Below are 70877 nucleotides of genomic sequence, written 5' to 3'. Positions count from 1 at the left end.
GGTATGTGTCAAACTGGCTTCATATAATGCTCATGCGGGAATAAATATCGTTTTTTGCAGTTGTCTATATGTGCATAAAAACACCCCACGGTCTGGTTTGTTGAGGCTTTGGATGGATGTTTATTGTCTTTGGGGTAATAGTTAGAACTCTGTTTGGATGGTATTGGTCTCGGTTTTACACGAGTCTGAAAAATCTTTAAGCAGTTGGCAATTTGTGGCTAATGTGGGTGTCAAGAATGAGTGAACAAATCTGCATAGGAACAAAGAGATGATGCCACATAGCTCTAGATGCAGGTTGTCTTAGGCCCCCTGCTAAAGAAAGGCTGGTAAGGAGAGATAATAATATGTTACTTTCCACTTACAAAGTGCTTTTCATGCAAGGATCTCAAAGCACTTGATAACTAGAAATGAATTAAGCCCCACCCTTTTGAAGTAGGTGATATTATCCCATTCTGCAGATGGAGAAACACAGGCAGGTCCAACCTTCTGCACAGCTGCAAAGAAACAAAGATGGAGGGGGAGAGAAATGGGATCAGAGGTGGAAGCTGTGGGAAGGGGGCAGAGAAGAGAAGCAGAAAGAGCTAGCAGAGTGGAGGTAAAAGTTGGAGTGTGGGGAAAAGGGGGTAAAAAAGCAATGGGAGGAGGAATAAAGATGGAGAAAGCAGATCTGAGTCTAGACAGGAGATCTAGGGACAGGGAGAAGGAAGGGCAAGGGTGGAATGAAGAAGAGAAGGCAGCAAGGATGCAGAGGATAGAGGAAGAAATCTGTCCAGGAGGATAAACAAGGAAATGGGAGGAAGGAGCAGGAATGGACCCATTGTCTAACTATGAGAACAAGCCAAAACCAGTGCATCTGTAGCCACCGTTATCTGCCGCAGCCAAGAACGTTCTGCTCTGTGGTGCTGTCAAGGGCACCAGTCCTGACCACAGATCTGGGAGCAAGTTTGAGGAATGAATTGCCCCCACAAAGCCCCCACCTGCTAAGCTTCTCCAGGCAGTAAAGGGGCCTATGCGGAAACGTGGGAGACACCTATATTCTCTAGTGTGCACATGACCCTGCCAGCATGCTCTGACGCCATCCCTCCAGCAGGATCCTTTGGCTAACGTGTGCTCGGGGCTTGGAAGGGCAGGACAGGTGACCAAGCAGCAGCAAGCAGATGGCTGAGAAACTAACCCAACCTGCGGTAGATGTGACTGCAATGAGATGGAGGCTGAGAAGCCATGTCAAGCTCTTGCCTCGGTGGTTCCTAAATATCATACCATGCTGAAACAGGGTGTTTGGTAGGCCAGGCCCAGGAGACGGCAAGGCCTGGTGTGGTCGCAGGATGGAGTCTGGCTTTTTATAGGGTAAAGATTTAAAAGGGGGAGGTGAGTGTGTATTGACGCGAAGAGCCGGCTGTTGCATGACTGGCTCCCTCCAGAGTGGAGCCACTAGGAGATTTAACAAGAGAAATTAGCACCCACTAAGCCTGTGTCTTTGTGGTGCTGTTGGCTGGGCAATAAGCAGCAATGCTTCTTTGTAGATTTCGAAGGTCAGAAGGGATGGTCGCGATCATCCAGCTTGACCTTCTGCATGGTACAGGCCAGAGAACCTCACCCGAGCTGCTGGCAAAGGAATACAAGGTATGTGATGCCGGCCTTGATTTCCTCGTTTCTCAAGCCTGTATTGAATCAGGTCAGAGGTCTGTAAAACAGTTGCTTTTGTGCGAAACCCATGTTTTCAAGATGCATCCTTGCAGTGAAGGCAGCTGCTTCACAAACCTGGCAGAAGCATGGGGATCTCAGTGGCAGGGACTTAAAAAAATGAAAATAATAATGAAAGTTCCTGAACCCACCTAGCAAGAAATCAAACCTCGAGAATGCAAAGGCAGACGAGATGCTGGACCAGACCTGTAGAGGACTTGCAGTTGAGGAAGGCTGGTCAGGTGATTAGGGAACCAGCATCGGATTTGGGAGACCTGGTTTAGTCCTGTGCTCTATTACAGATGTCCTGTGTTACCTTGGGCAAGTCACGTAGTGTCTTGGTGCCTCAGTTTCCCATCTGTACAGTGGGGATAATAGCACTGCCCTGCTTGGCACGGATGTGTGAGAATAAGTTTATTCAAGATCATGAGGCACTCAGATATTGTGGTAATGGGAGACATAAACGTACCTAAGCTGGACAGAGTGGTCCCCAGGAGTGGATATGGAGTTGTCATGGTACCTGGCAGCCCTGTGAATTCCATGCTTGGACAAGGAAACACGCTGCTTTCTGGCTTCTGTACTGTCATGAGGTCATTTATTGGTGCTCCCCCAATCACACAATGCTCCCTCCTACATTCAGTTCTGCCCTGCTGAGGACATCTGTGCTGGTTATTGTTATGGATGATTTCCCAAGAATGCTGAAAGGCTGATATTGTAGAGAGTCGAATTTGCCCCTTATCAGTGGTAAGCATGGCTGCTCATCTCAGTGGAGGGCAGGGAAGGTAAATGGAGGCATGAGGATGCATGGGCAGCTTTCTTCCCCAAGGTTAGGAGAATGTCAAGAAATTGGATATCAGCCAAAACCAGAGGACGATTTTGATTTCTGCAAGTCCCCATCGGTTAGATTAGTATTTTGCCAAATCCAAACCAGAGTGTGGTTTGAATCCAGGTTCCACTGTGACTAAATTGTTCTGGTTCTAGTGTCAGACTGTTTCTGATCCCTGTAAGATCCCTGCAACAAATCCAGCCACTTTTTTCCCTCAAATCCCAACCTAGCACATCAGGATCAAGCTAAAGCTACCTGGATGAAAGCTCTAATCCCACAGCTAATCCCAAACCTGATATACAGGAGCCCACATGTGCATGGATTAGAGCATCTGAGATCCTTTAACGCTGCATTCACTGTCTCAGACACATACTTCCCACCCAGACATCAGACAGCCTGCCAGCCGGAGGCTGAGAAAGGACACAGAAAAGCTGTTGTTGGTAAAGACATAGTGAAGAGAGCCTTTCCAGACAGTGCCAACGGCTGAACTACAAGGGGTTGGGGGACTGGAGGGGAAGTGAGACTCAACACTGTAATGAACACGCAGGTGAATTCAGGAACAGCCTAGCAGTGGGAAGTACAGTGCCCTGGTTGCCTACTGGGCAGCAGTTTGCGAGGAGCAATGGTCAGCAGGCATGAGAGGGAACGTATTGCTGAGGTTGCATAAAGGGTTTCCAGTTTGGTTTAGTTGTGTGCTCCCTCATGGCCCACTATGCAGGGCTCTGGTTACTAGGATTGAGAGACTGATCACGCCCCGCCACATACACCCATGCCAAGAAATGGAAAATGACATCAGGTTCCCCTTGCTGGGCATCCTGGGAAATATCCCCCCAAGGGCTTGTGGGTGGGTGTGAGGGGGGAGCACACTGTGGATCTGGCAGGGGGCAGGGCCTCCCAAAGCTGCAGATCCGAGGATCTGTGAGGAAAGAAAAGATCACCCACCTTAAGTGAGCGAGGCTGGAGCCTACAGGAGTGGCTGGGTACCCTTCTGCATGGCTCTAACTATTTCCTCTTTCCCCCGCCAGCGTGGCTGCCTTTGATTTTAATATCAGCCCAATGCAATGTAAAGGGTTCGCCCGCAGCTGAGAAAGGAGGTTGAAGAGACTAAGAAAGAAGGGGAAAAAAGAGCAGGAAAGAGAAAGGGCGAGTGAGAGAGTTAAAGGAGGGAAACCGGATGGGTGAGCAGGAGCAGCACTTGTGGTAGCAAGAGTTACAGGTGATGGTTACTATCAGGGCGTAAGCCGGGGCCCTCCTGCACTAAAAACCCAAGTCACTACATCTGACGCAAACGAGCCAGGCTCTATGGTAGCCTCATGGCCTCCGTGGAGCAGGCACAAAGCGGCTTTCGTTGCACGTCGGTCAGCAGGAGAGTCTAGCGCACAGAACTGAAGGCACCTCGTGCTGGGTTACAGCAGCCAGGGGGGTAACTCCATGGGAGTGAAGGGAGCTGCGCCAGGCCCCAATTAAACTGAATGAGTGAAATGAGTTCATGAGAAATACCAGAGAGAGCGAGGGAGAGAATGTGCCACAGTGTAAGTAAATAAGCAAGAGGAGACTTGTCGGGGAACCTGGCGAGCTCGGTGTGTGTGATGGATTGACAGCGGCAGGGCACAAACCTTAGGAGAAAAGAATGTTTGCTGTTACATCTCACAGAGAACAAGAGGAAGCGGTTTAGAAGAGACCCAGTACAAAGAACACCCAGGGTGTTTTATTCCATCTTGCAGTCACTTTCTGCAGGCTCCTAGTTGCTGGCCGTACCTGGTGCTCCCTGTGAATGAGTTTTTAGAAGCAGAAATTACTCAAGCCGCTCCCTCCCCTGGCCCAATGTCTGTGGTTCCCTTACCCACCTGTTAGAATTGATTTCTTACTGGACTGTTGGCTCCTCCCAGATTTTCTTTTATGAATATTTATTAGAAGGGGGCTAGGCGAGAAAACTGTGCCCTGCCCAGCTCCTCCCAATGGCGTTATCCTGCAGTTCATCTGCTCCTTCCCTGCCACATAGAACGTGCACCATCTCCTTTGCCTGCAACCGAACAGCCTGCTTTTGCCCACACATGTTGAAGGTACGGCCAGCGGCTAAAAGCAGGAGAGCCAGCCATAGTTCTTGCTTGCAGATTGCACAGAAAAGGACCCAGTGCAACCATAAGCACAACCCAAGCTTAGTGCTCAGATTCTAGCAGTACTGTGAAATAGGTATCATCTGGCAGGGTATTCTGGGTCCTGAGATGTGTGCACCATGGGGTCCGCTTTGCTTTGCTATTCCAGTGCCCAGAACACATAACTTTTCAGACTGGAGCAGATATTGCTCAGGCCGAGTGTGCAACCAAGGGTATGTGTTTCATTTTGCAAAATGCAGCAATTGCTCCTGCTGTATACGAAGGGGCTTTTAATGTGCTCGGTGCTAAAACGAAGGAATGACGCCCTTGCAATTCACGGGCTTGCAGGTCGGCCTGAAAAGCTGAGGAAAAGGCTGAGTGGGAGGAGCTGCTCTCACTCCGATACCCAAGAGAGGCTGTATTGGGTGCACCCGCTCCTGCTGCAGGCATCAGAGTCGGGGTTTGCACCTGCAAACGTTTTATTCTATGGAAAATGAGTGGCTGCTCCCATGACCACTCATCTGGGCAACGTGCAAGGGCTGGGCCGAGCTGTGCTGGGGCATGGTGCAGGTCCAGCCGTTTTAATCTTGCCCCTGAGAGTTGTGGAATGTCAGATACAGGACCTGTTTGTGGTCAGGCAGAAAAGCAGCGGAAGGGCAGAACGCAGGTTTCTTCTCCCTTATCTGTACTGTTTGCACTTCGGGAAGCCGTATTACTGTATGCTCTTTATGCTCTGTTTGTACCATGATGTTTTGGGAGGCCAGCTTCGAGGCAAGAGTAATCTGTGAATTCCAGGGCCTGCACTATGGTCAATGTGCTGAAACAGGCCCCTTACCCCCAGGGAGGTGCAGAGCTGAAAGGCTCCGGATTATACTGTGATTGGGGGTCCTCCTGCCACAGATACCAAGCAGTCAAGCATCAGTCAACAGACAGGGCTGGCAAGGTGTGCAGAAGAACATTACTAATTTAAAAGACCCTGTCCAGCCCATGCTCTGAGCAGGTGGAAAGAGAAAGGAAGTTGCCCCTTTCAGAGCAGAACAAGGAGTCACTGTAATTGACCTCCCTCGGACTGTCAGCCAGGTTTGAATCTGACCCTTCAATACTAAAAGCACGAGCCTCTACCACTTGAGCGAAAACATTGGGGCCAAGATCCTCAAAGGTATTTACACTTCTAGCTTCCATTGAGTTCAATAGGTGTTAGGTGCCTAAATCCCTTTGAGAATCTGGATATAAGTCCATTAGCCAGGAGCAATAGTGGCCACATAAGGCCCTTATGCATACCAACCACTAGAGGGGGACAAAACACCCCACTCTATTCGTGTAGGTCACACGTAGCCGCCGTTGTTTGTCTCGAGATGTTGCATTTAGCTCTTGGAAGGAGATTTCCATTCCTGTAGGCATCAGCAGAACAGAATCTAAAATCCAGGCACTAGAAAAAGTGATTGATCAGCTGTTGGACAAGAAATAACAAGAGACCCATGAACTCTCCAGAGTCCAACTGAAACATCAATTAGAGAGACTATGCAATTAAGAAAACGTGGAGAATGCACATAAATAATGTCATCTGAGGCTAGTAACCTTCCCAAGCGTCACTGAAAGTCTCGGCCAAACCCGATGCTCTGTCACACTGGTTCTAACCTGGGGAACCTCCACTGGTTTTGTAGCAGCCCTTGCAAGGGAGAAGTTATTTTACCTCTTTGCACCTCCATTTCCCTATCTATGACATGGAGCTAAATAATTATCTACTCACAGGGGAGTTGTGTGGGTTAATGAATGCTTGGGAAAGATTGTGGCCCTAGGATGAAAGGCACGATGGTCTATAAATACAGCATTTCATTCTAAAATTAACCCGCATTGCATTTGGTGTGCTACAATGGAGCTAGGAGTCTGTGAGAGGGACCCGGGGGTAATTCAAGATATGTTACGGCTCCCTTTACCAGTACCGCTATGTCACACGTAGCACGGGAAGGACTGCATGTAAAGCTCTTCGAGCTCCTTATATCCTAAGGTGCTACATTAAGTGCAAAGTGCGGTTAGATGCATACAACCCACAGGAAGACATATACACTTTTAGGGGTAAAAATTAGCCTGTTGTTCTGTGTCCATACGGAGCCTAGCACAATGGGGTCCAGGTGTGTCAGGGGATAATTAATACAAATTAATTATTTCTATTTAAAACAAACTACTGGACCAGGTCCCTACAGCGAGTCCCCTCATCACCTCCCGCAAACACAGGGGTCACTATTCTGCAGTGCCCCCTTCTGGCCTGGAGTGTTTCTGCCACACCCACCTCAGTTTCCCTTCCCCCAGGAGCTCCTCAGTAAATCTGCTGAGGCCGGAATCACATCCCTTCCTGGGGACTAGTTTAGTAACATACAGGAGCTTCAAACACAGTCTCCTTCCCCCCGTCTCCTGCTGCGCACAGCCCCTCTTTTCAGAGCTCTGGCTCTTTCACAGCTTCAATCACAGTCTTTCTTCTCTGAGCTCTGGCTTCAAATGTCCACAGTAAAGCACAGGATTTCAGTCTTCACCGACTACTCCTTTATCACCCGCCTTAGAGTTGGGGGGGGGGGGTCATGCCAGCCTATCTTCATAGGCCTGTGCTCTCTCGGGGCTCAGGCTGCTCCTTTCTGAAGCCTTCCCCAGGAACTGGGTCCCAGCTGCTTCTTCCAGCCTCTCAGCTCTTCCCCTTTTCTCTGCCCCTTTCAATCAGTTAAGCCCTGGGACACGTTTTCCTTCTACAGCCCAGGTTTGATTCCTTATCTGCATAGTTTTTGAGGTTTCTTTTGCTTATATTGTATCTTTTTCTTCCTTCCTTCCTTTTTCTTTTTTTTTCTTGTTTTGTTTTTACCAGTGATTTACTTTCTTTGTGAAAACATAGTGTCTTCCCCAGTTCTCTGCGGTTCTGGCCATGAAGCAGCACCTGGAAAAGAAACTTTTATGGAAAAAAAGGACAGAAAGAAGGCTGCTCATTATGCCAAAGGGCCCAACGCACCCATAGAGGAGCAACAGGGCACAAATTGTCAGCCAAATCTGCTAACGACCCAGCTGGCACCAAAGTACTGGGCTGGATTCTACTGTGTTAACCTGGAGATTTTGGTCCTTGGGATCCAGGTGGGGAAAAGAATCTAGTCAGGAATTAACTGTAGAGAGTCTCAAGAGAGAGAACTGCCCACATGGCAAATGTCCCTGTTTAGGAGGGACAATCCCTCACCTTGGGCAAAATTGATCAGTATTGGTCACTTGTCCACTCTGCCCCCCAAGTCCTCTCCTCGTCTAAGGTACCTATTTGTATGACAGAAGCCGTGCTGGGGCCAGACAAGGCTGGAACTCCCCTGGTCTGTGCATTCATGTAAACCGAAGAGGAGAAACCAGAGCTGGCTGGGTTTCTGCACAGTCTCGGTATGGTTCCTGGGACTAAAAGGACCTGAACTGGATCTCTGTTTGGGCCCACAATGCACTGGGTCACAGGCACAGACCAAGCATATGGGCTTCTGGGAACCTACCAGCTGCACAAGGTGACATGGTTTGCCTTCCGCTGGGCCTAGTGCCAGAGGTAGGAGAAATCCATTGCTGCACTTCCTGCCCTCCTCGCTAACAGATGTGATATTAAGCACCATGCTTCACAAGACCCCATAGTTACAACCTGGTGAATGTCCTGCAGTGCATTCTGGGTGCAGCTCTTTGTCCTGCTTCAAGTCTGTCTCCCGAGGCTTATTGATCATGTCCTGAAACAGTTTTCAGGACCCAGCCTGATAGCAGGTATCACAGTCTGGTGCCAGCCAGAGGATGGGCCTTCCAGTGCTTGCTTTCCCTCTGCAGCAGCCAGACACACATTCCTTGCTGTCTGCTGACACCTGGTGGCTCCACGGGTCCTGAGTGATAGTTCGGTTCACCCAGCATGACTGAACCTGTGCATGTTTCCTCTGTTCCCTTGTTGCTGTCCCGGATCTTCTGGGATCCTAATAAAGTGGCCGCTTTGCTTAACGTTCTAGTTATTTGACAGATTGTTTATGGGCAATGCTCCTGCGTCTTTCTTCTATCAGCAGAGGCCCTAGCTTCATCATGGTCCTGCACATGGACCTTGATCAAAACCTGCCATAGATTTTATTCTTATTCGTTGTTCCCGTAAGGACCATCTGTCTTTCCCCCTCCCTGAGAGATCCGAAGGGCTCGGAGCATGATAGCAGTGAGGTTTACTCCAGATTTACGTCAGTGTTGCTGACAGCGGAATTTGGCCCCCTACATGAAGGATCAGATCCTCGGCTGATCTAAATTGTCACAGCTCCATTGATCAACTGAGCTAGGATGATTTACACATTATGGCCAGCTCCTCCACTTGTGTATCAGTTAAGGTTACTCTGAAGTCTTCTCGACACACAGAAGTTGTCCTGGGTAAACACAAATCATTTTTTTCACTGATGCAAAACTCAATATGGACACTTATTTCTGTTCAAGGTATGGTTTGTTTTGGTTTAGTTTAAATTCGTTCCTAATCAAAATCAGCCTGGTTTAAAACAAAATAAGTGTCCACACAGCCCTTTGCACCAGGCTTACTGAAATGCATTTAAAAGGACACATTACGTTAAACTGGTGTGACTTTCCTATGTAGACTTGTTTTAAGATAAATCGATGTAAGCCAGGTTTATATCAGTTTAAGGGTGTCCGCAATATCCTTTGCCATTGGTTTAACTCAACTGATTTTAAATCACACCTGAGAATCTTGGATCTTGAAGTCAATGGAGTTATGTTAACGTAAAATTGCAGTAACAGTGATGGTCATGGCTCCTAAACTTTTGCATTGCCTGAATTTTGATGGTTTAAAATGTAACCTTAGTGTTGCATTCACATCAGATTTGTCCTTAACTTCCCTGTTTTATAAAGGAAAAAGAAAAAGAGGAGATTAGTGTGTTAATCTCTGTATTTAGTTCGCTCTAATTCCAAAGGTACCTAGTAAAAATCTTATGCAGTTATGGTTATTCCCAATGAAATAGCAACTCAAAACTGCCCCATTGCAACTATGGACAACCTGTGTGTGTTAATATGTTTTCCTGTAACTAGTAACATAACTTTGATGTCAGAGAAAATTTCATGCTGCATACGTGCCAAACTGACTTTTCCCAGATGTGAATATTGGTTGTTTTTGTATTTTTTTTTCCAGCTTATAAAGTTCAGCCATTGTTTTCTTCTTGTGCATCTACAAAAGGCTTTGTTTTCATTATAATAAGAAAAATAATATTCTTGTGAACCTTCACCTATCTGGAAAAAAAAATCAAGAATCATCTTTGGTGCAAGGCCATCCATAAAGGCGAATTTTTTCTGGAAGTTATAAGCAAATGAAAACTAGGGGGTTATAATGGAAGTCCCAATGTTACTTGGACTGTGGCATTGACTGTAATGCCATAATGGTAATGAAATTCACATGCCTTTTGCCCTGATATAGATTCTTGCGTTAGTGTTCAGACCAAATTCAGATCTGATGTAAAGCTGTTGAAACCAGTGCAGCTATACCTGCTTACACCACGTCTAAATTTGATCCCTTTGTGTCATATTAGGCCAATGTCATGCAGACATTGCTACTGTCAGATAAGGGCTGATTCCAATGACTGATGTGCAGACCGAAATGCACAGCCCTTGCCAACACAGCTACACCACCACTGCATACAGGCCTAGGCAGGCCGCCCCTGCCCCTGGCAGTGGAAAACTCGACAGTTCTCTTGGAAATCCCACGAGGTGGAGCTCTCTAGCTTCCCAGCCCATCCATCCCGGTGCCTTGGGTCAAAGCAAGCGGGGTGGCTTCATATCCATCTCAGCACTTGAAAGCTTTCCCTTGAATGGCTAGTGTGTGGGTTCTTGTTATTGGCTGGGCTGGATCAAGCAAACAGCGCACCCTTGGAAGGAATTCTCCTCTTGTTTTGGCTGCTGCTCCAGGCCTGGCTTTTCTGGCTGCGAGGGAGCGACTGGAAAACAGGTTCTCAGAGCAATCACTCTGTGCTGTCATCCGTCCATCTCTCTGTTTGTCCTGTACCCGGAATCCTAGAAAATATTGCTCCAGGATAGTGAGCGAGAGGGCGGCCTGGTTCCCAGCCACTGGGGGGCCTGGAGCTTTGTTATCTCTACTGATTTTGTACATCTTTGCTGGGTGTTGGAGCTGGCTGGAACTCTATCTGCTGGCCGAGCCCCGTGGGGAACAAGGTGGAGGCTACTCCCCCAAAGGAATCTTGGACCAGTCGTACCATCTCAGTATGCTGGGACACAGAAGGTGCCTCATCCAGACGTGGCAAATGAAAATGGCAAGTTGTAGGGAGGGAAGGGGCTCTTAACTATGTGGAAACCAACGACACGTAGTTGCTCATGGGGTCAGTATGGCTAAGCGGCAAGAGCACTGGACTGGCATGTGGGAGAACTGTGCTCTATTCGCAGCTTGCCATGGGCCGGCTGGGTTTCTCTGTGCCTCAGTTTCCCATCTGTGTAAGGGGGATAATACCGCACTCCTTGCTGTGAGATCTACCGATGAGACACTCTTTATAAAAGGGAGAGATTATTATTATTATTTTATTTATTACACTCATAGCTCGGGTATTCTTGCCCCTTCAAATGACCAGTGTAGACTCTACCCTGACCCCCCACCCCCAAACACACACACTTGTCTTCGAAAGAGTGGGTAAAATTGTATTTATATTCACCCTTGGCACAGCCAAGAATACCAGATGTTGCCAGTTGCCTTGGGAGCTTCCTATGGCATCGTAGATGCAGCCTGCCAAAGGAAAATTGGGAATTTTCTTTCTTAATTCAGGATTGGCAGCAATCCAGGAGCCTGCCACTGATGTCCTTTGACAGCCTATAAAATACCTGAGGACAAACTAGATGAACCAATGGGTCTCCAAGCCATCAGTCCCCAAGCAACAAACACACCTCCTCCCCACTTCACACATCTCCTTGTGGGTCATTGCCAAAGATGGAAATGCCGTTGGGAATTCTAAGCATGAGAACCAGGAACTCGCTGCATGCAAAGCCAGCTTGGTATATCACCCCAGGCAAGGGGCAGGTGGGTTCTAGCGAACCCTGTGCTGTTTCATTCTGGACAGGTTTTGGGAGTTGCTCCTCCGATATGGGATTGACTGTTGCTGTTTCCACCTGAATTATCACATTGTGGCTCTGTCCCCATCTGATTCTTGTTCTTTCCCTCCGAGGGCTGATTTTCCACGTCCTGCTCAGATGGATTCTGGCTGTTGACTTATTTAGCTCCCAGAATTGCCGGAGAGGGAGGGCAGATGGTCCGATGGTTATGGAACTTAACAGCGAATGGAGCGTTGCACGTTTTCTAGCCCTGCCTCTGTACATCATGAAACCTCACCGGGTCTCATTTGCTCCATGGTGGAAAGGACCCTACCGGGACATTGTGAACCTAAATTCGACCATCTTTTCAAGGTGCTTTGAGATCCTCCGAGGGAAGGTGCTGCAGAAATGCACAGTGCTTGTGTTATCCAGGGATGCTGTCGGGGCTTTCTGAAGAAAGTAACATTTTTGGCTTAACTGGGTCAACAGTGTCCCTGTCCCTTGGTGCCACTCAACTCATGCAAACTTTCCCAGTCACACCCCACAATGTGTGACTGCTGCCTGCCGGCCCATCTGCTCTGGAAGGCTACAACTGTAATCCAGTGGGGAAAACATTAGCCTGGGGTTATGGCTTTTTTCCTCTGTCCCTACCTTCTGAGGAATAAACCTTGCATGGTACCCCAGGCACGTGGCTCGGTATGTAGATTTCTCAAAGCTTTGAGCTGAAAGCCTGGAAGGTTGGTTCCTTTTTTAAAAAATCCTTGGCCATTTGCAGCTATGGGTGCTCCAGATTCAGCGAACCACCCTGCTTGGATGGCATAGCCCTAAAGAACGCTGCCTGTCATGAGAGACACCAGCTGGTGCAGCCAGCGTGTGTGCAGAACATTTCAGGGCAGCTTTCTGTAGTTGAAAGGAAGGGAGCTCCGACAACTTTCTCTCCTGGCTGTGAGTGATGTAATGGTTTACCCAGGCCAACGGAGTCCCCAGCTACCACTCAACGTCTCAGATATTTTTGGCTGACACACAAGTCCGTGTTTATTTTTATAACCGCGCTCTGTGAATTTGAGGGCTCATAAAGGTGAGGGGCTTAGAACTGCAACCAGGTAGGTTCTGTGCAAGCTTCACACACACATGCAACTTTACCAAGGCACCTCTGTCCTGACCTGCATGTCTCTTGCTTTCCCGGGTAGTGAGTGTCCGTCATGTTGCTCTCTGCTGTGTTTTGAGACTGGGACTATTTTAATTTGTGACTGAAACTAGATCGGGACCCCAGTCTGGAAGGAAGGTTTGCTTGTATTTATTTAGCAAACACGTCCTCACATTTATGTTCAGATCTGCTTACATGTGCATCTGTCCATGTTATCATGAAAATGATAGCAAGTATACTATGTGTGTGCTTATGGTGGTGCGGTGCGATGTATTTACTTCAGGATTATCTAGATCTTATCCTGCCGCTAGATACAGTACAGTATGTATCAGCCCTAAAAATGTAAGCATGATTTTTAATACAGCTACTGCCTAGCTGTATTCCCATGGGACATCTATTGCTGGTCCACTCTGCAGCTGTCCAGGTAGCACAGAAGTGATTATGTTGTAAATTTCCTTTAGTTCTGTCAATCTTGCGTAGATAATCTAAGTACTAATTGAATGAGCCCTTACTGGTAAATAGTGTCAGTGATTTCCTAGTTCCAACCAGTTCTCTGCACACGCGTCCTCTCTGTGGACAATACCCACAGCACTAGACAAAGCAATAGCATCACTTTTGTCTTACTTCCATCAACCAATTCAACTATTGTGTTTGGTAGGGGCCAGAATTTGACCTGTGTTTTGTTTTGTTTTCTTGCATTGATTGGCAAAGTCCACAGCCAAGATTTTCAAGAGAAGTGAGTGGCTTTGAGTCCCGCGTACCTTTCCCCTGAAAATCAGGTCCCTTGACAGTTGTGAGCCAGGCATCCAAAGTAAAAAGACACCCAGAATCACTGATCTTGTGAAACGAACTTGGCTTAGGTCACTCTCAATTAAAAAATTTCAAATCAAAGTCTTCACTGTTCTCTTGTTCTAAAAATAATTTATAAAGGGCAGGGGGAGGGGGAACCCAACCACTAAAACCAACAAGATGTATTGCCAGCCATCCAGCCCGCCCCTCAAATTAAGCCCTCCAATGACAAACTAGCACAAGGCCAACAACTTGTCCACAAGAAAATAGAATTCACAGGGACTCTTCAATTCAACTCTGGTGTGTGTGTGTGTGTGTGTGTGTGTGTGTGTGTGTGTGTGTGTGTGTGTGTGTGTGTGTGTGTGTGTGTGTGTGTGTGTGTGTGTGTGTGTGTGTGTGAAACCCAGGTGTGTTTTTGGGGGGGTGAGAGACAACTAGTTTAATCCCAGTGTCAGCTGGTCCCTGCTCTAGATAAAGGATGTGGCAGAGTTGACTCAGAATAGCACGGGCAAGAGGGCTTTGCAAAAGAAAGACATGCAGAAGATCCTGACTCCCAAGGAGGAAGAATGGGTGGGTGGAGGAGGGGTTTTGGAATAAATTGCTTACAATTTAGAAATTACCAGCAATTAATTCTGTTAACTGGGTTTATCCTTGTTCCTTCATAGAATCCTAACAAATGTCAACATTAATCTCTCTCTGGAGATAACACTCTGGTGATCGCGGTTCTCTAATAGAGCTCAGTCATCACGAACCCCTGGGGAGCAGTAGTACTAATGGAGATCATTAATACTTTGTGACATCAGGTCACAGACGTCTAAACTGAGACCTGATTCCAAATCTATGGCAAATAACCTTTGAATAACAAAAAGCAACACAACTTTCCAACACCCAAGAGGTCAGGGAAGCCCACGTTAGACAGTTATGCATTCAGAATGCCCAAATCACACAGGGAAGGGGACTGATTCTGGCACGGGCCGAGCACTCGGGCTCTGATTCAGCAAAATGCTTTAAGCAGATGAGGAGACCCATTGACTGATGGCACTGCGATTAGGGTCCAGCCAAACGTGCAGCCCACAGTCAGGGCTCTTTAAAATTCTACCTGTTCTGTAGGGAAATGGTTTCTTTGTTCCAGGAACATAGTGTTATTCAATGAGATTCATTGTGCAGCGGGAATGTTAAGGTCCAAGATTTGTGACTGCAGTTCATGGGGGAATTAACTTTCAGATGGCATCTGGCATAACCTTTAACTCCTAGAAGTTGACCTGGGTGCTCAGCTTTGACCTCCGAATGAGGATGACAAGAAACAGACAGGGAGACCGGAAACAGTGTCAGGTCATTTAGTGTCACGGTTTCAAATAATTATCTTTTATTACGAGAGACTCGTCAGATTACTCACACTGTGGCAAGAATTTAATAATAAAAGGCACCGGGAAACATTCAGAGGTAAAAAGAGTTCTCAGCCTGCGAGATCTAACCATCTCCTGTAAGTCTGTCTGGGACCTGCTCCATAAAAACCCCAACTAAAACAAAACAAAATCAAAACACCACAACAGCTTCAAAAAAAAAAGCAACCAGGCGCTTGTCTATGTCACATGCATCTTTCTGAGCAGGAGCGTCACCTCCACATTGAACAGAGCTTCCCTGGTGGAGCAGGGCTGGAATTTAAGAGTGCCAGAGGCAGTGATGGGAAGTGACATGGGGGGATGTGTAATGTCTTGGCTCCAGCGGAATCACAACAGCAAGATCCAATAAAAATACCACCACCAAACACATCAGCACCAAAAGCTAACTTTAAAGCATGGAAAACACAATAACAATACAGTCACTAAGTAATAATAAAGCATGTAGCATTTTCAAACCTTTATTTTTAGAGGGGATTTTACATGATGGTTTTTTTTTAAATTTGTGTGTTTTTTTAAAACTATTTATGCCCAATTATTCATAAATTCAAGCCCTGGGAATTTAAATTTTGCCATTCTGGATCTTCAGTGTCTATCCCACTCCCTTCTCCATCCTCCCTAATGGGAACTAAAATCCAGCACCCCAAACTTTCACCACCAATTGCTCCGCTAAACTTTGGAAAGCCCAATCTTCTAACGTCCTGTGGATACATCTTCCCTCACTTGATGTCTGAAAATCAGGGAGTTAATCCTCTGGGATGGCTTTGCTCTACTTTGAAAGATCTGAAGACCTTGTTAGTAAGGAGTCTGAAAAAAATCAAGAGCGGATAAGAAGAGGGAGCAGCTATTTAGCACAGGAACAGGGTTGGTTATTGTAATGTTTTTGTCGAATCAGAGAGCAGAGAAGAATACACCGAAATGGATGAGTGAGCAGAGTATTCTAGTGGTATTCATTAGGCTACTAACAATAAGTTGTTGTCTCTTTTAGCACCGTTAATATTCGTTTAGATCTATATTAGCACCTTGTCCCCGGGGGAAAAAACGAAACAAAAAAGGTTTTAAAATAAAAGGAAACAGGAGGTAAAAAAAAGAGGAGGCAACAGAGAAGGAAGCTGCTGGCTTAGATCACGAGGTCCTTGTCAATGTCCTCTGCAAAAGGAAAGAGAGAAGAAGTTAAGCAAGTCTTCACTAGCATTCAGACTGTGCTATATGTAACCCAGGCTAATGCCGTGTGGGTCTTTGTCCCCCTCTAGTGGTGACATCGCACAGAGACGTTAATGACTACTACTGCCTTCAAGCTATCAGACTCACCCCGCTTTCGACTCCTTTTATGTTGGATAACACGGCTGGGAAGGCACGAAGGGGCTCTACAGGAGGAGGAAGAGTCCCCCAGCACAGGCATTGTGCCAGATGCCCTTTGCAAGCTCTGGCACAGGTGTGACGGGGGGCAGAGCTGGTAATGGAAGGGACGTGCTGGGGGAGGGATCACAGCAGATAGCGCAGGGGTGGGCAAACTTTTTGGCCTGAGGGCCGCATCCGGTTTCCAAAATTGTATGGGGGGCCGGTTAGGAGAGGCTGTGCCTCCCCAAACAGCCAGGTGTGGCCCAGCCCCTGCTCCCTATCCGACCCCTTCTGCTTCTCACCCCCTGATGGCCCCCCCGGGACTCTTGCCCCATCCAAGCTCCCTGCCCCCTTACTGCGCTGCTTGGAGCACCAGTGGCTGGCGATGCTACAGCCTAGAGTGACCAGATGTCCTGATTTTATAGGGACAGTCCTGATTTCTGGGTCTTTTTCTTATATAGGCTCCTATTACCCCTTACCCGCTGGCCTGATTTTTCACACTTGCTGTCTGGTCACCCTACTACAGCCGTGCTACCCAGAGCACCAGGAGCTGGCAGCCCCGCCACCCAGAGCATTGCACCAGCAGCAGGGCGAGCTGAGGCTGTGTAGGAGCGGGGACAGCGGAGGGGGGCTGGGGGCTAGCCTCCCAGGTCAGGAGCTCAGGGTCTGGGCAGAAGGGCCCCATGGGCCGGATGTGGCCCACGGGCCATAGTTTGCCCACCTCTGATATAGCACATGCTTAATGTAAATCCACTTTAGCACCCTTCTCCTCCGGAGCTGTGAGTTCTGTGCTGTGAGTTCCCAGGATGGGTCCTTTAGCTCATGTGGTAGAAGCTCCTCCTTTGAGACCCCAATTTCCCAGGGATTCCCAGGTTCTGACTCCACTGCAGATGACCCAATCAGGAGAGTCATTTCACACCAATTTGTTTTTGTGGGAGAGGCAATGATCTGTTGGGTTTGGGTTAAGCTAAGCAATGACTCCCACAGGCAGATAGTCACTCAGCAATAATGACCTATAGGCAAGGTTAAGGGGTGGTCACTCAGGCGCTCTCTGAAATAGCAACGGTTGTGTTTGTTGCCTCCGAAGCACTGCCACCTAATCTGATAGTCTTCACTCGCACATGCATTCTTTGGGGCCTGTTATTTGCTATGATTTGTACAGCACCTTGCACAACTGGGCTTGGCCTGAGGTGCTACCACAGTAGAAATGTTAAATCATAATAAACAAGGCCTCGGTTAGGAATGAATTATCCCACTCCCTTTAAAGCTTACATTGAAGCCATGGGAGTTTGTTGTGCTGGGCACCATCAGCCTAATGAATCCTGTGCGGTTCAGGAGAGACACACCGTCCTTATTAAACAGGACGAGCAGTAATACGAACTAGATCCCTCAGTTCACATCCGCAATGTTCACATGGGGCAGTTACGATGCAGTGCACTACCGTGGGCTGTGGTTCCCTCCCCTGTAATCCAAACGGCAGGGCCGTGTCTAGACAAAAGCCCTAACCCTGACTCCAGAAGAGGCAGAGCTGGGCCAACACTGAGCACTTTTGAATATCCCACCATGGAGGAACCAATAGATTTTTTTTTCCTGTTCCCATTACCTAAGCTCCTAGGATATTCCCAGCCCTGTTTGCAGCCGGGGCAGAGGTCACCCTGTGTGGAGAGTGTTTTTTGACAAGCAGAGGCATTAATTCTATGCGTGCTGTTATTTATTTAGTGCCCAAAGGGTGCCCGCCGCTTTCCGGGCAGACAGGGAAAGGATGCCCCTCACCAGACTTAGTTAATGGTGCACAAATCTCCCCTTGCATTTGCTGCTGCTTTCTCTTTAGTCCTTGGCCAACTGGGAGCTCTAAGAGCTGTCTTCGGACTGGTCCCACCCTTCCCTGCATCCTGCCCACCCCTTCCTCTTCTGTCCCCAGCTACCGCCGGGGTGGGAACAGCAGCTACTTACTCTCCTTGATGCCGAAGCAGCTGCCCCATTCCTCCAGGGCGATGTACTTGTCATTGTCCACGTCGCACTCTTCGAAGAAGCGCGTGGTGCAGTGCTCCATGGGGATGAGAGGCGCTCGGAGTGGGGCCAGCTCGGTGTGGGACAGGTACCTGCCAGGAGAGCCGAGATGGTCTGAGCCCAGGCCAGAGTCCCCCCCAACAATGCACCACGGCCTCTCTCTGCTGATGGGGCAGGAAGCGTCGCTGGCCCCTCCCCGTCCCTGTGTGTGGCTTCTGGCACAGTGGGACTGCTAGGGAGGGGTGAGTGGAAGGGGGCGAGCAGTCTTCACAGGGGCATCCCATGGGGCTGCTGTCCCTGCTCAGACTGCTTCTCCCTCTTCACACATCCCCTGTCCTCCCCTGGGCTCCTCTCCACATCCTTCCACCCGAGAATGCCCTTTGGGTCCGCTCCAGGGCCCAATGGAGTTCATGAGAGTCCTTCCATTGGCTTCAGTCTGCGCTGGGCAGTGGCTCATGGCTCACTTCTCGTCTCCTCCTTGGGGCCTGGCTAGAGCAATGCCTTCCCTTGGAAACTGCCCAGCCGGTGTTCAGGGACCTGAGTCCCTCCAGCACTCGCAGGCCACCTGAGCCATCCAGTACTATCCTGACAGCAGCTCAGAGACACGGGTGACAGCCCAGCATGCCGGGGCACAGTAAAGGCGGACATGGAGCAAGGCGCTCAGAGGGTTAATGCTGGCTAACAAAGCTCCCCCTCTGCTCCATGTATTTATAGAGCCTTGTCATCTTCATCTTCACGGCAGGCCTTGGCATCCTTTTCCTTGCACAGCCCGTTCCTTCCTGCTAGCCTGCCCGAGCAGTGATCCATCGCCATCTGGATCTGAGCCAGGCCTCTCCCCAGCAAAGCTCTGTTTATTGAGCCTTGAATACCTCATCCAGGCCAGTCCTGAGCCCCCTGGCCTGGCTTGGCTAGTTCACTACAACCCTAACCTATCCCTGTCCTTCCTGCTCCTGTGCTCCTCTGGAGCACAAAACACCTGCACCCATGTGCCGTGGGTCTGTGATGTGCACAGACGCTCAGGGGCTGGGATAAAACCGAGAAACTCATTGCACTTGTGACTTGATCTGAGCGTGAGCCCAGCAAGCTGGCAGAGAAAGGCCAGGGAATCAACCCCTGGCCCTGGGTGGGAGGGGAGTTCCGTACCCATCAATGGGATGCTGGTCCAGCTGGCCGAATTGCCAGTGCACAGGGAAGATGTACATGTTGTAGTTCTTCTCAAAGTCCCGGGCCAGCAGCTCCACAGTGTGCTCGCCGGCTTCCAGGCGCTTCTCGTTCTCATGGATCTTCTTCACCTGTTGAAGCAGAGACCTCGTGAAGCTGCCTGGTGGCTGCGGCTGGGAGCCTGCCTCCTGGACAGAGCCGCTGGGGGCGGGGTCACTGTCAGAAGGGGACAAAGAGGCTGGCTGGGCAGGGGGTTGCTCTAGGAAGATGGAGTGCTGGCGAGCAAGAGAATTACTAGTGTGTGTGTGAATGGGGGGTGGGGTTTGAACGGCTCACTAGGGTGGACTTTGTGTGCATCCACCAGCCTGCAATTAAGCTGGGATTCAGGGGTGCACCAGCGTGTACTGGCTGGAATCCACCTTTACACTAGTGTGTGCAGAACTGGGCTGTGTGTGCGCAGAGTGGGGCTCCCTGCAGGCACCAGGGCTCACGGGATTGGGTCACCACGGCACCGGGGTGGGCTCTCCACATGTCCACTCACCTTGAGCTTCTGCTTCTCCGTCAGCAGGTTGTTGTCCTCGTCCCGCTCGTACAGGGTGACCAACACGTTCTTGAGCCAGTCGCGCATGCGCAGGGGGAACTCGATCAGCTCTGTGTCCAGGCAGGGAGGAATGTCTGGAACCCAAGCACAGAGCCATCAGCGCGGTGCCCGGCCCAGGCCTCTCCCCTGTGGAGCCCTGCCCAGCTTCCTGAGTGGGACCGACCTTCCCTCGGCTGCAGACGGCATCGGTGCATGGAGCGGAGCTGCTCCCACCCTGCCTCTTGGAGCAGGGCTCCCATTCAAGACAAAACCTCGCCTCCTCTGCCCTTGAGCTGCTGGGAGGGGCTTCACCTCGGCTCTGCTGTTTGCTGTGGCCTGTTACAATTTATGTACCCGGGTGTTTTGCTGCTGGGTTCGTGGTTGAATTTCTTCCCCCTGGAGCAGCACCGCTGTCTTGGGCACACTCCACCTCCCTCAGAGCTGCTGGGACCAAACCTTCCACTGAGCCCCACTGCCGCAGCCCATGAATGATCCAGCCGTGATGGCAGAAGGGGAAATCTCCTCTAATTCCACCACGAATCTCTGGGCTCCATGCAAAAACCACCAGGGGAAAATCCTACTGCAGGAAGTCAGACTAGATGACCGTAGCAGTCCCCTCTGGCCTTAACTTAGGAATCCATAAACCTAGTGGCTCTGTGCCTCCCACAGTCAAGCTAGCATGAGCCTGCATTCTGTTTGCAGCTAAACCTCATCCCTTCCCCCCTTGCTTCCCATCCAGCCACCAGAAAAGTTGCCTGGGGCTTTGGTTTATTTACTTGAGCTTTCTACTGCCCCTATTATGAGATGCTGTGAGGGAGTCTGCTGCCTGCAGGGGATGAGGACGCTGAGGGAAGCAAAACATGCCAGCCGCTGTGCTGACTAAGCTTGTTTTGGAAAGAGCAAACCACTGATTTATTGGCAAGCTGCAGACACCTGGGCCGGGGGAGGGGAGGGGGAGTGGGAGAGGTGGTAGGAAAACTTTTTATATTTAAAAACAATTCTACAGTTCTTCTTGATCAGCCCCCTGCTCCCAGGGATGTCTTCCTGAATGTCTTCTCCTGCTTGAGGGGTCTGCCAGCTGCTGCCACTTATTTCGCACCCGGAGTCCAAACCCTCGGTCTGCTCCCTGCCAATTGATTGCTGTGGAATTTATTCTGCCGCCCACAGAGGATTAAGGATGATCGAGTAGGGAATGAGCAGCAGGAGCAGAGGAAAATCTGATGGCGTACAGATTCCATTCTCCTGCAGTGGTCCCTTGTGGCTAAAGAACATGCAGAGAATTGATCATCTGACATCTGCGTTTTTTGCTAAAGAGATTCAGCATCCCTCCATCAGGTGTCAACGGCCCTAGGTAGTTTCCAGTGTCCTTAAATGCCTGTGAGCTTAGCACCTGGCTCCTGTGCAAAACGGCAGGTCCCTACGTGCAGCCCATGTTGGCTGCTGGTTCTTTGGGCACCAGAGCCTCACGTTGAAACTCCCACTATCAGCAGGTGGCTGGTGCTGCTCCTAGAAACCCCCTGCAAATGCAAATCAGGGTGCTTCCCGATACAGCCCTGTACACGAAGGGTCTCTGTATGGAGCAGTGTGTGATGAGCAGCTGTCTACAAGCCTTCCCACCCCTGCCCCCTGAATAACACCAGCTGCAAGAAATCCAGCAGCATATGGCTTAATGGAGAAGCACTGGATAAAATACAGAGGCCTCATTGTCACCTGGAGTTCTCTGCTGAATTATACTCCTGAGCAACCTCCTATGCTTTGCTATTTGCTGTCTAGCACTGAGACACCTTGACCACAATAAGGCTATTGGACAGATCCTGGCTTTGCATCTGAAATGGGTATTCCAGGATGAAACAATCTGCTCCTGATAGGTCACCCATGTTTCAGAAGTGCTGAGCCAGCAAAACGCTTAGCAGTGGGGCTTGTCTAGTGATTGCAATTCCCTCTGCCCTGGCAGCTCCAGTGAGTCTGCAGGCCGCCTTCCCTTTGCATTACATTGTCCCTAGGGCTGGCTGTACTGGTTGTGGGGTCTGGGTACATGGGCTGGTCACGGGCCAGGCTTGGACGGTGAATGGGACCAAATGGAGAGTACCAGCCAGCAGGGCACGTCACACTGTTGTCAGCGCCTGTTGCATGTGCTTCTGAGATCAGAGGCTGGGGAGACATGGTGCTGCCCGTGATTGATCCCAGTGGCCTTTCCAAGGATAGATCAGCGGTAGGAAAAAGCACCACCCTTAAGGCCAAATTCTGGCCATTTCCCTGGGAGGAACGCTGGCGACAGGCTGTAGTGGCCACACAAAGGTACCTCAAGCTCTTGTACCTGTGCTGGGCAGAGGCAGGGGGCCCAGTCCAATGACACCTATTGCTGCTTCAGAAATGAGTAGCAGAGTCCTGGTCACATCCCCAGCCTGGCTAGTGCTGCGCGCTGGGGCCAGGGAGTGCCACAGGCTGGCGGCTTCCTACCTGGGTCCAGGGCGGGTGCCCAGGGGGGCTGAGGGCCAAGGAGGGTCCCAGAAAGCTCTCCTTAACTCATGCAGGAGCAGCCAGACAGTACTGGGCAGGGAAGGTGCTGATGGCTAGGCTGACACGGTGGTGGAGCTGGACACGGGTACCCATTTAGCATCAGGAAACGCTGCAGGAATGTACGTTCTCCTGGCAGTCCCTGTCTGCTTTCACACTGAGAACTGGGGAGAATTCCTGACCGCAGCCCATTTGGTGGGGCAAGCCCCATCGGGGCCTTAGGGGACAGGGCATGTGCTATCTCATTAAAAGGCAGGATCAGGAACTCCTGGCATGAACAGATGATTGGCCCCCTCAGCCCTAACTGTGGGACCACTCCCCTTACATGGTTACCTCCTCTCCCAGCTTATGGGTTCTAGTGGTGGGACGGGGAAGGGTCTTTCCTGCAGCCCCTTTGCCCTTTCAGGATTTGATTAGAAGGCAGCAGCTGATCCCTAGCCTGTGTGTGCCTGACACCGGTAGCCTATACTCCAGCACCATGGATGAGCTGCAGGGTTGCAAGCCAGACAGTGGAGATAACTGGTTGCTGAGCAGCGGGTAGATGTGTCGTAGACACCTGTTAGGAGCTATGCGGGAGCCAGTTTGCCTCCTTGCTGGTGCAAACTCACATTTGCAGGGCCCAATGTAGTCCAGGTGGAGCTTGTGTCCCTTCTTGGTGCCCTCCAGGGTGCACTTGGTGGCAAAGAAGTGGCAGGAGGACTCATAGGTCTTGTTGTCAGTGCCACACACCTGTGGGGAAGGGGAACAGAACATTAGAGAGACTCCCACGAGTCAGCCTGGCAAACTCTTGGCTCTGATGTCTTCTCTACAGGAACGAGTGCGAGGCAACGAACTTATTTCAAATGGGCCACCAGACTGGGGATTACTGACCGGGGCCAGATTCAAACCCGGGACCCAGGGAGACGACACCATCTCCTATGCTCAGTCTCCTAAGCCATTCAGGGCCTCGGACTGGTCACCATGTGATGTACAGGCAGCAGCTCGGCTTCTCCCATCCTTGTCCTCCTTAATAGCACTTCATTTCTCTGCTCACCTTCTCGAAAAGGCCAATGCTGGGTGGGCAGGTGGAGGGGTCTTGGCACACACACATGGGGGTGTTGTTGTCGTCTACCTCACAGATTTTGCCGTGCTTGCAGTGATGGTTCTGGCAGGGATCTGAAAGAGGGCGGGAAAGCAAAGCTGGATCTGAGCCCAATCCCCCTTCAGGAGGAAGGGGCAGATGTCTCTGGTCCCTGGGCTGGGATGCTGAAGAGCAGGATGGGGAGTGGGCAGGCAGGGAGTCACTTACTCTCAGCGACAATTTCCTCCACATCCTCGGTGGGCTCCTCAAACTCCCCAACCTCCACCTGGACGGGATTGACTCCGACAGGCTCCTGGAAGACAGATCAGCTCAGCCCTAGCTGTATTCTGATTGGCCAATGGGATACGGCGCATGGTCACTATGGCCAGAATTAGCATGAGAACTCAGAAAGTGACCAGATTTGCAGTGCTGGGTGCTCAGCTAACTGGGAAATCTGACCATGTGCCATTTAGCAGGTTCCACTGACAGAGGGCGGGAGGGGTTCCACACCAAGACCGAAGCCTGGACAGATGATTTACGGCTGGTGATGGGACAATAGATGGGGAGGGCTCTGAGTTACTACAGAGAATTCTTTCCCAGGTGTCTGGCGGCTGGGTCTTGCTCACATACTCAGAGTCTATCTTTGGGAGGATATGATAGAGGTATATAAAATCATGAGTGATGTGAAGAAAGTAAATAAGGAAAAGTTATTTATTTGTTCCCATAATACAAGAACTAGGGGCTACCAAATGAAAGTAGTGGGCAGCAGGTTTAAAACAAATAAAAGGAAGTTCTTCTTCACACAGCGCACAGTCAACTTGTGGAACTCCTTACCTGAGGAGGTTGTGAAGGCTGGGACTATAACAGGGTTTAAAAGAGAACTGGATAAATTTATGGCTATTAATGGCTATTAGCCATGATGGGTAATGAATGGTGTCCCTAGCCTCTGTTTGTCAGAGGGTGGAGATGGATGGCAGGAGAGAGATCACTTGATCATTGCCTGTTAAGTTCACTCCTTCTGGGGCACCTGGCATTGGCCACTGCTGGTAGACAGGATACTGGGCTGGATGGATCTTTGGTCTGACCCGGTATGGCTGTTCTTATGTTCTTATGATCGCCAGTGGACAAACTACGACCCGTGGGCTGGATTCGGCCCATCAGCCATTTTAATCTAGCCCTCGAGCTCCCGCTGGGGACCTGGGTCTGGGACTTGCCCTGCTCTGGCACTCCAGCTGGGGAGCAGAGTCGAGGGCCGCTCCATGTGGCTCCTGGAAGCAGCAACATTGTCCCCCTCCGGCTCCTACACATAGGGGCAGCCAAGGGGCTGCACTCTGCACGCTGCCCTCTCCCCAAGTGCCGCCCCCAAAGCTCCCATTGGCCAGAACCATGGCCAATGGGAGCTGCAGGGGTGGTGCCTGGGGACGGGGCAGCAAGCAGAGCTGCCTGGCTGCCCCTCCACATAGGAGCCAGAGAAAGATTATGCCGCTGCTTCTGGGAACCGCTTGATGTAAGCACTGCTCAAAGCCTGCACCCCCTGAGCCTCTCCTATGCCTTAACCCCCTGCCCCAGCCCTGATCCCTACCCCACCCTCTGAACCCCTTGGTCCCAGCCCAAAGTACCTTTCTACACCCCAAACCCTTCATCCCTAGCCAGAGCCTTTACCCTCGCTGCACCCCACCTCCCTGCTCCAGCCCAGAGCCCCTTCTGCACCCTGAACTCCTCATTTCTGGCCCCACCTTGGAGCCCACACCCTCAACCAGAGCCCTCACCGCCTCCGGCACCCCAACCCCAATTTCGTGAGCATTCATGGCCCACCATACAATTTCTATTCCCAGATGTGGCCCTTGGGCCAAAAAGTTTGCCCACCCCTGCTTTAAACCATGCTTTGAGCATGTCAGTAACTCAGCCAGAGGTTAGGGGTCTGTGAGAGGAGCAGGTGGGCGAGGTTCTGCGGTCTGCAATATGCAGGAGGTCAGACAAGATGATCATGATATTCAATTCTGGCCTTAAAGTCTCTGAGTCTAGGAGTAACTGGAGGAACTCTTCATGTGCTGCTCATACGCCACAAACCCAACAATAGACTCTTAGGGTGGTTTCCTCTCATGGCATATCACAGCATGAGAGAGGCAGAGCCAGTGCCCTGCACAAGCAAAGCAAAAGAAAGCTGAAAGGTCAGTGACCTCGTGTCTTGTGCTAGGTCTGGAATTTATAAGCCAGTGTAGTCGACAGCTCTCAGCAGAGGCCAGCGTGGAAAGGACCCATTTCCTGCCTTCAGGGAGTTGGATGGCTTTGCCCTTGCAGCCCAGCCAATCCAAAATGGGCCCTGAGAAGACGTGACCTTCTGGGTCAAGTGCATGTATGTCCAGTAAAGACCCTGTGGGAATGGGAGCAGTGGTGCTGGGACAGGAGGAAAGGGGGCGGAGAGGTGTACAAGAGAGAGGCAATGCTGTGTCATTTCATACCACGGTTGTAGGATCCTCCACTACTTCAATCTCGTCTGGCAGGGCTTCCTGCTGGAAAGGAGGAAGAAGGGAGAAAGTGCTGTCAGAAATGTGACCTCCCCTACATCTCACATCTCCTGCCCCACGGCCCCTTTTGCACAGCCAAACTCAGAGCCTCGTGCGGACCGGTCAGCATCCTCAGGAAGGGGAACCCTGCCAGCTGGGGAAGCTATGAGACGGTGACACCTTTTGTCTCTGTTCCCTGCACTTTTGCACTTCTGCGCACTCTGCCTGTATGCAGAGAGGGCAGACGTTTGGTACTCAGAGCTGTGCCCGGCCCTTGTTTGCGTTGTCAATGCACAGCGTCCCCAGAGCCAAATGGGACCTCTCCTGATGGAGAGAGGCAGCCATTCCCGCGTCGTTGACATGGGAGGCAGCCGTTTCTCACTCCTTGCTGAACTGCAGGAATTCTTGAGCCCTTGATTAGTGTAATACAAATGTCGTGTGCAGTCTAGCAGGGGCACGTGATGCCCAGCCGGAAGAGGATGAGTGGGGGTCTGTGTCAGAGCTGTGCCAGATAAGAGTTTGGCTTGAAGAAAAGCCTCCCCCCTCTACTGCCCTCCTCGCAGCTCCAGCCCCACTCTCCAACGCAGAACAAGGATATTCATCCCAAAGGGTCTCTGCCTGGGAAGAGGCATTTGGCGGTGTCAGTGAGGCCAAGTCCCCTCCCACACAATTATTAATTACTGTTATTATGTATTAATTCCTTGCATTGCAATAAGAGCCCTGGTCACAGAGCAGGATCCCATTGTGCTAGACGCTGCACTCCACGGATGACCAGAAGGAGAGTCCCTGCCCCACAGAGCTTGCAATCTCAGCTAACTATTCACTTCCTCTCACTCAACGCTCTGGCAGCAGCTCGCTGCTGGCAATGCCTCACCAAATGCACTCCCCCCACCCAGTGGCGGAGTGCCAGTTCATGGAGAGCCTGCACCTGCAGGCCAATGGGCTAATAACATTTGGGCCTCCCAGCATGGGGAGGAGAGAGGGGCACCTCCCTGGGCAACTCCTCTTGGATCTTTGCTTTACTAGTGAAGACTTTCTTAAAATCTGCCCTACCTCTGACTTCACAAGGGGCAACAGGTTTCTCCAAAGGCCACTCTCGGAGCACAGCTTGGGCTAGATGCCCCAGTGGACTGGGTTACTGAATCTGAACTAATGTCTTAGGAATTATGCCTGGCTGAGGACATTCCAGCTCCTTTGACTCACAGTCCGACTGTGCTGGAATTTCAGGTGCCCTCCCTCCCGTGTGGCTCCTGGATCCAAAGTGGTACTGTTCGGAGCAGATCAAAATGGAACGCGCGTCGGTCTTCTGGTCCCTTAACCCCTTCACCAGATGTCAGATGGCCTGTAGCCATTTCTACTTATCCAGGAGGAGCATTTTCTCTCCCTTCCCAGCTATGCCTGGTTATTTCATCCAGAATCAAAGGGGTTAATGTCCGTGCATTCCTACTTTTTGGCCTAGGCCCTGATTTGGGCTGCACCCCCTGTGAAATCTTCTTGCTCTGGGGTGTGAGTTTGTGCAGGGGCTTAGAAGGCACATAATCAGTAAGTGCGCCATTCCCGAGGGATTCTGGTCTGTTCTCTCACTGGCTTTGGTTCATCGCTTCATTCTAAACCTCCAGCAAAATGGCTCCATGGCTTCCTTCCCTGGGCAAGGGGGTATAGAGGGAGCCAGGAAAGCATTTCATAGGAACTAGTAGATAAAGATCGGGCGGTGACCATAGCACTGCAAGGATGTGGGTGATGGTTGAAGATCAGTTAGGATCTCAAACTTATGGAAAAATGGGCCCTTAGCTCCACCAGCTGTGAAAAAGGGAGTCACAGTGGGGCAATTGCAGTGAGGGTCCATTCAGTGCCACGATGCAGGAGACAGAAGAGGGAGCTCTATAAAAAAAACCCACTCAATACAGGACGTGCCTTGGCATTTAATGTGGAGGTGTAAGTTAACAACCTTCTACTGGTGGCAGTGCCCCCAGTGGGAGCCCTGGTTCAGGGACTGCCCATTCTGGGAAGGGAAGCTGGTAGGATGAGAATCAGGCACAATACTTACAGGTGCTGCCAGCGCCTTGCCAGCTAGGCAGATAAGAAAGAAGATCCAGGCCCGCATCTTTCAATGAAGCCTGAACAAATGGGAAAGAAAAAGAACAAGGGTTGGATGTTAGCATTACAGAGTGAAGCTTTATCACCTGCAGAATTCACTGCAGGAGGGCGTCTGGGTCACTGATTCCCCGGGCTGGGTCTGGAGAGAGCTTGGATGGAAGGTGGAAAAGGCCTTCGTGAACTAGGAGTCCTGCTAATAGCCATGATTTCATGTCTGCAGTGTTTTTCATCCAAGGATCTCAAAGCACTTTACAATTATACAATGGCCAATTACATTCATGGGGAAACAATTGTTTTTTTTTAATATTCCTGCAAAAAAAATGTTGGCTTTTGGGTGAAAAATTGAAATCAAAAACTGTCTTCAGTGGAGGGAAAAAATTGGTTTTTGAACATTGAAATTTTTATGGAAAAAATGTGGTTGGATTTTTGGTTTCTATTTTTTTCCTTGAAACATCAGAAAATTGCAATCAGAATGAAAATCTTCAGCAAATATTTATTTTGGGCAAAAAGTTTTTTTTCATTGAAAAAGTTTAGACCAGCTCTTGGTATAGCATATAAAACTTCACACAGCATCATATATTGTTCCATTCAGAGAAGAGAAATTAGGGAACAACGGAGGAAGAATAAGTCAGAGTGCGACAGAATGAGAGAGGGAGAAAGAGAACACTCCAGAATGAAGCTCTAACCTGTTGTAAACCTATAAAACTTTTCCAGAAGTTTTAGAAGTTTCAGGAAGTCCCAGAATTCTCTAAGTTCTTCTCTCTACAAGTCATTAGGCCTAAAACCTACTTTGAAGATGTCTACCTTCAAGATTGCAGTAGTGCCCTTTATCTTAAAAGTCAAACGAATCAATCTTGACTGCCTGCATGATTCAATGTAGGCAAACCGATGTCCACCCTTTCTCCTATAAAAGATATTGGAGGACTTACAGTATCTGCGTCTCTCTTCCAAGAGGGCTCAGGGGACGTCAGTCTGGGCTCAGGGGACGTCAGTCTTTGTGCGTGTATCTCAGATAAGTTCATGAAGGCTCCCCGTTATTTTCCAGGGACCCACCATTGCTCGCTCCCAGGGCTTGTCTACACAATAAGGGTGAATTTGAAGGGCACTAGTTGCTCTGTACTCCCGGGATGGGCGCTCTCACTGCACACTAGAGCCCCCTCGGGTGGGTCAGCTCACTACACTTCCAAAGCACACTAAGCTAATGTGCACAAAGGAGCTTGTAGTGCACCGGAGGAGCATCCCACAAGGAGTCAGTCTGGATTAGTGAGGGCGCACCAGCTACTGCAGGCGTTTCCCCCCGTATAGACAAGCCCTTAGTCCCGTCAGTGGGCTCCCGAGGCACTTTCTGCGCTCCATGCACCAGCACAAGCTGAGTCCCAGAATGAACTGACTGCCAAACATGCAGGGACTCCAATATCCTGTCTGGGAAAGTCCCCTGCACTATCGACAGGAGAAGCTGAGCCCAGAGCAGGGCTGGAATTCAGCAGCTGAGGACAATGGCAGGGCATTCTCCGCTCTGGCCCTGTCTGCATTAGCAGCCAAACCATCGCCATCCTGTTTGAAAAGACCCTGGGCTGGGGCATAGCCCAGATCATTTTCTTTTTGTACACAGGGCCTTGGTGTTTGCTGAGCATGGCTGCCGATGTGTGAGTGGAGGCAGCTCACTGAGTCCCTGCATTCCCAGAGGGCTGAGATCTTTGTTACCACTCTTAACTCTTTATCTCCTGCTGTTGCATTGAGGCCTGCAACCTGCCTGGCCTACCCTGCTGAGTATGTGTCCCAGGCCTTAGACAAACAAATGGAGGGAAACCCAGGAGATTGATGCCCTCTGTTGATCCTCAGACTGTTAAAGCAGGGACTGCAGCAGTGCAGGCTACCCCCTCCCCTATGCTGCCCTGCCCATGGGCCTCAAAACTGACTCAGTGAGACTTCAAGAGGACTCTGTGTTGTGTCCCGCGCCGGGGGGGGCTTGACACCAGCTTTGCACCCTGCAGATGCTGGGCTGCTCCAGGGACCAGAGTGGTGTAAGTTAGAGCATCCTGGACTGCCAATGGGCCTTCATACCACCCAGAATGTCCACAGTGCTCCATGCTATGGCCCTGCCCCCTCCTCCGCTCACCCTGCCGCTCCCAGCCCATTTCTCCACTGAGGCTTGCACTGGGGACAATGCAAGGCTGCCCATGGCGACCCTACGCAATGCTTGCTCTGGGGGAAGTCTCCCCAGGCTGCTTGCAGGCGCTTTGCAGCCCCTATCCACAGCTGGAACGGATTGAGCACAGGGGCAGGAGTAGGAGGCAGAATCCTTACCCTCCTCCCTAGGGCTGAGAGGGGAGATCAGGGTCTCAGGCCCATTCAGTGCTTGGCTTCTCCGCAGGGCCTGCCAATAGGAGGCCAGTTAGTGCCAGCTGCAGTGAGTCTTGTTTTAAATCCATCCAAAGCAGGAGTGGCAGCTGGTGAAATCAATCGATCCTTGTTTCACCCTCCTGCTTCCTGTGTGGAGGGATCAAACCCCTCTGAGTGTTGAAAGGAGAGAGTGGAAAGGAGATGCTGGGTGCTTAATATGCAGGCAGAGTCCTTGCGTTTGGTGGTGGGACGGAGCAACAGTGCGAGCCGAAGTTCCTGTTGCCACCTCCCTTTCATGAAAGCAAAAAACCCAGCGTTTGTCCCGCACCTTTCAAATCGCTTTCCTCCTGGCTTCCCATCTACCTGTCTCTGCTGGCACGTGTCTAGGCTGTGACGCTCTGAAAGAGAACTCCCCCCCAGTAACGGGCAGAGAATTACCCAGAATAAAAGTTCCCAAGCTGGTTCTCAGCCCTTGTCTTCATTGGTGCCCACCATCACTTCAGCAAATCTGCTAGAAACCCCCATTTGCACTGCCTGCAACAGGGATACACTGCACCAATGCAAACCCTGGCTAAGGGGAGCTTGTTTACCTGGGGGGTTGGAATGGTGTGTCTGAACCTGTGGCCATCAGTGACTGTAACTGGAGCTAATCCCCAGGGTAAGTGAGAGGCGAACAAGTCCTGTGTTTTAGGAGGGGACAATCAAGAGTCCTTCTCAATGTCTGTCTGTCTTTTAGCAGCTCGGGGATGATGGCTCCTACGTAGCCCTGCCCTGCCAAAAAGCTAAGGGCTGAAGACCCATCTAAGCAAGGCTGGCTTAACTCGGATAGAGTCTATTGCTCTTTTCTTACCTAAACCAAAGTTGGAGCATCTGCCTTTCCTGAAAAAGAGGAGATGGAAGCTCACAGAATTACACTGAGCTGTGCCTTCGTTGCCCAGAAAGGCACTCTCTGCTATGGCTCACTGCTTAGCTAAATGTAGCTGCATGACTATTTAATTCACCAATGTGTTACTCCTGCCGGGATCACTTCACTATTCCATTGGCCGAAGAAGAATGCCCTATAAATTTCCAATACACAAAATGATATCTCACTTATTCACAGACCGGCCTGTTTTCATGCTTTTTAAAATGCAGGATGTTTTAGCTACAGGTATGTTGAAATCTATTTAAAATAGCATGCAGGCCTGTAGCTTAAGTGGGAAAACTGGCTGACCATGTACTATTTCACAATTTACAGACTGTTACATATTTTACACAGATGTGACAGAGGTATGTATATACTCCCCACCTGGGATACAAGAGCATGGTGGTAATGTGAATTTCGGTGGGTCTGGAAGGTACGCTGCACAGTAGCCAATGGATATAGCACAGCAGCTGGCATTTCGGTATCCGAGGCTCTTGTGCTGAGAAGCAGGCGGCGGGGGGAATCTATTTCCTGTGGCTTGGCTGCTGCTTAGTGCATACAGGTTCCTCCCTCCACCCCCATCCTGCTGTTCTGTACACCAAGTCCCTTCCTCTCTCCTTTATTTGCTCTGGAGGCTGCTGAAAGCTCTCCCCGTCGCTGCCAAGACCTGAAGCTGAGGTCACTAGTTCTTCCCCTTTTGATGGGTATTTTGGGTGGAAAAGTACAGCCGATTCTGGCTGTTTCCTCCATCGCCGCCGTCCCCTGGCTTGTGAGGGCTTTTCTTGTGTGTCTCCTAACGGGTTGTTTGGCTTGGAAGTTGCCTTTTGCTTCATTTCTGTCTCAGGCATGGAAACTTCTCTGTGCTGAGCAAAGAGGAAGGGGGAGTTGAATGGGGAGAATGGACTTGCATTAAAAATGTGCAGCCCCCAAACCAACCTAGATTACATGTAGATCATGTCCCCATCTCTAAACCCGGACAACAACAGGAGATTGTGCTGAGCTGGGGTCTCTGAATCGGATGCTCACTAGAAGCCAGGAGACTCTCTGAGGTCCCACTGTTGTGTTTGGAGGAAGGAGGAACTTGAATAAATTCTCCAGGCAAACAAGCACGGCATAGACGTCTCGCGCCAGAGGCAGGAAAACAAGTTTATTTAAAAAACAAAATTAAAATAAACTCTCATAAACCCCCAGCCTTCGAGAGAAGCTGCCGTGAGACTGTGCCCTGAGGAATTTCAGGGTCTGGAAGACCCGAGCTCCTTTGCAATGTGATGAATGGCCCTTGCTAAATGATGAGTGGGATGGATCACTTGATGATTACCTGTTCTGTTCATTCTCTCTGAAGCAGCTGGGATTGATCACTGTCAGAAGACAGGATACTGGTCTAGATGGACCTTTGGTCTGACCCAATATGGCCATTCTTATGTGATAATATAGCCCCTCGGCAGCAGTTCAGTGGCTCTGCACTCCAAGGTTTTCCACCACAGTGTGAGTCCATGGAGGATACTTTCCCAGTTTCTCTACCTACCATGGAGAGGACAGGAGCAGCACAATCTTCTTTGCAGGCTCTCAGGGTATCTATTCATCCCACCACGTCCAATGCATGTCCTGTCTCCAGTAAATTCCACACTGGGTTTCAGCAGATGGTGATGCTGAGACTGTGACCAGACTCTGAGGACAGGTCAAGGTGAGGATGATTGAAAGCCCTCATGAGATGAGAGAGGATCTTCTGAAAAAGCCTGGGGGGCATCCCAGGAGCTCAGTGACCTGGGCTACCATGAGAGACCTGACAGGAATCCCTTGCTCTGAGCCGGCCCTGGTTGGAAGTGCCCTGAAGCAGCAGATGGAGAGAGACGCTCACAGTGTTTGGCATTCACCTCTCTGAAGTATTTGGACATGGCATTTCTGGGCTCCGCACTTGCACTTCACTCTCCTCAGCCCTTAGGACTGGGCATTAGAGGCAGAGGTGAAGGGATGTAGCACAGGGATATTTTGGAGGGGATAAAACAGGGCTGCTGCTGAGATCTAGCATTTCAAAGGCTCCGTTCCCGCCCAGTCCTCAAGGAACAAATGAAGAAAAGGAAGCTGCTTGTGATGGAGCAGGGGCTGTCTGTGTGGGGAATGGGAGAGCAGGGGAGGACTTTAGGGGATGGACCACACCAGAGCTGTAACCTGAGCTAGGTAAGGGAGGGGAAAGGTCAACACCTTTGCCCGGGAAGAGGGACAAAAGGAAGGGAGTGGCAGGAGGGAAGCAGTTTGAGTTTGGGCTTGGGGCTGTGTGGGCGGAATTCAGGGGATCCTAGCTAGGATCCAAGCACCCTGAAAGCCCAGAAGGACTCGATGGAGGGGTCCTGACTGTGCCTGCAAGCTCTGCTGTAACCTGTTGTCCAATAAACCTTCTGTTTTACTGGCTGGCCGAGAGTCACTGTGGATCCCAGGAAGAGGGGTGCAGGACTGGACTCCCCACACTCCGTGACACTGCTCAAGCAGCATCACGCATAGAACAGCCTGGGTCAGACCAATGGTCTCTCTAGCCCAGTATCCTCTCTCTAAGAGTGTCCCATACCAGAGCTTCAGGGGAAAACACCAACAACCAGGATCCTTCCTCTCCCCCCAGCATTGCTGCTGAACTCCAGGTGGGCCTGGGAAGAAGATGGTATCACCTCCTGTGAATTTCAATGGCTGATCCACACACAGGGCTGCCCAGAGAATTCAGGGGACCTGGGGTCTTTGGCGGCGGGGGGCCCCTGCCGCCGAATTGCTGCCAAAGACCCGGCAATTCAGTGGTGGGTCCCAGAGCGGAAGGACCCCCCTGCCACCACATTGCCGCCAAAGACCCTGAGTGGAAGAAGCTCCGGGGGCCTAGGCCCCCCAAGAGTTTTCTGGGACCCCCGGAGTGAATGATGGACCCCGCTCCAGGGGCCCCAAAAAACTCTCGTGGGGGCCCCTGTGAGGCCCAGGACCTGGGGCAAATTGCCCCACTTGCCCCCCTGTCTGGGTGGCCCTGCCCACACCCAGCACTTATCCAGGATCACCAGGCCTCTGTTGCTCATGAACAAGGCTGGCTTCCTGGCAGCCGTGGTCATGACTTGCTGAGTTGCTCATCCAGAACAGCTAGCACCATTCCTACTGAACCAGCTAGGCTACATTTGAATATCATCATAGAATCATAGACTATCAGGATTGGAAGGGATCTCAGGACGTCATCTAGTCCAACCCTCTGCTCAAAGCAGGACCAATACCCAACTAAATCATCCCAGCCAGGGCTTTGTCAAGCCTGACCTTAAAAACCTCTAAGAAAGGAGATTCCACCACCTCCTTAGGTAACCCATTCCAGTGCTTCACCACTCTTCTAGTGAAAAAGCTTTTCCTAATATCCAACCTAAACCTCCCCCACTGTAACTTGAGATCATTACTCCTTGTTCTGTCATCTGGTACCACTGAGAACAGTCTAGATCCATCCTCTTTGGAACCCCCTTTCAGGTAGTTGAAAGCAGCTATCAAATCCCCTCTCATTCTTCTCTCCTGCAGACTAAATAACCCCAGTTCCCTCAGTCTCTCCTCATAAGTCATGTGCTCCAGCCCCTAATCATTTTCTTTGCTCTCTGCTGGACTCTTTCCAATTTTTCTACATTCTTCTTGAGTGTGGTGCCCAAAACTGGACACAGTACTCCAGATGAGGCCTCACCAATGTCGAATAGAGGGGAATGATCATGTCCCTTGATCTAATGGCGATGCCCCTAATGTTGCTGATAGGTCTGGGTATAAACAAGCCGACTGGCTAATTGACAAGGTGTTGGGGCAGCCACAGCTAAAAATGGCAGGAACCCCTGGATGAATTTATCCCCTGAATCTTGTCACAAACCTGCATTTTGTTGTTACTGTTTATGGTGTTTATTATGGTGGTGAACCGAGAATGGGGCCATGTTGCGCTGGGCACGGTTCAAACCCAGCACAGCTGAGATTCCGGAGCCTGATTCCATGCTCTGACTCTCAGGAGGTGCAGTCCGGGAGTGGCAGATGGAGAAGAGAGGGGCAATGATGGCCAATGGCTACGTTTGCACCTCCCTCGGGCTGGGCTGCTCCTGGATCAGCCAGAGCTATTCTAATTCACAGCAGCTGCCATGCATGGTGGCCTATAATCTGCTCTGCAGCTCAGAATAGCCAAGCTCTGGACATGCTCCCACTTTCCATGACACACTTCCTCTCGTTCCTGGCCATGCCCTTGCCATGCCCCTATGGGAGCTGCACAGCAGGGCCACCTCTGTTGGCCTTATGCTGCCCCTGTGCTGGGGAGAACTTCTCTGCAGTTCAAATCCCCTCTACTCCACAAGGTGGCAGAAAGGTTTGGGGGAACCAGGGAAGAGGCAGAATCTGTCCCATTGTCTTTCAGTTTGTCCACGAATTTACTGCTGCCTTTGTGTTGGGGATCAGAAGTGTCTGTCATTTGCCTGTCTGCCTTTCTCAAGTGGCTATTACTACAATATCTAGGTGCTCTGCATTATCATCTTGTGGCAGCCCCGTATTGTCTCCCCCCTTGGCCTGGTTTCACTCTTTCTCTGCTCAGCTGGACCCATTTGGCCTCCCCAGGACTAGCACCTCCCCTCATCCTCATCTCTAACAGATCCTGCTGTTCTCCTGACCTTCACCACCCCTCTTTGCTCCTGCCACTGCTCCCTAGACTTCATTCTTCTACATGCTTGAATTTCGCCATCCATCTGCCACAGTCCTGGTTCCACAGGGCTGCACATTCCAGATACTTCCCTGTCTTTATTTACAGAAAGGCAGTGTGGTCTAGGGGCTAGGACACTGGACTGGGACCCAAGAAACCTGCTTGCTATTCTTAGCCCTGCCATTAACCTACTGTGTGACCTTGGGCAAGTCAATTCACCACTCTGTGCCTCAGTTTCCCCTCCCACCCTACCCTCTGTGGGGCAGACTGTTTTGTTCTGTGTCTACACGATGCCTGGTGAAATGGGGTCCTTGATCTCATTTATCATAATATAAAGGATAATGCACTCGTGCTATTGATGCCGGATTTTTTTTTTTATTGTGAGGGTTTTATTTTGCCAGCAAGAGCTGTGCATAAACCAGGATTTTGCTAGTGAAATATCATCACTGTTAAACCCTGAGTATGAATCCTAGCTCCTACCCTCGGATACCTTACATTAATGAGGAACTAGGCATAGATCCCACTTGTTCATCCAAAAAGACAGTCCTATATTCCTCCCTGGGAATGTTACTTTAGGAGCATAAGGGGATCAGAACTTGCTCTGCTAAACTCAGGCAATGCTGACTGCTCTGTATCCGCTCAACCAAACCTCTAACATAACTCATCAGGACTAGCCATGAGCCTGTGTCCTCATCTTTCCTAACCTGAATCACAGCTGCCGCGTTTCACTCCTGAGGTGGCTGCACTTTGCTGGTTGGCAGAGTGATTCCAATAGATACAATGCATAAAATCAGGTTGTTAAACATATAAAGCACTTTGGGTCAAATTTACCCCTCTCTAACACAAGGCCTAAACAGCACCTGGGTCCCACTTAAACCCTTTGAGAAAGCCATTTGGATAGGAGTCACCATGTAAAGATACGATCATCATTAGCTTAGCTCTCTCCTGAACCAATCACCTTTCTTTCGCCACTGTTTGAAATCTATGCATACTGCAAATAAAGTTGGAAGAGCACAAGAGTTTAGAGGGACAAAGCTTCCTCTAAGGCAACTTTGTCTTGGTGTGAGGTCACAGAATTCACCCCCAGATGTGGGAACTCTTTGGAGGCTGGTCTCTACCTCGTTGGTGTGTTTTTGTTAGCTTATAACAGAGGCTAGCAAAGAAGTTGCCAAGCTCTTTATCATCTGTTCTGTCTAACAGACCCTCAAACTGGAGGCCTCAGACATCTGCAGGCACTGGGCCAGCAAAAGAGGTTTGGTGATGGAAGGGCAGAGTCTCATGGTCAGGAACAAAAATAAATCCACTTCTCACTTCAAATTAGGCTCAAAACGGCAACTCCTTTACTGCTTTGAAGTAGCTCAGTTTTTCAAGTCTATGTTATGTTTTAGTTTCTTTGGTTTGTTGATTTTAAAATAATCAAAAAGCTTCCTCCCCCCTCCCCCATTACACCCTGAAATATGGGATAGATTCTACACTGCATTTATTTTATATTGTTTTATTGTTTTCGGACAAACTCATTTTACACTGAGTTCTCGTCAGAAGTAAGTGACTCTGACGAGGTAGAACCCAAGTATTTCTTGCTCCCCTCTGCCTCTCCTCTCTCTGGATGTTCCCTTGGAGGACGAGAAGGAACATCTGGGGGTGGGACAGCTGGACAGCTTTTCCAGAGGGGAGCCATTTGGAAGCTATGACGTAGCCCATGTGGCAGACGCCCTGCCTAGGCCAAGGTTACATAAGTCCCATAGGATGCCACGTTTAGTTCTGGGTGCGGGGAGGAGAACGGTGCTGCTCAGCCTATGAGAGGACTCCCCCTGGAGTCCAGTTCAAGATATGCAGACAGGTCAGCAAATCCCAGAAAATCCTCCTCCAGGCTGAATCAGTTCCTCTACGTGATGCACCAGTTTAGTGCTTTGAATAAAATCTCTCAGTGCCTGCTGCTGCTCCATTGACAGTCCATGGGAGTTTTGGCATAGAGCTCAGTGGGAGCTGGAGCTGGCATTTGGTGAGTCTGGAATTGACCATCTGGCTGGGTTTCTTGACCTGGGGCAACACCCCCCACCATACACACACACTCCACTCACATAACACAGACCAGTCTGAGTGCAGGCTGGAGTTACAAGAATAGCATTGACATCCTGATAGCTCAGGATCCCAGGTGAGCTACTAGGGACTAGGGAGGTTGTTGGTTAATGTATGCTTTGATGGTACCATTTTTTGCAAACTGGATGATCAACACATTTTAGATGTAACTGCAGTTGAATTCCATCTGCTGGAACAGCTAAGAAACAGATGAATGTAAAGATATATATCTCCATTCTCTGCTAGTGATGTCCTTCAGGAGTCTAGGCAAACCTATTGCTATTATAGCATATACTGCAGTTGTGGCTGAGAGGAGAGAGTGTGGTCTAGTGGTTATAGAAGGCTAGGTTAGTCAGGTGATATGGGTTTCCTTTCTGACTCTGTGCCAGATTAGCTTTGTGATTTTGGGCAAAATCACGTTAGCCACTCTCTGCCTCAGTGTCCTCTCTGTAAAATGGTGCTAATAATACTCACCTCCCTTTCTCAAGCTCTTTAGGGTCAGCATATGAAAGGTGCAAGATATCGTGTGTTACTAATATTGCATTAGTATTTGTTAGTGATCAACAGCTCTGCAGTGTCTATAATAAATTGCAGCTCCTCAGATCAAATAAAAGGGGATGAAGATACCAGTGAAAAAAGGCCAGTATATTGAAGTATAGCCAGACCAAGCACGTCAAGATACAGGAGGAAAACAACCATTACATAAACATAATGGGAGCACTGTGAAGCCACCGTGGTAGCAGAGCCCGAGCCATGCGAACAAGGCTCTTTTCAATTTGATTTAACAGATCGGTTCTGGGATAAAACCAGGGTTAGACTGTCGCTGGTTTGCCAGTAGTTTTGATCAGGTCCCTGTTCAGATCCCATGCCACCTACGCCAGCCAGCCAAGCTGTTCCACTCGGGGCTGTCAGCACTCAGCACCAAATCTCAAGAGAGAAGAAGCAGGAAATTGGGGTTGGATGGAAGCTGGGATGATTCCCAACACTTGCAGAAACGCACTCCAACTTACCAGCACACTCACTCCGGCTGACGAATGGCTTGTCCATAAACAAAAAAATGGTTCTGCTATAGGGATACCAGATTAGTTAAAGTGGTACAAACCCTCGAGTGTGGATGCAGGAACACTGAGATAATGGTGCTTTAAAAGGTACAGATTATTCCTCTTTCCTCACAGGAATAAGGTGGAACAGTATAAGTACCTTTATCTTGATGTAACTTTGTCCACATGAGAGGTTGTGCTGATTTAACTAGTTCAGTAGAAAATCGCACCCCCTTGTGGGAATAGTTAAATTGATCCCATAACGGTGTAGACCAGGCCTAGGCTATCAGTCAGGTGGAATTAACAGCCACTCAGTTTAGCCATGGCTCTGGTAATTGAGCCAACTGTGTCACTGCCACATGTAACAGTGACTTGTTAATTTCTCTTGAAGCGCCATTGAAGAGAGGGTTTGAAAGCAGCCCGGGTCAGAGAGGACTTTCCATGGACCTTGGCAGTCAAACTGTAGAGTGCTCTCAGGAGACTCACAACATCATGCAGGATCGAGCCCTCTGTGAGCAACCTCTCTGACTCGGTTGCTTCAGGAGGTAGATGTGATCCGTCTATCAAGCTCTGACCCTTCCAGGGCTAGATGGATGGGTTTGGCTTGGGAGAGGCAAAGTCAACTTTTCCACTGTTCATTGCAGCAGGACTGCCTGTGGAGCCGGGCACTACCCAGCATGAGTAAGAGGGCAGAATTGGGCTCTATTTTCTGATCCATTTCTTGGACTAAGCTACCCCATATAAGGAAACAAAGTAACGTTGAATCTTTCCCCTTGAATTACTGCCCTCTGCCTGGGACACAGTCCCCTGATGAGGCAGAAAATACTCTTTCGCTTGGGCCAGACTCCCGTCCTCATTCAGACCAAATGCAGCATTACTAGGCTGACGGTGTCATTCACTTCAGAATAAGGAGATTTCAGTGCTTATTCCAAAAATACCCAGGCCCTGTTGGCTCCTTAGGCCTTAGAATGAACCAGCTTGCACACGCTTGCAGGAGAAGACTAGAAAGGAGGAAGGGGAGAGATGAAGAGATGGCCTATTAAAGCCTTTTGGATGCTGCACAGAGACACCCTTGGACTTTGCTGCTTCCAGATAGGGTGACTAGACAGCAAATGTGAAAAATTGGGACGGGGGGTTGGGGTGCGGGGTAATAGGAGCCTATATAAGAAAAAGACCCCAAAATTGGGACTGTTCCGATTTTGGTCACCTCACTTCTAGACAGGTTGCAAAGGCTCAGAAGAACATTCCCCCAAGGTCCCTCTGAACATCCCCTCCCTGCCTTCAGCAGCTTGTCTGAGCGATAAAGGCTCTACATCCTGGCTCCAGCAGAGGACCCTGCAAGGGTTTCCATGGGAGCCAGCATTCCAGTGGGGGTGAGTCATGCCAGAGGAGAGGGCTTACAGGAGGTGGGGCTTGCAAAAAAAGTTTGAAAAGTTGGGTCCTCCTCTTTCTCTCCTTCCTCCCCCCACCCATCTCCTGCCTCTGCCTATGTGGCAGACAATGCTTTGTTTTAACTCTTTCACAGAACACTGCAGCCATTTACTTCCATTTAAAGCTATTCCCCCCACCCCATCTCTTCCACCCTTCCAGGAGAACAATCTGTTGCAGTTTTCAGTCTATTCCTTTAGGTTTGTTTGGTTGTTTTTTTTCCGGGTGTTTTAACTTGATAATAAAGACAAAATATTCAAATTCAAATTCACTGGAAGATCTTGCCCTTCTGTCTGAATGGGACTTTAGTCACCATCCAGCTGAATTTTCTTTTCTTTGCAGTAATACTGTGTCCATGCTTCTGAAACAAAGTTTTTCTTCTGGGTTGTGGGGGTGGCAGTTGGACTGCTAAGGCAGCTGCTGCCTTTCAAGGAAACAAGTGGTTTGTTCTTTTGGACAAACATAAATAACGGGAGTGTCTGATCCTTATTTTTAATGCCTCTCAACTGGGCTTTTTTAAAAAAAAAAACAACCCCCCCCCCAATTCTGTTTTCTCCCTGCAATCCCTGTCCTTTACAATTTAGCTAGAATTAAACAAAACTATTAGAGGGATAAGAAGAACCTGACATAATTTCAAAAGCTGCTTGGAAGAAAAAGAATGAATAGAATATCTTTCTTTGAAGGAAAAAGAAAAAAGAAGTGAATGTAGTAAAAAGAGTTCAGGAGAACAAAATCTGCAAAACTTTGTTTTTCCAAACGCATGGGACACCAAGGTATCAAATGACAGTATGCTGCCCCAGGACTTAATTAATCAGTGCTGATTTATAACTAAATCTGATTCTCAGTGCAATAAATGTGACACGCCTGCAAGCTGGTACTTCACCTCTCTCTAAACAAATAAATAAACAGATATCTATTTATAGCTACTGAAAAACAATAGAAAGGAACAAGGATAAACTAAACCAGCTCAGAAAAGACTGCAAACTCATATACAGTATTTCTGATCTCATAACAGTAAACACTGTTAATCTGCAACTGAAAGGTAATAAGGTTTTCAGCTCTGGAGGAGAAAGAATTCAGTGAGTTTTAGACAGATAGATAGAGGGAGTGTCTGGGGATAGATAGATAAAGCATTGGTTTATCAACAGAACCAAGCATGCCTCCTCTGTCTAGGAATAAGGGGCAGAACTTTCTGTACCGATAACAGTTCAGATTCCTGTATTAGATGCTTTGCAGGAATTGACCAGATTAGCAGTAATGAAGTGATGAGAAATAATTGAAACAGAGAAAGAACAGGGAGAAGGGTTTTGTGCCATACCTCGCAGACAGGGCAGCAGAGATGAGAAAACTTCAGGCTCTCTGAAGGTCTGAAGGAATCTGAACGTTTTAGAACCAGGCAAGAGGAAACCGTTCAGTGCACTGGGCAGGGTTTCTGTCTCCCTCTCTCCTCCTCCTCCTCTGTGTTTTCCAATTCTGTCTCTTGCTCTGCTTCACTTTCTCTCGGGTGGGCTGTCCTAACTCTCCCTCTCCCCTGTTTCCTCCCAAAATGTATTCTGAGTCCACAGCCTAAATTCAAACCATAAGACCAGAGCAATCAGAGGAAAATGGGGCTGTTAGAGGATTCCCAGGGATGCCAATTTTCAGCTGAGCCATCGCCTTCAGTGTTGCAATGAGTTTGCCAGTTCTCTGGGGGCAGGCACTGTGTCTATGCCTAGGTTTGCGTAGTGCACAGGACAGTGGGGCCCTCATGCCCCTTGCAGTGCCTGTGTTCTTCCGTCATACAAATATTAAAAACTGTTAGTAAAAACATTCCAGTTTGGATCAGTTTGATGGCTTAGTCCATCCTGTGGGATTCCTAACAGGATAGAACATGAGGCTTTCTGAGTGCTTGGATGATGTTGTCTGTTCTTGTGGCCAGTTCTCTGAAAACATCTGCTCAACATGCAGTGGCAGTCAGAAAAGTGAACAATGTTAGGAAGCACTAGAAAAGGGATAGGTAATAAGAAAATATCATAATGCTACTATATAAATCCATGGTACGTCCACACCTTGAATGTTGCATGCAGTGCTGGTCAGCCCATCACAAAAATTATATTTTAGAATTGGGAAAGTACAGAGAAGGACGACAAAAACAATTAGGGAGATGGAATAGCTTCTATATGAGGAGAGATTGAAAAGACTGGGACTGTTCAGCTTGGAAAAGAGGCAACTAAGAGGGGCTGTGATAGAAGTCTATACGTGAATGGTGTGGCGAAAGTGAATAAGGGAGTGTTATTTACCCCTTCACATAACACATGAACCAGAGGTCACCCAATGAAATGAATAGGCAGCGGGTTTAAAACAAACAGAAGGAAGTACTACTTCACACAGCTCAGCGAACCTGTGGAACTTGTTGCCTGGGGATCTTGCAAAGGCCAAAAGTATAACTGGGTTCAAAAAAAGAATAAGATAAGTTCATGGAGGATCAGTCCATCAATGACTATTGGCCAGGGTAGGTGTGGGTGTCCCTAAATCTCTGACTACTAGAAGATGGGACTGGACAACAGGGGATGGATCACTTGATAAATGCCCCATTCTGTTCACTCTGCCTGAAGCATCTAGCACCGGCCACTGTTGGGAGACAGGGCACTGGGCTAGGTGGACCATTGGTCTGACACAGTACGGCCGTTCTTATTAACTCTGCTGTTATCGTTACTACCGAGGGTCTATGGGGGGGAAGGAGGAGTGAGACCTTTAATCCCAGAGCTCTTGCAGGGTAATCCCTGGACATCTCATATACTTTGTACCACTAGATAAATACTTAATATGTAACCGCAGCCCCTAACATGTCAATGTTGACTTCATCTACATCTTCCTTGGACACCTCCCATTGGATCAGCTGAACCCATGTTTACTGGGCAAACCACACAGGTTTGTATCCTGTAAATTACCAGGCAGTTAAATTCTATGGAATCTCCAGGCTCCATTCTGTATTTTGACCCTTCAGATTATAACTCAGGACCAGCAGTAACTCACAAGCAAGGGTAAACTGACATGTCCAGTATAAAGAGGGGCTTCTCCCTCCCAACGTCAGACCACTGGCACTTTCCTCAGTGTGGACAGACTCCTTAGTTCAACTTCTCTTTCCCCATGCATTGATCCAGCTTTGCTTATGGCAGCCCAGGACAACTCAGCCTTATTGGCCAGCTATGTCACATCATAGGGAGAAGGTGAGGGTCAAGGGGCACTGTCTGCGTTGATTAGGGTAATTGAGCTGAGTGGCATTGAACTGGTTCCTAACAGTATTATAACCTTATAAAGGCCTTCCAGAGAGCTTTAGACCAGAAGTCCAGGGTAGACATATGTACATAAAGAACAGCCATACTGGGTCACACCAAAGGTCCATATAGCCCAGTATCCTGTTCCCTGACAGTGGTCAATGCCAGGTACCCCAGAGGGAATGAACAGAACAGAGATCCATTCCCTGTGATGGTGTGTCCTATGTGATGGTGTGTTTACTCTACATGAGCCCTGAGGCTCAGAAGGGGCCAATTAACCTTCACGGTTGCACCTGACTGGAGGCCCAGGGATTTATATTGATGGCTGATGAAGCCCAGCTGGGAGAGAAGCTGGGAAGGGATTATGAAGTGAGGAAGTCTGCAGCAGGAAGATGCTGCCGGGGGAGAGGCTGCAGTCACTGTCTGGGCACAGAGAGGTTAGTAGGAGGAAATCCAGAAGGAACAAAAGCCCTGGGATCCTAGCCCTGCAGGAAGGGTTTATCCAGAGAAGCTGTGGGGAAGAAAGCCTGTGGAAGGCAGAGTAGAAAGAAGCCCAAGGAAGCCACAGTGAGGGTTGAGGCTGTGCAGGCCTTGGCTGATGATTATAGGGTCCCCAGGCTGGAACCCAGAGTAGCAAGTGGGCCCAGGTTCTGCTTCCAGCCATTGGGGAAGTGGCACAGGATTGGTGAAAGCAGCAACTGGACAGATGGTACCAGTGAGATGTCAATGCCCCACAAGGGGAAAACTCTGTAGTGACCTGGTGGAAGGGCTGGGTCATGAGGCGAGAGCACCTCGAGGCCTGGAGGTCAGAGGGGCTGCAGGCAGGACCAGCTCTAGGCACCAGCAAAGCAAGCACATGCTTGCGGTGGCACAATTTCAGGGGCAGCATTCTGGCTATTTTTTTTTCTTTGCTTCGGCAGTTGCGCTCTCGGAGCTTGGGGCAGCAAAAAACCTAGAGCCGGCCCTGGCTGCAGGGCAAGCAAGCAACAGAAGGGGGCACTAGACCAGATGAGAGCTGATCCCCAGCCACGAGGAAATTTCTTTGGGAGTGCCACAGCAGCAAGTGAACCCCATTTCAACATAGTACAGCTCATTTAACACCCCCCAATAATACCAACTGGAATGTGAAGCTCTGTATGTTTGTAACACCAAGCCTCCATGCCGTGACTCTGAATGGCTCTCCCTCGCTCATGGATAACACACACAGCCAGAGAAAGATACAATTACTCTTCAAGGGACCTTTGAGAATCACTATGGCTCATATCCTCCACTCTGGTAGCTAGGGTTGGACTTGGTAGAGGTAGCCCATCAGGTCACTGGGTACTAAGAGGCTTACAGTAGACAATGGGTACCAGAAACCTGATCTGGACAATACCATACAATGGTATGTATCTTCCTTGTCAATCGTAGTATCAATTTAGTACCTAATAGAGGACTATAGACCACACTTGGATGGAATAGACACTGTGACTCCAAGGTCTCTAGTAGCTCTTTTCTATCTATGGTGCCCATGATTCTGTGATCTTTCATTAGCTTGATTCAGATATCCTTTCTCGCAGCACTTTGCAACAAATGAAAGGTGCAGATGGGTGAATAAGCATTAACCGTGCAGGGGAAGGGTGGGGAATGGCATCAAAACAAAGCTAGAATCAGAAAGGCAAGAACTGTGATCAGAAAGGCGAGAACTGCAGTGTGGCGGAAGGTTCAATATTGGAACCCATCCCTGAGAATGGGATCCCTGGCCCCAAAGGACTTCATTTGAAACAATGGGACAATCAGAGGGGGATGAGATTCATCTAGGGGCTTCCCTTTAAGAGGTGGATATTAGGAGCGTAGGGCCAGATTTCGAAAAGTATTTAGGTGCCTAAAGATGCAGAGAAAGGCCTAGTGAGATTTTCAAAGCTCCAAGGAGGCTAATTCCCATTGAAACCCGTACAAGGCACCTCTCTGCATCTTTAGACACCTAAGTACTTTTCAAAATCTGGCCCTGTGTGCTGACGGGAAGCTGTTAGCATCAGCCAGCAACACTGGCAGGGCAAACCAGACCACCATTTTAGGGTTTCTGAGGAGGGAATTGTCCAGATCTTTACTATGATCCAGGAGAGCCAGCCTAGCATGGCCAACCCCCCACCCTTCAGAGTGTTGAATGGCTTTTGCCTCAGCCATTAACGTGGACAACTCGTAAGGGGAGCTGGGAGTGATATCCCACAAGGAAATTTCATGCTGGCACTTGAAGTCATTTTTTCTGAGCCTGCACGTCATTATCTTTGTCCCTGCAGAGTTGAATCTTCTCTGCAGTGGATTGGTCATGCCTCTCAATGAGCCCAGCGTTGAAATCAGGCAGCTGTTCATACTTGTCCTGTTAAGATGAAAAACATCTGGAAAAAAAATTTACCAAAGAAAAAAAGGAACCACCGCTCTCTTCATTCTGACAACGTGGCAACTGCTCAGTGCTCTCTACTCTGGCCTAAAGCTAAAACCTCTTCTAAGGAGAACCAAATGACAGAGGCAGGGAGATCATTATAACAGGGATTTTTTCATATACGTGGCAGCTAAGTGCTGATCATGCACAAAAACAAAAATCAACTTGCTCTGACTGTGCATTACATCAGAAAACATGACATGGGCTCATGGTTATAATGTCACAATGTTTGCAGTCGGAGTCATAGCACACATGCCCCTTTTCATCTGGTCAGGGTTGTCTAAGGCAAGAAAGAAGCTCCATCATCTGTGTAAATTGCAGGAGCAGAGTTCAGGCTATCCAGCAGATATAATGCTTGACAGGCACATTGCTAGCCCTGGATTTATTTTATTGTCTTGGGTGGGAGGGATTGCATTGCCCAGGAAGTCAGAAGCTGACAGAACTGGTTAAACCCTCCAACCTCCCCAGCTTTATGAAGACCTGTGGACAACTCAGAACTAGCAAAACGTTGTTATGGAAACTTCTCATGGGTATTGGAAGGCTTCCTGAGGCCACAAAATAATATTTTAGATGCCGGCAGGATGTGTCTGGCTCACTGAAGAAAGATTAGATCTTATATGTGGTAGAAGTTGCATCTCAGGAGAAGGTGATCAAACGCTCAGAGAGCAAGATGGAAGAAATGGATAAAGCTGAGATGCATTCTTCAATGCTATAGGAAGAAGGGAAGGGATTATATCAATCTTTGGACATCCTACAGTGCAACTCATTCTGCTGTGTAATACTCTCTGCTGCTCCAGACTTGATCCCCTACAAACAGCACTGTCAATGCATTTCACTTTTAACCTGCAGCACCCCCTGCTATTCCTCTCCTGGGTCCCTACACAGCTATCTGAATGCACCTCGGTCCTGACTTGCATCACTCCTTGCTTTCATTGCCCCAGCGTCGCCTGATCAGAGACTGTCAGTCATTGTGAGAGATTCATGATTGGGCCAAATAGCCACTAGGGCTAAGATGAAAGACTAATTTAAACTCGTTTTCACTCTTAAAGTGAGTCAGGATTTGAACTCAGGCCTCCAGACATGACAGTAACCCACTGCACGATTACACCTCCAGCTCTACGGCATAACATAATTCTGTCTTTACATGGATGGCGAGGTTACATCCTGACTGTGTGATAACACCACTCACCACTACTACTTCACCAGCAATCCAATCAAAGAGGGCTTGGCTACTGACTTCGCTTTCCCTACCTCCCTCTTCTGTCCAGATACCAGACTGAAATATACAGCCAGCCCTTAACTTTTCAAGGCTCATGTTATTCTGAAAGATCTCTGTCAGGCTGTGATCCTTCCAGTCTGAGGGACTGGCTCGAAGCCCTCCATGACAATAAATCACCATATGTAACATGCAAAACAATCTGTGGTTTGACCACAAATGTTTTTGCTTTGTTGACAGACAATTTCCATTGATCCCCTGTATGCAGAGGAACCCATGAGCAAATTGTTTGCCAGTGCAGACAGGTTTATCTCCACAAAGGTCAATGAAGCTATGCCGATTCACCCAGCTGACAATCGGATCCTTACCATGTACCCTTAGAGGGCTGCCCACAAGTGCTGGAACTAGGGTGCTGGGGGTGTGGCAGCACCCCCTGGTTTGAAGTGGTTTCCATCATACCCAGGATTTACAGTTTTGTTCAGTGGCTTTCAGCACAAATTGTTCCAGCATCTATGGGGCTGCCTCCCCTCCCAAAGAAATGTGCTGCTTTCTAGAAGGGACACACTTATCCATTAGGAGACCCAGTGCTTCGGAGCTGTGTGCCCCTCCATCACAGCCCCATTGCAGTTCTTCAGAGCTACAGTGATACTTCGCAGTCCTGTGCATGAGGCAATTGTGGGAAGGGCCAGGGGACAGAGAATAAAAAGGACTGACTCTCTCATTCATAAATCCTGCAGTACAAGGAGCGCCTCCTTCTTTCAGCTTTGGAAGGATTTCCCTAGCGACTTAGTTCCAGAGCAAAGGGAGTGACGGTCTCAATCGCAGCGCATGAGTGAGTGGTGTATAAAGCAGGGCATATATAAATAAATACAACACTTGGGGGCCACTATAGGAACGTCATTGGATATATCAGCCTCTGCTTGATGAGAGTCTGAACACTAAATGTCTTGCATACACCATGCAACCATCCCAGAGTAAATCAAGGAGGGAAGGATAGCTCAGTGTTTGAGCATTGCTCTGCTAACCCTGGGGTTGTGAGTTTAATCTTTGAGGGGGACATTTAGCGATGTGGGGCAAAAATCTATCTGGGGATTGGCCCCCCTTTGAGCAGGGGGTGTTGGACTAGATGACCTCCTGAGGTCCCTTCCAACCATGCTATTCTATTCTATGATCACTGCTCAGAATGGTTTATGCTTGTCTGGTGAAGACCCATAGCCCTGTTTATAAGAAAGAGACTAGAAACAGTAAATGCAGAACAGACAGGACTCTTGCTTATCCCAGGGAATGTTTGCACACCAAGAGTGTGTCATTAGCTCCTGGCTCAGGGTTGTTTCCCCCTTCACCTCATTTATAAGAAACTTAGTGGGCTGGGCAAGGAGAGTGGCTGGATTTGTGCTAAAGCACACGACTGCCCAACGCTCACATCACGGGATTGCATGTGCTGTCATCATGGGGGCCAATGAACCCACACTAGCCAGTCAGCTGGATCCCAATATGGCAGGTACAAGGGGAATTGCCACTCTAGGCACTGCAGCATAATCATAGCAATTAAATTAAGGGGTGGAACAGAGCTAGTAACCCATTTAGCCCATCCATCTACCACTGCAAGATATTTTCTAGTGCTCAGTCCAGTCCAGTGAGAGCCTGAGGGAACCCACCGCTCTGCAAATAGCCTTGGGGTGGCTTGCCCAAGCATTAGGTTTTAAATTCTAGTCAGAACATGGCTAGCGAGTAGGGCTGCTGATTAGTTAGAGAGCAATGCAGCAAGATGAGGAGATGTTACTGCAACACCAAAGATTTCCAGTAGCATGCCAGGGACCTGGGAGATGGGAGGGAGGACTCAATCCACTGGTGCATGACTGTGTGGTGAATCATGATCTTTGGAGAGACGTGTTTCTGCTGCTCAGACCCAGCTCCTCGTTACTGCGGGATAGTTCACTTTTTCCATGGGGGGAGAGTCACAGCCCACATTCCTCGCTATGCATTCTACCCCGTAGCAGGGCAGACCTCTCACTTCCCCTGTCCTCTCCTCACAGATATGAAACGTGGACATGTTTGAATAAGGAGAAGGCTGTCTCTTCTCTCTCTCTCTCAAACACACACACACCTTCTCCATCATCTTTCAACTGCACCTCCTCTCCCAGCCAGGAGTTTGGTGGAGCAGCGGTTTGCGGGGAAGTTGGACCCACGTCCTCTGGAACACAGCAGATCTCAGAGCGATGCTGGCATAAGACCCCCTCAGCACCCACATGTTCAGCTCTAACTTCCGCTCAGCTTCATCCAGAGCTGGATCTCAAATATAGCCAGTGTCCAGCCATAAACCCCTCCTGGCCATTGGGTAGAGGCTGAGGTATCAGCCTTCCTTTTCAGGCAGTTATGGGGCCCTAGCTGTCTGCTGATATAACTCCATTGATTTCACGGAAGTTACCCAGCGGGCAGTCAGGCCTGTAGGCCTTGCGCAGGTCCTGTTCCTGGTAGGCAAATGTGCTGTAAACAGAGGTTCAGACCCCCAAACTCTTCTGTGCAGCCTATGGATCAGACGGTGCTGCCCCCTGAGCGCCCACACCGTGGCTGTGAGCTGCCCCCTGACTCCTAAACATACTGCAGACACTTGTGTGAGCTGGGGCAGGGGCGCATCTCTGGGAGGATTTTTACAGCCCCCCACCCAATTATGTTTCAGGCAGGGAATGTGTGAAGTCTTGATTCTGTTTTCACCCTCTCCCCCCATGTACCGTCTAGTGCAGCTGCGCTGATGTGCCAACCAACAGATATATGCTGGGCCAGGCATAGGGCTGGGGGAGGGCATATCCCAGCAGAGACAGGAACTGGGCGTCACTGTCTGCTTCCTGGCATGCTCCCAGGGCAGTGCAACCAGCCGCTACCCTTGCTCAGAGCAAAACCCTAATCAGGCGCTGTGCTAGCACCGCTCTCTCCTCTCCAAGCCGCTGGCCTTTAAAAGGGGTGAGGAAGGCTCAGCGTGAGGGACCCAACAAACAGGGCAATGTCTGGGCAGCCCCGTCACTTGGCCCAGACTGGCCTGAGAATCCTTCCAGGCTCCTCTGTGGATGCACGTACCGTATGGCTAGCATTTGAAAGCTATGATTAGGAAATAAACAGGATACACCGTTGAACGCCCTTGACGTGTATTGGACTAGGAGAGGTGTCTGGATGGAGAGTGGGATGATGACAGCTGCTGTGCCTGGATAAATAGGACCTGGCCCTTCTAAAAGGGAGGGGTGATGTACGCCCCTGGACGGGGGCCGTGCCACCTCATAACATCCAAACATTGGCCACCCGGCCTCTGCAGGGCAAAGCAGCAGGAATAACAAGTAGGAACAGTTTAAGCTACGGAATGACGGGGTCCCTTGTTCTTGTGCTGGGCTGGTGTGTGCCTGACAGGCAACTGCTTGTCCTAGGGACAGTGGGTGCATGCTATAAACAAATCTCACTGGGGAGAAATGGCAGATACCTCCTGTAATGAGAGGAGATGTCCTGTGGGATGGGGAGAAAGGCAGGCGATGTTGAGGTGAGGAGAAGCGTCCAAGAAACAATCAAGTCAACTGCTCTGAGGCCTTGCAAATTTTATATCGGGAAGGGCAGGTCTCTGAAAAGACCAGCCCAGGAAAGAAGGCGCAGTCTGCACCCTCTCCTGAAAGATGCTGCTCCCAGGAGGTGCTGAGCTCTCAATATCTATTGAAGTCAATGGAAGTTGAGGTTGTTCAGCACCTTGCAGGACTGGTCCCTATGGAAGCCACCACACATGTGTTGTGGCCTCTTGTTGCTTCCTCTTAAGAGTCCAGCTAGTCACAAGAATGGGGCCAAAAGTGCCTGGGTGAGCTCTCCTGCATGGAGGGCAGTGTCCCAAAGAGAGGGTTGTAGCTGCTTAGGATGGAGCTGGTGAAAGAGCAGAGGCCTCCAGACAAAGGGTGTTGGTTGGGCCCATGATGCTGACCCCCATTTGGTTCACTCAGCTCTCCATGTTGCAGATTCCACAGTGATCTTTACAGTCAAAGACCAAGATTTTCCAACGTTTCTGTTGTGCTTGGGTCCCTCCATTTTGAGGCCTGCCAACTTGAGAGCCCTTAAAGGGGCCTGATTCGCAGAGGGCAGGTGCTCTGCACTTATTGAAGATCAGGCTCCATTTAAAGCCTTTCAGTATGCCCTCTCCCCCCCCCAAAAAAAAAATCAAACCCCACCCACCCACCTCCCAAAAAACTAGAGGCAACCCCAAATCACTCAAGACTTTTGGAAATCTTGGCCTAGGCTTGGAAGTTCTGGTTTCTTGAGGTGCTAATGGAGAAGTTTGCTGCTTTGAACCAGAACAGTGACAAAAACTGTATTCAGGCCTGCACATTGCCGATGACAAATGAGACTAAGGGAGGCTGTTCAGGGGGTGTTGGGCGAGTGATTTTACACGAAAATGAAACAGAAGCCTGGAAAATGTAGTAATTCCCTTGTGGCGGCTGGTAGATGGGATTTTATTGTCCTTTTAATAACACTCAATTTCAGTGAATGCTTGTTAAATGCTCCCCGCTCTTGCCTCAGCCTGTAAGTAGTTTAGTGACTGGATTGTACCGGGTGTCTCCTGTGTGAATTCTTCCCCACCCTCCCTGCTTCCTGTGTTATTGCCAGCTGTACAAAATGGCTGCCCTGCAGTTGGGGACAGTACATGTCCATATCCTGCCCAAGGGGTGTGGTTCCGCAGATGTGGTTGTGTAAGCTAGGAGATACAGTTTAAGGGATCCCAGGAGGCCACGTCCTCACTGGCATCACTTGCAGTCAAGCTGTTATTAGTATGTGTGTAAGGGTAACCAGACTGTACATGAGCAGTAATGTTGGCTTGTCCCCAGACACTGGCTCTGCAGATTCGGACGTGTGTGTGTGTTTTTACAACAGACATACCACAGGCAGGCTGGCAGAGCCTGTGTTTATATTTGTGCACTATGTGAGTGGCATTTGTGTTGCTTGTGTGAACAAGTCTGTGCTTAACCCTCTCTGTGGCTAAGCAGAATTTCCATCTTTAGGGCTGTCACACCAACATCTCTGGACACTTAAAAGTGCTGAAAAATGCCCTCCAACCTGAGACATACAGAGCAAAACATCCTGCTTCCAAACTCAAAGGAATCCACAAGGTGGATAGCAATTGACTGATTTTGGTCAAACGAGCTCAGCATATGTGGGAGGGCCCCACATCCCTGCTTAGAAGAAAGAGACTATACGTGGTAAACACAGCACAAGCTGATCCCGGGGAATGGTTAAAAAGGACCCAGGCATCCTTGGAAAGCATCAGCCCCTGGCTGAGTGTTTTCTCTCAGGCAAAAAGCAATAAGGTTGAGGCAGAGAGCTGTTTCTTCTTCATTGCTGCTGTCGAATTGCGAATGCTCATTATCTCTCAGGAACATACCAAGAACCAATAGAGCAAGCAGGAAAGCCCCAGCATCCCTGTCACATGTATCTCCAAGCTCGCTCGGACTCTTCTCAATACTGTTATGAGCCATTATAAAATCCTCTGGCTAGGCCGGTGATTAACGTTGATTTTATAGTGGAGAGAGAAAAGGGCGAAGAATTTGATGTACATAAAAGTTCTTATGCCTTTGGCAATCCATTGTTGTATGCAGTGTGGTTGTAGTGGAGTTGGCTCAGGATATTAGAAAGACAAGGTGAGATATACTATCTTTTACTGGACCAATTTCTGTCAGTGAAAGAAACAAGCTTGACATTACCTTACCTGCCTTGTCTTCGGCCACCCCGATATTTATGACTATGCATAAATATTTCATTCCATGCACGGAATAATCAACCAAGAGGTTACTTGCATAAGCCGAGTGGATTTAATTTGATAGGATTTTTTTTGATAGGAAGGCTAAAGAAATCAGGAAGCACAGAAACATGGAAACTTAGTCTGGTTAAAAATATAATAATCCAACAGAATATATTAACAAACATAAAATACTTCAGATCCTTTACCCTGGAGACAGCGACATTGTGTTTTAAATCCTTGATGATGCAGAAAGGAACCTGTTGAGTACTGGGTTAATGCACCAGCACTTCGCTGCTGCAGTGAAATGAGTTTGGGTGGGTCTCAGACTAGCCCCTCCAACAGCAGTTGTTTGCTCATATCGGCAACCACCAGAGTGTGGCACAATTTGGCAAGACTGATGCTCTGTCCATGAGATGCTTGGGACAGATAGAAGAGGGGGTGTCACATGCCTCAGGATAGAGGTGCATCAGCAAAGCTGAATGTGTTTGTGTGGCCAGAACTGAAATAGCAGGGGTGCTGCAGGATTCAGACTGAGAGGCACTGGCAGAGCTGCGTGAGTGGGAGTTTGCACCAGGACTGTCCATCCCGTGCCTGGCTTTAACTAACTCTGTGATCCTTCACTTTTAAGATTGCTAAAATTAACCAAATTATACGCTGAAATTAGGCCTTTGCCACTGGTGTTGTCTCTTCTTGAAGCATCACTATAACTAGGGTGACCAGATGTCCCGATTTTATAAGGACAGTCCTGATTTTTGGGTCTTTTTTTTTATATAGGCTCCTATTACCCCACTCCGTCTCGATTTTTCACATTTACTGTCTGATCACCCTACTATAACCCATGACTTATGCCCCCTGCCTAGACCCTCCCTGAACTGATCACAGCTGGACAAATGCAGCAGTTTAAATAAAGTGTGTGGGGGAGAAAATCCACTATGAGCTCGGCAAACATTTTGCATCCATTGATCAGCTGGGAAAGCAGCATATGAGGTGAAGCTGGAGTGAGTGATTAGTACAGGTCCCAGGAGCATGGTGAATTACTAGCAGTGGCTTCCCATTCCTCACCAGGAGTGACTGTCACCGTGTCAACAGCAAAGAATCCTGTGGCACCTTATAGACTAACAGACATTTTGGAGCATGAGCTTTCGTGGGTGAATACCCACTTCCTCAGATTCTTTGCTGCTTTTACAGATCCAGACTAATATGGCTACCCTCTGATACTTGTCACCGTGTCTTTACTCATCACCATTTGCCAGTCCAGTGTGGAAAGAAATCAGATTAGAGGTGGATCAGAAAACCCACCTGCATCCAAGGAGCCCAGAGCTTTGGGGAAGTTTGGAACTAAATCCAAACTGTTGTGTACTGGGTCCAGATCACAAGTCACAGGACAAAGACTCCCCATTGCGAGCTCTCTTCCTGGCCCTGCAGGAAAGGCTGCCCTCACAGTGCAATTCAGTCTGGCAGCTGTTAATGCTCTGAATACAAGTGCTGACTCTCCGAGCTCTCCACCCTCTGGCTCCCCACAATAAAGCGCTGCCGGGTGGGGGCTGCTAGCAAGTTATTATTATTTTTTGTTTAAATGGAGTTTTAGAAACACAGTTTTAACATGACGCTTTTGTAACAACAGGTTAAAAATGTCTCATCTACAGAGTGGGAGCCTTCACTAGCCAATCAGAATCGTCCCATCCGAATGTTTGTCCCTGTTCATTAGCATCAACTCCTCATTAGCTGAAGTATTTTTTTCCTTGACTTTAGAGGTGGAAAATTTTGGAGGGGGAAGAGAAGCACGTTGGTGATGTTTCTCCCCTGCACAGCTCCCATAAGGAGCAGTCCCTCTGCTGCTTCTCTGGTCCAGCCCACCCCCAAGAAACCTGCCTCACTCCCTCACTTGTATTAACCTGCCTGCCTGAGCCGTGCTCTGAATGCGAGAGAGAATCTGTAACTGGGATCAGAATCCCAGTTAATTCTGTTGCTGTATCACTGGGAAGCCGGCTGATAGCTAAAGAGGTAGGAAGGAACATACCAACTCAGCCTCAGAGGCTGGATGGTAGAGTCCTAATCTGCTGGGTTACACCTGTGTAAAACAGATGTAAGATCAGAATCAGGCCCTAGCTGATGCTCAAATCTAGGCAGGTTGTGACCCTTTTCTAGAGAAGTGTCCCTTTGTCACACACACACATACACAGTCCTATCCAGACACTAGCTAGGAGTCCTTTCCCCTCCCAAGTGAGCTGAGGGTTGGACAATTGCGTTGGTTCCCTGGGATATGCCACAAGCTATCTGGCCCATGCTACCCTGTTCCAGGTGAACTTTACAGAGAGAAGATCCCAGCCAGCCAGCTCTCTGCAATGTGTCCACCTTTACTGTGCCATTACTGATCTCAAGGGTTTTGCCGCTCCAACTTGTCGCCTTCCAGGGAATTAAAAAAGAGGGGTTTAGTGATGAATCTGGGAAGGAATTTGTTTTTCTGCTGGAGGATAAGTCAAAGAGAGATTAACCACTTTTCTGCTCTTGCCCGCCCCAAATCTCTCCTAGTTTAATGTAGTTCAGTGGAGTTACAAAGCACATCCCCATTTTTTCCCCAGCTCCAGTCTCCTTGTTCCTAGCATTCCAGTCCTGGCACGTACGGGAGAGGGGGAGGGAGAAAGAGAGAGATTTCATCTCTCTGCGTGTGCCTAGTGATAACTTGCATCTGGAATGAAAGCAGATCCTTATGATCACAGGCTGATGTGTCAGGAGGTTGGCTCCCAGCCTCCTTCTGCTCCCAAAGGCAGGTTCTACCCTGCAAACTTTCTGACAACGCGTCAGTGATAACAAGGAGCCAGCTGAGAGATCCCTGCACGTTCCAGGCTTCGAGTCTCCTGTCCATTCTGCAGGGAGCTGAGTGGATTTTCTTTTTCTGGCCTTGATTTTGCCATTAATCAGCAGCTCCTAGCCTGTTGCCATCCTAGGCCTGTAAAGAAGAGCTGGAGGGGTTCTTTTGCCAGAGCCCCTGCTAGGGACATGTTTTAAAATCACACACCCAAGAATCCCTAATTCTTTTTCACCCATAGAAAATAGATGATTCTCTACAGTAGGACCTGCCCATGTTCTCTTTTTCTTTCGGCATCTGTCCCTTTAGCACAATCCATCCATTCACCAATGTGCTTTGTAGCCAGGCAAGAGTTTGCATCTCTGCTGCTGCTGTTTGCTGGCTTCTTTGAATGCAGCCCTCTCATGCTATGTAATAAGAGCTTGGTTTTCAGAGCGGCTGAGTGGCACCCACCGTTCCTATTGACACTCTGAGCCCCAGTGGATACCTGCCTTGGTAAATTTCATGCTGACATCTTGTTGTGCAGACGGTGCAGCTCTCGGTGGTGGGGCAGAGAAGGGAAGCAGATACAGGGGCAGGAGGAGTTGGTGCCGGAGATTGGAGAAGCCAGACAGGGTGGGAAGGGCCAGATTCCTAGTTTAAGACAGCCATGTACAGCAGTGGACAGGTGTCCACATCTCCAGCACTTTGCTGGAGACCAAAGATTCAGTGGGTCACAGAGTCTGAACTGCCCTTTTCTGGCCAGGACTGAGGTCTGTTGGCAGAATGGTGCAGCTCAGGGTGGCATTATTGATATGGCTGAACCTGCCCTGTGCCCAGCTTCACTCTCCAAGACGTTAAGTCTATCACCTCTTACCCTCACTACGCAAACAACCCAAGGCGGGCTGGATTGCCCCTTTAAAAGCAATCAACCACCCCCCAAAGAAACTCATCCTCATCTCCTAAAAACCCCGTCAGCCGCATGTCTGCTTTCCTTGGCTTCTCCCCTGGCAGAGCAGCAGCTGAATTAAGAAACCAAATGGAGAGGAAACTGTGAAGTAATAACAGTGGTGCTGTAAAAGGAGCCCCAGACTTGTCCAGGATGGGCCTGACACAAGCATTCAGCCCACTGAATATGGCCCTGGAATCATTTTTTTCCCACTGAGCTGAGTGTTTTGTTATTTTTTGACTGTAGTTTGGAGGGCACAGGTGTTTTAACACCGGACCCGGGGACAATATAAATAAGGGGAAATGTCAATTCCAACATACGTCCAGGAATTTTCTCTATCAAAGAGAAACTTCAAACTCTTTTTTCGCTTGTAGAATAAAGCGTAGCGGATGGAGTTAGGTCCTGTGAGACAATACAATGGCCTGGAAGGCCAGCCTAAACCCCATTCACCTGCTTACTCGTCTTTTATCACGTAGTGACCCGAGAAAATGGCCTTAGCCTCTCTCTGTATGTTGGTAACACGGCCAAGCCCTGCAGCCATTGCCAGATGCCAGGTAAGAGAGGTCACTCCCTGCAGAGCATCGTTTCTCAGCCCCTTGTGTGCTGCCACAGACAAGGCCATTTCACACTTGGATCCTTTTTAAAAAGGTGTCCATATTAATGACTCCAGCTGCTATTAGTAGCCCAGAGAAGGACTTTGGAAAGGCTCTGGGGCTGGATCCTGGTCCGGTTCATGCTAAGGTCCCTTTGTGCCAGTAGGAAGGCTGCTTTTAATTGGATGCCATTAGCATGGGGGTTTCCTTGGCTGCCATAAAGGAGGGGGAGTTAGCTCTACACCTCCCCAGCTCAGGTGGGTAAGAAAGAATCACAGAATATAGGGACCTCAGGAGGTCATCTAGTCCAACCCCCTGCTCAAAGCAGGACCAATCCCCAGAAAGATTTTTGCCCCAGATCCCTAAATGGTCCCTTTAAGGATTGAACTCACACCCCTGGGTTTAGCAGGCCAATGCTCAAACCACTGAGCTATCCCTCCCCAAAATGTGACTCTGCTGGGACTTGAACCCAGAACCTTTGAATCCCTTCAGTCTCTAGAAGTCCAATGTGCTATCCATTGCACCACAGAGCCACCTTTTTTGAAGGGAAAAGATTGGGGATGTTATATGCCAAAGCAGCCCATGAGCAACTGCCACATTGCTGCTCAGATGTCCTTCTTAAAATCAAAGTCTGAAGATCCACAAACGACATTGATTACTGTGTCTGTAGGAGATGCTTGCTGCAGGGTCATTACAGACAGGCGGCTTCACTGCCAGACTTTCAGCCTCGCCTACTCCAAGACAAAGCTATACATGTGTTGTACAAGACATGTCATATCCGAGGGCACACAGCTACTCCAAGTCATAGGGAATGCCATGATAGCGGATGGCTTCTGAAAAGGCAGAGCTGGAGAAAATTATTCATACCTCTAAGCATAATCCACATTGATCCTCAGGTACTCAGCTGCCTCCTGTTCCTTGAGGATAATGGTTTTTCAGGATGAGTCTCATCTGAGTGGTTTGAGACTAGGGCAGACCCCTCTAGCCATACATGGGCTGTGTTGCAAAAACACCGGAGCAAAGCCTGGGGCCTCCTCTCCCCTGCCCAATAATATTCCACTTTCTTCATTCCACCAGGGAGGAAATCACAGGGCAACATGCTGCCAAGATCCCTGTAGGCATCAACTTTGACAGTGAGGCCAGAGAGCTGAATGAATTATTATTATTCTGCAAAGAGAGGAAACCGTAAATCGTAAGCTCTTCAGGGACGCGGACATCTTTTTGGTCTGCATTTGTACAGAGCCTAGTGCAATGAGGTCCAGGTGCTCCTAGGTGCTACCACAGTACCCCAATAATAGTTGGCTTTGCCTGTTCTGCACTTTCCTAATGTCTACTGCCCCCCACAGGGATTACAGTGAGAAACACTGGGAAGGGTCCCTAAATCTGCCTACATCTGTTCCCTGACTGCAGGACAATCTCATTTCCAGACACTCCTGCTACGTATTCACTTTCACAAGAGACACAAGTGTAACAAAAGCAGAAACCCCGAGACAGAAAAACTTGCAAGAACACTTACAGCTAGTACATGGCATGAGTTGATCAGGGCTTGTATACGTAGGCCTGGTTTGACATGAGTCACTGGATGTGAGAGAGGCCTCATTTCTTAGGAGACAAGATTACGGAGGTAAATGGAGCAGCAGGCTGGAAACAGACTATCTACTAAAATAAGCATTTTTCTGTCCTAAAATTTCCCACCCTTGGTGCCATGAGTTCAGGTCCCCCCATAGCAGAAGGGATTTAAAAAATAGTAGTACCTTTCCAAGCTCTGCCTATAAAATAAGCCCCACCTACTGGAGATGCTGCTCAGGGTAGGTTATGTAGATGTTTAAAATATGATCACACATGCTCTCTGGGCTTCGGAGGGCTTGTCTGGTGAGTTGAGATGTTCACTCCTCTCAGACCCAGGCCCTTGTTTCAGGTTCTGCAAGCAGACATGACTGCATTGGTTACACTCCCTTCATATTTTCAAGATTTTCTTTGGAGCCATGGCAACCAGAGACTGACTTGTTTTTTCTAAGTGAAAGGTGAGATCCTGCTGCACAAGACAGCACTTGGGAGAGGTGCTAACATGCTCCAGCATCTCGGATGGTAGCAAGCCTGAGAAAGGAACCTCATTAATGGCAGGAAGACAGGGCTTAGGCATATATGCATCTTGCAGATTTCCAGGGGATTTGAAAAAATGATTCACCAAGATCCAAAAGAAATTGCTCATCTAGGATCCCAGAGCATCAATCCAGCAGTGCCTGATAATTCAGAGAAAGGTGAAAAGACCCATCATGTCTCTGGCCAGAAATGCATTGATGCACATGAGGGCAAAATGCCTCCCAGCTCCCTGTGGCAATCAGCTCATGGCCTGAACCTGAGATTCCACTATTCCCTTCTTTCAGAGTAGGGTTGGAATACAGGCAGGAGAGGCCCAGCTGTGCTCTCCCAAAACAAACAGAAGATAAGAACTACTCAGCTCAGAGAATTGTTTTCATTCCCCTCTGTCTGGCTTTGGCTAATAGAAAAGTGATTGAGTGGTCACACTTTGCTTTACTCAGGTGGATCATATTGGGAAAACCAGGCCCACAGAGCATCAGTGACTTACCCAAAGTCACAGATCACGTGAGTGCGAGAGCTGGGAAAAGTACCCAGAAATCCTGATCCCCAGCCCAGTGCTCTCACTCCGAGCAAAGCTACTTTGGATGATTTAAATTCTTCAAAAGGCCTTTTTAGTTAATAACAAAAATTCTTAAAGAAAATCCTCCCTTTCTCTGGTCTTAGCGAGGAGACCTGCAGAGAAGATTCTGACATGAGATGACCCTGTAGTTACAGACTGGCTGCCCCCATTAGTAAAAAGACAGCTGGCAAAGTTATGTGTATGGTCCCCACTGCTGTAGCATTTGAATACCGCATCATTGTTAATGTATTTATCCCTACCACCCTCCTGGGGGAACTGGGGCACAGGAGAAATTACTCGCCCAAGGCTAGCCAGCAAAGCAGCAGCAGAGCCAGGAATTAAACCCACATCGCCTGAGTCCTGCTCTACTGTCATATCCACCAGACCACATTGCTGTCTATGGCTCCTGGCTCCATTCCTCTAGAGACAGCATTTAATGTAACATTATAATTATTATTATCTCAAAGACAGAGTGGGTTCTGCAATTTTTTGGAGTGAGGCAAGATTTGTGGTCATGCTAGTATCTCGTGGAAGTGAGTTCCACAGGCCAGGACCAGCTACCAAAGGAGCTCTCATTCCTGCATTCATTAGGCTCACCCTTGCTGTTGACAGCACCATTCCGCCTGTCCTGGTGGTAGAAACAGAAGGGGTCTTTTAGGTAAGCCGTACTGGCCCCTTAGAGGGTTTTGAGGATTAGCACCACAACCTTGAATTTGACCCCATGTTCAGTGCAGCGAGCTGAGCACCAGGGTGATGAGCTCTAAGGGGTGTGTATCATTTACTAGATGGGCTGCCACATTCTGAACCAATCGGTGCTTTTGTGAAAGTCCTAGGAACAACTTACTGCAACCTGCAGTAGAAGCCTGGAGATCCCAGATGCCAGGATCACCATGGCCACGTCTGCATCTGCAGCCTCCTGACCAACCCTAGGCTGAATGTAAGCGGGGGAATGGTCCTGCTATTGTGGGGAACTTTCCTGGCTTCTGCACTACCCCGGTGAAATGGGCTAGTGGAAGGATCTGAGTCCTCGCTCCCACTTCCTTTACCTAGAGGCCTCCCTGCCCTTGAGGACTCCCCTTCCACTCTCCTGTCTGGCAGAGTCCTCGTAACCCTGACAAAGCTGGGCCAGGATTCCTGGGGGGCTTGACCCCCAACCCTTCTGTGGTCACTCAGGATAGGGGCTAGGGTGTCCCCACTCCAGGGTACTCTCTCTGCACTGGACACTTCGCTGACCCACTGATCATTTCAAATGATTTAAAGCAAATACAAGTTATTTAATCAGCATTTAATTTAAAAAAAGAATAAGGAAAAATGGCTAAGGTTAAAGGAAACACATCACCCCCTCTGTGGCAGGGAACATCACAAACAGTGTCTCTGGAACATCAGGGCAGTTCACTGTCTGTTCCTTGTATGTCCCAGGCCTCCTCTTCAGGCCCAGGCTGTGCTGCAAATGCTGCGGGTTGGACACTTGCTCTGGTGGTGGCCACACACCTCCAGGCTTTGGGTGGTGGGACCCTTCCTCCCAGTGTCAGCCCCCCATCGGGTTAAAAGCCCCCTCCCAGTCTGGCCTGAAAGGACCCTTGGCTGGAGGTGTCTTTCTGCACTGGGCTCTTTGCCCAAGGTCTCCCCTTGGCTGGCCCCAGTTGCTCTCCCTGGGCTGTCTCCCTGGCTTTGTGGCTGCAGCTCTTCTCCCAGCACAAGTCTGTGCTGCTTCCATGACTCTTCTCCCAGCTCTGACCTGCTTCCTGGGCTGCTTTTCTGGCCTCTCTGGCTGGCCCGGCTCTGCTCCCCAGCTCAGCTTGGGCCCTTGCTTTCTCCTTAGCTCTGCCCCACTCTGTCTGACCCAGGCAATTCCAGCTCACAAGGAGGACGGAACCCACCCTGGCCTCCTGACTCCCTGATTAGCCTGCCCGCCCTGTCAGTCAGACTGACCTGGAGCACTGGCCTCCCCCAAGTCTTTTAGTGCTGGGAGCTAGCCGACCAAACACCCCCACTGAATGTTAGTAAGGGGACAACAGTCCCCTTACATGAAGAAGGCCTTTTTAGCAGCCATGAGTAGCTATCTGAGTAACCACTAGAAACGATGGGTCCTGAAGGACCCCAGGGCCATGGACCATTCTGATGATCAAAGGCCAGATGCCCTCAGCAGAAGATGACCTTGGATTGGTCGCAAGTTTTCTAGCAATTTTGTCCCATGTCTCTTTTGCCTGGGTTTGGTTTTAGCCATCCGCTCTGCATGTAGGTGCTGGTGTCTCCCAGCCTCTATGGTTTGGAAAAGTCTATTAATATTATCTCATGCTCTTTATTCATGCAAAATATGTAAAGAGAAAGCAATGCAAAATGGCCACATCTAGAAGCAGGGCATATTTATTTATTTCTGGCACCAATCATATTAGCCATAACAATAACACGCTATACAGTGTCTCCAAGCTATCTGCATCTGTACGGAGAACCTTGATAACAAAGAACTCTTTTCACTTAGGGAGGTGGAAATTTACATCTCACTTCCCTCCTGTCATTTTCAAGGCTTTTGGAGCCACTCCGCGCAGCCCCATTCCTGAGCAATCTGTGCTGTTATCCTCTGCTCTGCGCTAGTCACTGTCTGGGTTAAGGCTGCAGTCAGATTGCCCAGGTTTTTAAACACATTTCGGACCAAATCAATGGAATAATTCTGACAATAGCTGCACACTTTGTTAGTGTCGTACGTGACGGATGAAACGAGCGACTCCTGTTTTGATGACCGGGCATTGTGCACCTAATCCCAGCCTGCATGATGCTGACAACTGGCTCTCTGGGTCGAACTCTGCCCTCAGAGGCCTGCGTATTGCAAAACGGGACTTCAGTAAGAGCCACACAAGAGCAGCTGAGCAGGGAATTTAGTCCCTATCTAATAGGGAGGGCACATTATCAAGTGCAGTTGACTCCTCTCTGCATTCCTCCTCTCTTCTTCTGCAGGGGAACAAGCTGTAGTCTTCATGTATTTGCCAACTGTCGATCTATCTGTTTAAAATACGCGACTGGATCTCAAACTCTGAGATTGTATGGAACAGATTGTATTGCACTGGGAATTTTATAATAGCAGGGAAGCTGGATGGTTTTGTTTTAAGCATTGCAACACGCCACTTACCGTTAGCTAAATTTTGCCCTTAGCTACCCACTGCAGCTCCTTTGACTTCTATTAGGATTGCCTGGGTGGAAGGAAGGGTAAAACGTAGCCCTACTTATCTGTAGTGTCAGAGATTGTTCTAAAGCATCTTCCCCACACACTGGAAAGTGCTACAGTAATGAGTGCAGTGTGTATGCAGATAGATGGTAATGAAGGAATTGCCAGATGGGCTCAGATTCGTGATCCTTTGAGTCCAGTGTCCTGTCTCCAAGAAAAGGCAGCTATAAAGGTGCAAGAAACCCTGCTGTGGGTAGCTATGGAACAGTCTACCCACAGAGAAAGTTTCTTCCTAAGTTACATTAGATAGAGACTGTCTTGTGCCCTGAAAGAGATTTCAGAGAATTGTTTTCTCTAGATAGATGGTCAGTCTATGTATTGTATTGGTTGCAGTGGCGAATTGCCTTGCGAGCACATCAGCAAAAGCTCAGCACGTCCTTTGCATTCTGTGAAGCCTCCCAGAGAACTGAACCATCTCTCTGCAAGTCAGGAAGAGCGGGACGCTTGGCAGAGTGTCTTAGCAAAGGCTCCAAGGCTTTCGTGCCATTCATTTGTATTGATCGTTCATGAGAGACGTCTCTCAAGCTGCTACCCCCCGCCACCCAAAATGCCACTTCCTGCGGCAGCTGCCGGGCCGTGAAAGCAGCCATGCTAATCAGCCCCTCCAGAGTCAGATCCGTTCTCCGTCAGCCCAAGGACCAAAGAAGCACGGGGCTCTTACAAACGTATCCCGCCACAAGAGCTACATTTCTGCATCTCATTTGACTTTATGTTCTTTTCCTTCCCCATCTGCTCTCAGCAAAATGGTTGAATAGCTTGTTTCCACAGTGGGAACCTGAAGCCAAGCCCTGAGCTAGACCAGGCCAAATTGCCGGAGAAACGAGATGCAAAGCAACAGCCCTTTGCGGTGCTTCTACATTCCCCAGCGGCTGGGAGATGTGATTTCTGCGCTTTATTTTTAACTTGGCCCTGACCACCTTTCATAAGCCTTTTATAGAGTCACTCTGAAATCAAATGTTTGCACACTGGCTTCATTGGTGTGTGTGTTTCCATATTCTGACACCATTAATTAAGCTTGTTTAATAGATGTTCTTTTCCTGATTTTAGCATCTGTTTGGGGGAGGGCCTGTAACAGATGTTTGCCAAGTTGTGTCTGCTTTCCCCTCTTGTGCTACATTCACACCACAGAAAGCTGCCTGGAATGGTCAGAAGACAGTGCTGATGTGCATTGGCACGGGTGTCTTGGTATGCCGGCAATCTCCTCTGGGATGCGTGTGAGCATCAGGTGCAGAATGGTAATTAATCGGGTCAGCATGATGAGAACATAAGAACATAAGAATGGCCCTACTGGGTCAGACCAAAGGTCCATCTAGCCCAGTTTCCTGTCTTCCAACAGTGGCCAATGCCAGGTGCCCCAGAGGGAATGAAACGAACAGGGAATCCTAAAATGATCTATCCCCTGTTGCTCATTCCCAGCTTCTGGCAAACAGAGGCTCGGGACACCATTCCTGCCCATCCTGGCTAATTGCCATTGATGGACCTATCCTCCATGAACTTTTCTAGTTCTTTTTGAACCCTCTTATGGTCTTGGCCTTCACAACATCCTTTGGCAAGGAGTTCCACAGGTTGACTGTGCGCTGTGTGAAGAAATACTTCCTTTTATTTGTTTTGATGGCAGGTAGAGAATATTCTGAGCCTGATCCTGCCCTTGGATTGGATCTTTGTACTCATCCTTCTCTTAAGCCCTGGGTTCCCCCTTGTAGGAATGGGTGAACCTAAAGACTGAAGTTCAGGTTCAGTTCAGAGAGGCACCCAAAAGTTCTCCAGCCAGTTTTCCTGTTTGAACACCTCCACCTCTAGCTCATGGTTGCTCCAGAGCAGCAGGGGGGCAGAGCCAAACCAGAAGGTGTGAGCCTGCCTCTGTGTTGCACTGAGCATGTTGTTTCACAGCTCAAATTTAAAAGTGAAATTTTAATAGGCAAATGCCAGAAAATCCCTGTCTTGGCTTAATGAATCCCCCATTGTAAATGGCTAACGCTCATTACCCTTCACACCACGTGCCAGCTGGATTGTTACCAAAGGAAGAAAGCCTGAGATTCCCATAAGCCAAACCATCCCTCCTCTTTTAAAAAGATCTTTAAGAGTTTACAGTTTGCCCAGTGTTTTCACTTCCAGACCTATCAGACGGACCATTTGTCTGTGGCAGCCTTCCTTTGCTTTACACACCGGGCAATGTTATTTTGGAAACTCTCTCATTTCCTGGCTGTTCCACATGATCTAACTGCTCCTTTGCCCTACACCAGACCCACAATGTCACTTGTTAATTACAAAGAGTGGAAAACCCAGTGTTCCTTAAATGGCTACAGAATAGCCGGTGGGGCTGCTTTTTGCCAATGCATGACTGGGCCCCTCACACCTTGCCATCAAAGAAAGACTGAAAGCTAAAAGGTTATCCACCCGCCAATGCCAGGATGATCACAGTGGATCTTTAGACTATGCTTTTGGGGAAGGACGGGTATTGTGTGGCACCGGGAATCCGTAGGGTAGTGGGTTATAAAATACAGTGGTTTGCTAGTAACTGAGACAGTGAGAAAATTAGATTCCCACAAATGCTTATCTTCTTATCAGAAAGGACGCAAGGCGGTGAGGAAGAGCGTGTCCTTGTGGTTGTTGTGAGGACTGGATGAAATGCTCTGCTCCTTTGATAAGCTAGCAAGGTTGTGGAATCCCGGAGCCGTCCCATTGTCCCGCAAGGCCAAGGCTCTGCTCGGGGTAGGGGGAGGCGGCGAATCAGGCTTGTGCTGCTCGCTCTGCTCTCACATAACATTAATCCTGCTGAATTCTTTGGGGATTTTACATTAACGTGCTCAGAATGCTGCCGCGCTGCAGCATGTGTTAACAGCCACCTGGCACGAGCAGCTCTGTGCTCGGGGGAATCCTGCTGGTCAGCACACCCCCTCCGGGGCAGAAGGGGTTATGGAACAACGAGCCCTCCAAGTTCTGCTCCCTGGTGGCAGGAGGTGGGGGGAGGGGGTGGCAGAGAGCAAGCAGTGGGAGGACCTATGATTATGCTCCTTCACCACCTAAGGGCAGGTATTGCAGCTAAGGGGCTTTGACAGTGGGGGCTGAGCAGCCCCAGGCCCCCTCTCAGTCACAAATAAGCAAAGAAGAGGTTAAGCCCTGCCTGACCTGCTCTTCACACAGCCCATTGGCTCAGGCTACACCCGGGGCCAGGGAAAGACCCCAGTGCCCAGCAGGATCTGAAGTGCATGAGAAATGAGCGCCGGATGCCTGTCCAGGTCCAACCGGACAGGAGCACGCACCACCATTGGCAGGGTCTGTTCTCACTTGGCATGAACACCACACTCCTCTCTCTTGGGCCCTCCAGTGGTGCAGGATGAGTGCCAGCCCTGGGGAGAATGCACTGCCGCTGCCCACTCTGTGCCTACCCAGGCATGAGAAGACGCCAACCTCCGGTGCCTGCCAAGTTTAACACACAAAAACCCCCAAGCACATCGCTGTGTGACGCAATCCCACCCACCAAAGGGCTAGGAGGGTTTGTCTCCATAGCAAGCTGCTGTTACTGGCATCTGCACTGGGCACAGAGGCTGCTGCTGGAACCCACCAGACTGAGCGCAGCAGGAAAATTATGGGGGCCGTAATGACAGGGTTTTGTTCTCACTATGAGATAATGGCAGGGGGAAGAGAGCAGTATCCTGTGATAATGATCGCCCATAGTTAGACACATCCAGAGGCATTTCTCAAACCCCAAGGCAGATAGGGGCACGGGGATGGGCATCAGCCCTGGGACATCGGTTTGCTATTTGCTACAGTGAATTTGTCAGCTGCGTCCAGGCACCAATGACGAGTCTGTCATGTACCTGCCACTCCCAGCAGACGCTCATTGAACCGATAGCAAGAAGTTTGCACGGTCTTGGGGAGTCAAGGAGTTGTTCTCAGCTTCACTCACACACAGCATCTTAATCCCAATCCAGGCCTTATCTCCCACCCCCAACAAGCCTACTGGCATTTAAGGAATAAACTGGCTTCCACTTGCCTGTTTTTAGCAAATGAGAGGCAGGCCTAAGGGGCAGAGGTTAATGGCATCTGGTGGGATTGTGAAGTGCTGCAGAAAGCTGGGTAGTCAGAGAGCCCTTGTACATAGGGCATCCCAGAGTGCTCTGTAAGACAGGCTGATACTTGGGCTGGCACGTCACAGCCATGCTGTGCCCAACCATCACTCACCCACCCCCTTGTCCCTCTGAACCTGTTTTCTCCACAGGGGGAGGCTCCCACTTAATTTCCGATTAACTAGTGGCGCTCTGCACATGGCTTCCATGTGCGTCTGCAAACGGGGGCCCAAGGAGAGCTCCCAAGGGGCTGCCCAGCTCTCCATGGGCTGAGCACACAGGAACGAGTGCGTATGCTGTACCAAGCTACCAGCCACAGTGGCACATCAGGGTTATACAGCAACTGCCTCGGGTGAGCTCTGGGCAGCACTGAACCTGCCCACTGCCCCACTAGCATGGGGCACCGTGCCATCGGAGCCACGGCACAGTTAAGCCCTTGCTGTGCCTAGCATATTTTGAGATCCACTGCTCTGCCATTGGTTGCATAGATGGGACCCACAGGTGCATGGCTCGTCTGATGGTGGACAAGAGCTTAGGACAAAGCTAGATGCCTCAATCCACACTGACGTTGACGGGAGCGAGGGTGCCAGCATCTCTGGGAAACACCATAGCAAAGACATGAGGGAAAATTCTCTGATTTATAGTGGGACAGTCAGTGATTTTCCTCTCCAAACACAGCAAGGCCGCAATGCCTGCTGATTTGGCAGGGAGTGCTAGCTCCTTAAAGACTGCTGTTTCCACTGAACTACCACTGAGCAGAGCTGGTAGCTGTGCCTTCATGCCACACCATTCCCTTCACCTCTTTGCCAAGCTAATGCCAGACTTCCCCGCTCCCCTCAATAAATAAATAAATAAATAAATTAGGCAACACATGTACGTTAAGACTGGTTGCTAAAATGAATGCCCAGCCGTGTCTGCCATACCTGGGCAAGAAGGAAATCCAAAGCAAAGAACATTGAGTCAATAAATAAAGCTAGTTAATGTGAACCCAATGGTGAGGTGAAGAAACTGGTGCATAACAGGCTGGAAATTCCAGAAGGCTAGGTTTCTTTCACCCACTCCGTTAATGTGGCTCCAATGCACATCCTGTGTAGTTCTTAGGAAAGATTCCATAAATACTAGCAGTGTTTGCATTTGATCATAGAATCAATCATAGAATCAGAAGATTAGTGTTGGAAGAGACGTCAGGAGGTCATCTAGTCCAACCCCCTGCTCAAAGCAGGACCAACCCCAACTAAATCATCCCAGCCAGGGCTTTGTCAAGCTGGGCCTTAAAAACCTCTAAGGATGGAAATTCCACTACCTCCTTAGGTAACCCATTCCAGTGCTCCTAGTGAAATACTGTTTCCTAATATCCAGCCTTTACCTCCCCCACTGCAACTTGAGATCATTGTTCCTTGTTCTGTCATCTGGTACCACTGAGAACAGTCGAGCTCTATCCTCTTTGGAACCCCCTCCAGGTAGCTGAAGGCTGCTATTAAATCCCCCCTCACTCTTCTCTTCTGTAGACTAAATAATCCAAGTTCCCTGAATCTGTCCTAGTAAATCATGTGCCCCTGCCCCTGATTATTTTCATTGCCCTTCGCTGGACTCTCTCTAATTTGTCCAACTCTCTTATGTAGTGGGGGCCCCAAAACTGGACACAAATGATGAGGAAAGAAGAAGGGGGGGGTGTTTAGTAAATAAAAATACAAGATGTGTCTCTTGCAGCCAAGGTAACATTCTGGGTGAAACAGTTGGGCCTGACGCTCAGGCTACATCTATATGGCAAAAAAAAAAAAAAAAACCCCAACCAACCCCATGGCAGCAAGTCTGAGAGCCAAGCTCAACTGATCCAGTGTAGATAGTCAAGCTTGGGCCTGGGTTCTGAGACCTTCCCCCCTCGCTGGGTTTCACAGCCTACTCTCCTGCCTGAGCAGGACTGGCTACACTGCTGTTTTTAGCCCTGGAAGATGAGCCCAAGTCAGTTGACCGGGGTTCTGAGACTTGCTGCTATCTGGGTTGGTCCTTTTGCTGTGCAGACATCCTCTCAGTGGCAGCAGAGCTAGAGGTGGACGTTAGGATGGCAAAAGTGGCTTTAACTCCTCTCTGCATGTCCCCAGTTCTGGGACGGCTCTAAATTACACAGGCTACCCCTGGCCTCAAAGAAGTCAGACCAACACAGTGATTGCCGGAGTGCAGGAGTAATCTGGCCATTCCCACTTCCCCTGGGGAAGTTCCCCTCACCACAGGCGGGAAGAGAGGTGGTTTCCAGGCAGCTGTGCCAGCACCAAGACACCTAGAGATTCTCCTGCACTGGGGGAATCCTCAGCAAGGCAGATCAGCTGGGCTCTGACTGCTGGAGCGGCACAACCCAGGAGGAATGGGGTAGGGATCTAGCCCTTTAGCTCGCTTGACATGTAGGTGTTTTATAGCATAACTTTAATGTCACATTAACATTAGGTTTCAGCATTTAGTTCCTATGGTCTTTTAAGAGGAAAAATTGGGCGTCCATATCAGAGACATGCTCCTTAACAAAGGGCTTATAGCTTACAGCAGTTTAGCCACAGCTGTGGAATATCTTAGATCTGAGCTAACGTGCGCCAGAGAAAAGCCAGTGTTCTAAACCTCTCTAAACTTGGCGTGATCACAACTCAACAGACAATGATCTAAATATGCATGCATGAAAATATCCATGTCTTAAAATTCTAAACGGATTGCCTTCAAACTTGAGTTGATTTTCCTTCCTTGAGGAAGGCTGTAAAACAAGCCAGTTTGATGTTTCCAGCTACAGACCATTGCCAGAGCCAAAAATAAGAATGTAAGAATGGCCATACTGGGTCAGACCAAAGGTCCATCTAGCCCAGTATCCTGTCTTCCAACAGTGGCCAGTGCCAGGTGCCCCAAAGTGAATGAACAGAACAGGGAATTATCAAGTGATCCATCCCATTGCTCATTCCCAGCTTCTGGCAAACAGAGGCTAGGGACACCATCCCTGCCCATCCTGGCTAATAGCCATTGATGGACCTATCCTCCATGAACGTATGTAGTTATTTTTTAAATCCGGTTATAGTCTTGGCCTTCAGAACATCCTCAGGCAAAGAGTTACACAGGTTGACTGTGTGTTGTGTGAAGAAATACTTCCTTTGGTTTGTTTTAAATATCAGAACACATGGCAATCTATTATACCCACCCCCCGGCACCAAAGTTCATAGAACTCA

General features: G+C 49.2%; 1 protein-coding gene and 1 non-coding gene across 3 annotated transcripts; both read right to left on the bottom strand.

Annotated features, from left to right (window-relative positions):
* Positions 1–14943: 14943 nt before the first annotated feature.
* On the bottom strand, positions 14944–42204 carry SPARC (secreted protein acidic and cysteine rich). 2 transcript variants are annotated; one of them, XM_030573464.1, is made up of 10 exons: positions 42055–42204; positions 28224–28293; positions 26132–26179; positions 23898–23982; positions 23643–23764; positions 23218–23338; positions 20054–20187; positions 19495–19643; positions 18295–18443; positions 14944–16149 (listed from the first exon to the last, which is right to left on the bottom strand). In XM_030573464.1, the coding sequence occupies exons 2-10, from the start codon at positions 28278–28280 to the stop codon at positions 16121–16123; spliced, it is 894 nt and encodes a 297-aa protein (XP_030429324.1). In that variant the 5' UTR covers positions 28281–28293; positions 42055–42204; the 3' UTR covers positions 14944–16120. The 2 variants fall into 2 exon arrangements, with proteins under 2 accessions (XP_030429324.1, XP_030429322.1); XM_030573462.1 differs by having other exon boundaries at positions 26132–26182; positions 42055–42203.
* Positions 42205–58170: 15966 nt separating this feature from the next.
* Positions 58171–58255, bottom strand: TRNAR-UCU. The gene is given in 2 exon segments: positions 58171–58206; positions 58219–58255. It is a non-coding gene; the product is annotated as a tRNA-Arg (tRNA).
* Positions 58256–70877: the final 12622 nt, after the last annotated feature.

This window comes from Gopherus evgoodei, chromosome 8 (assembly GCF_007399415.2).
Source record: "Gopherus evgoodei ecotype Sinaloan lineage chromosome 8, rGopEvg1_v1.p, whole genome shotgun sequence".
NCBI classification, from domain to species: Eukaryota; Metazoa; Chordata; order Testudines; family Testudinidae; genus Gopherus; species Gopherus evgoodei.
Note: the sequence above shows the minus strand (reverse complement) of the source record. Positions and strands in the feature narration are given on the sequence as shown.

What these genes read in the sequence shown, in the direction of transcription:
- SPARC (XM_030573462.1), bottom strand. Translation starts at nt 28,280, where the DNA reads ATGCGGGCCTGGATCTTCTTTCTTATCTGCCTAGCTGGCAAGGCGCTG. An exon ending in CGGAGAAGCAGAAGCTCAAG is followed by an intron (nt 19,644 to 20,053) that starts GTGAGTGGACAT and finishes CTGCTTCAACAG; the next exon opens with GTGAAGAAGATCCATGAGAA. An exon ending in CTGCTTCGGCATCAAGGAGA is followed by an intron (nt 16,150 to 18,294) that starts GTAAGTAGCTGC and finishes TTCCTTTTGCAG; the next exon opens with AGGACATTGACAAGGACCTC.